We start from the raw sequence: 72,089 nt of genomic DNA on the forward strand, positions 1-72,089 counted from the left end.
GGCATCTAGGAAACTTTGGGTTGTCTGAAATCCAGGGTATAATTGTGGCAATAAGTAGGTCCGGAGACAGGTTGGACAAAACACAGTCGATAATGACTCCAAAAGCCTTTTGGAGTGGGTCTATGGACTTTTCCGTGTGAATATTGAAGTCACCAAAAAGTTGGATATTATCTGCCATGATTACGAGTTCCAATAGGAATTCAGGGAACTCAATAAGGAACGCTGTATACGGCCCAGGAGGCTGTATATGGCCCAGGAGGTCTGTAAACAGTAGCTATAAAAAGTGATTGTGCAGGCTGTATAGATGTTATGACTAGATGCTCAAAAGTCAAAAACGCAGTAATTTTTTCATACATTGAAATTTGCTGTCATAAATGTTAGCAACACCTCCACCTTTGCGGGATGCGAAGGAGATATGGTCACTAGTAAACCAGGAAAAGAGGCTTCATTTAACACAGCAAATTCATCAGGCTATGATCAGTGATTAGTTAATTGACTATGACTTCCTTGGAAGTGAGGGATCTAACATTAAGTGGTCCTCTTTTGAGATGTGAGATATTATCAAAATCTCTTTCAATAATGACAGGAATGGAGGTCTTTTTTTCCAGTGAGATTGCTAAGGCGAACACCGCCTTGTTAAGTTTTGCCCGACCTAGATTGCGAAACAAAAACGGTCTCAATGGAGTTTTGCCCGACCTAGATCGAGGAACAAAAACGGTCTCAATGGGGAAAGCTTAGTTGACTACACTGACTGTGATAGCGGAAGACTCCACTATGTTGGCAGGATGGCTAACAGCCTGCTGCCTGGCCTGCACTCTCTCATTGTGGAGCTTGAGGAGTTAGAGCCCTGTCTATGTTGATAGATAAGATGAGAGCACTCCTCCAGCTTGAATGGAGTCCATCAATCCTCAATTCCACTTGGTGACCTCTGACTGTTTCATCCTAGCATTGTTGGTGCCGACGTGGATAACAAAATCCCTATACCATCTACACACGCCAGTTTTAGCCTCAGCCAGTAACATCTTTAGATTAACCTTTACGTCGGTAGCCCCGCACCATGGTAAACAATGTACACTACTCAAAAAAATAAAGGGAACACTTAAACAACACAATGTAACTCCAAGTCAATCACACTTCTGTGAAATCAAACTGTCCACTTAGGAAGCAACACTGATTGACAATACATTTCACATGCTGTTGTGCAAATGGAATAGACAAAAGGTGGAAATTATAGGCAATTAGCAAGACACCCCCAAAAAAGGAGTGATTCTGCAGGTGGTGACCACAGACCACTTCTCAGTTCCTATGCTTCCTGGCTGATGTTTTGGTCACTTTTGAATGCTGGCGGTGCTCTCACTCTAGTGGTAGCATGAGACGGAGTCTACAACCCACACAAGTGGCTCAGGTAGTGCAGTTCATCCAGGATGGCACATCAATGCGAGCTGTGGCAAAAAGGTTTGCTGTGTCTGTCAGCGTAGTGTCCAGAGCATGGAGGTGCTACCAGGAGACAGGCCAGTACATCAGGAGACGTGGAGGAGGCCGTAGGAGGGCAACAACCCAGCAGCAGGACCGCTACCTCCGCCTTTGTGCAAGGAGGTGCACTGCCAGCGCCCTGCAAAATGACCACCAGCAGGCCACAAATGTGCATTTTTTGTCTTAACCCAAGCTTGCAACTCGGCTATCCTCGCCACACAGCAATAGTTCTCCTGTACATTAAGAGTACAGCGACTGCAATGAGAAGGCATAATGTTACTTAGCTTTTTTTTCGGACAGAGGAGATCCCACAGATCTATGTCCAGATAAAGCGTCAGGGGTGAAAAAGTTGAATGGAAAATGTTGCGTGAGGACAAAACTAAGATCTTGGTGGACTTGTTAAATACAGAGTTTTATCAAATAGTTATTAAGAGTAAAAAGTGATCAAGTTTGGCAGGTAGCTAAGTAGCAATAAACAGTGGAGAGGTACGGAGACAACGCAGAAGTGTGTTGTATCAGCAGCCGCCAGTCAATAGGGAATATGGGTGCCATTTGGCATACATCCACTGACACGTTAGGCTTTCTTCTTTGGATACATGCAGCAGGAAATCAGGAATCCTCTTGATGTCGAGGAGAAGATAATAGGATGAAAGTATGTTTGAGTCATTGCCTTTCTTCTCGGGGATTGTGGATTGTATGCTTTCACACTGTAGTCTGTCAACGATCTCCAAGGCATTTGTAGTCGATCGGCAAAAACGAATGTAAAAAAACAACAATGATAAAGCCTTGCTTTTCTTTTTTCCTTCATTTAGCACTTTTGGCGGTAGGTACACTCCATTCAGCAGCCCTAGCGCCAGGAAAGCAATGTGTTCCCATGTTGAATCATTTCATGTGTCTGAAGGTAGAACTCTGCATACCCAGCAGGCCCAGAGAGCAAATCAAGTGCACCTATAGGCCTACCGCTGGCCAATCAGAAAGCTCGTTCACCGTGTCTGCACAGCTTAGAAAGAAGCCTCGAAACTGTAAGATTTCAAAACTTTTAAAACCATGACTAGAGAGATAATCAATGAATACAGCAAAGAGCAGTTGTTTATACAGTATGAGTAAGTTCATGTTTAAGTTGTTATTCAGCACTGTCAACACATTGTTCAACACTTTTATAAGCCATAAAATGAGCGTTCTCCCTCACGCTACAACCAGCACTACAGCTGCGATGAATGAGTATAGAAAAGTGCTTTGATTATTTGTGGCTTGTGTCTTTTTTAATATCAAGGAACATTTCCCTGTCTCTGTTTATAGGAGGAACAATTGGTGCATGAGGCAGAATTAACGCAGTGCAACTTCAGTTTCACCTTTTCTCAGCGGAGGGAGGGAGAGCAGAGGGACGGTGAATTGGATGAGAGGCAGCCTCACCACTGTCCCTCCCTCCCTCCATTGCTCACTCAGTGTGATCATATACCAACAATTTTGAAAGATCATTTGGCAGGGAAATTTAAGCATAGGCAATATGCTTTAAAAAAATCTGAATGGTCGATCTCGGCTTGCTTTTGGACTCAGGAAGTGATCTTGACTCAGAAAAGGTTGGTGACCACTGGGCTAAAGTGTTGTAACTTCCACTGGGAGGCAGTATCAAGCTATAGTATATGCTACTGTGCTGCAGTTAAGTAACTGCATGGCCCCTCATCCCAAACACCCCTCTCCAACACGTGTTTATATAGTGACACACATAGAGAGAGAGGAGAGAGAGAGCGGAGAGAGAAAGATATCCCTCAGTATAAAAACACACGCCCTCTCTCTATATACCAGAAAGTCTCTCAGGTTTCCACACAACAGTGATGCCAGTGTGCTCTCGGTGACTCTTCTCACGGATCTGCATATCTTTCTGCAGACTGTCAGTGGATTGACATATATGACAGCTCGCCTTCAGAACATTTTTATGTCAAAACGACAGGAGAGTAAATTGGAAATAATCCTGTGGAGCAGATTTGCTACCATGGGCATTTTTGTGATGCACTTTGCAACTTTATAATTTTTTCATAGAGATACAACTGATAAGGATGAAAAGTAATTTATTTGATAAATTTTTATAGTTTGAAGAACAGAGAAAAAAACATGGCTTTACAAACTTCGAATGACACTTCTTTGTCAACATTCCTGGACTGTCTGCAGAGCAAATCATCCGTGAATGCATCTGGCAATATGAGCAAGGAAGTTACCAATACCACCTGTGACAATGCGTCTGTCATCACAAAAACCCCATCCACACGACAAAAAGGTATTACTGGAATGTTCCTAAACATTCTCTATAACTATCTCTATTGTTTTGAGCTTCTTGAATAATTTCCTATCATTAAATGAATTACATGAGATTAATTCCTCCATTAAATTATATGATGGGTTGCGAAGAAAATAATTTAAATAAATAATTTTGTTTGTCACAGCAGCAGGTTGTTCACAACACATTGAACAATAGGCTAACTTGGGGGAAAACGCCCACCTTAAGGGAAATGTATATTTTCTGACAGAAAAAAAGTAATGTTTGGTAAGATTTAGATATGTGCATGCTAACTATCCTTAGGCAAACACATTTTGAAGGGAAATAAGTGGGCAGAATTGTTTTGTTGCAAAATGACCCCTGAAGATTCGTGTGTATAAATTCATTTTAGTTTGTCATTTTTGAGTAATTGCCTCTTAAAAACCAATAAATAAATCACATTTTGGAGCAAAATGACATCGCAAATGTAAAGGACGTCATGCTGATTGCTTAGAGAGTACTACTTCCTCCACAATTCTGCCCATACCTGGCGGAAACTCTGCCTTGCTGGCACAGGAGACACCTTCCTGAAGCATCTTACCAGTCAATGCCACACAAAAGCTAATTATTCGGTGATGCAAGTGGGGACACTTCGGATAAAACAGATGAAGTGTTTACTTGAACAAGACTAGTGGCATCCAGGGAAAGTGTTGAAAATAAAATTGGTGACCACTCATTCAGTGTGCACATAAGGTTCTTTATCAAGGCACTTTATCAACATACAGTACCAGCCAAAAGGTTTGGACCCACTTACACAAGGGTTTTTCTTTATTTTGACTATTTTCTACAATGTAGAATGATAATGAATACATCGAAACTATTAAAAAACAAATATGAAATCATTTAGTAATCAAAAGTGTTATATAAAAATATATTTATATTTTTGAGAATATTCAAAGTAGCCACACTTTGCCTTGATGACAGCTTTGCACACTCTTGGCATTCTCTCAACCAGCTTCCCCTGGAATGCTTTTCCAACAGTCTTGAAGGAGTTCCCACATATTCTGAGCTCTTGGTGGCTGCTTTTCCTTCACTCTGCCGTCCAACTCATCCCAAACTATCCCAGTAGGGTTGTGGTCTGGTGATTGTGGGGGCCAGGTCATCTGATGTAGCACTCCATCACTCTTGGTCAAAGAGCCCTTACACAGCCTGGAGGTGTGTTGGGTCATTGTCCTGTTGAAAATCAAATTATAGTCCCTCTAAGCGCAAACCAGATGGGATGGCGTATCGCTCCAGAATGCTGTGGTAGCCATGCTAGTTAAGTGTGCCTTGAATTCTAAATAAATCACTGACAGTGTCCCCAACAAAGCACCACTACACCATCACACCTCCTCCTCCATGCTTCAAGGTGGGAATCACACATGCAGAGAACATCCGTTCACCTACTCTGCGTCTAACAAAGACACGGCGGTCGAAACCAAAAATCTCAAATTTGGACTCAGATTTTCGCTGGTCTAATGCCTATTGGTCGTGTTTTTTGGCCCAAGCAAGTCTCTTATTCTTATTGGTGTCCTTTAGTAGTGGTTTCTTTGCAGTTACTCGACCATGAAGGCCTGATTCACGGACTCTCCTCTGAATAATTGATATTGAGATGTGTCTATTACTTGAACTCTGTGAAGCATTTATTTGGGCTGCAATTTCTGAGGCTGGTAACTCTAATGAACTTATCCTCTTCAGCGGAGGTAACTGTGGGTCTTTCTTTCCTGTGGTGGTCCTCATGAGAGATAGTTTCATCATAGTGCTTGATGGTTTTTGCAACCGCACTTGAAGTTTTTTTTTTTTCCCGCATTGACTGACCTTCATGTCTTAAAGTAATGATGGACTGTCGTTTTTTTTTGCTTATTTGAGCTATTCTTACCATAATATGGACTTGGTATTTTACCAAATAGGGCTATCTTCTGTATACCTTCCTGCCTGTCACAACTGGCTCAAACGAATTAAGGAAAGAAATTCTACAAATTAACAAGGCACACCAGTTTATTTTAAATGCATTTCAGATGGCTACCTCATGAATTTGGTTGAGAGAATGCCAAGAGTGTGCAAAGCTGTCATCAAGGCAAAGGGTGGCTACTTTGGAGAATCTCACACTGTTTTCAATCACCTGGCTGGAGTGATTTATATTGATACCCCAACCACATCGATCTCAACACATTCAAATTATATTATTCAATTAAATATGGCATCCTTACATTTTATCTTTGGTAATATTTAATTTAAATGAGTTATCTTTAATTCATATTCAAGCTTATTATGATCTACAAGAATAAAACCAAGCAATTGTTATATGCTCGACTCTCTTTGAGTGACAATAAGAACAAATACGTTTTTGCCGCTACACCTCACGGCTGGCTGTGTCTGGTGCATACCTAATAGACTAGGGGTCTATTATCAGACTGAAACAGACTTTGGGGTTTCAGGCTATTCACTGTTCTCTCACAGGTTTTTACTATAGTAGAGGAGGAAATTAAATCAAAGTCCTCTAAACAATTCTATATATTTCACACTACACTGGTGCATCACTTTTATGGCCCAATATGCTGAAATTACATTTTCCACAGAACATCACTATTAAAGTTAATATACAGTATTTTCAACTTAACTATCACCAGACAAAGTTGGGTAACTTATCAAATATAGGAAAAAAATAAAAACCTGTGGAGATACCTTTCCTGAAACTAGGAGAGTTATGGACCAAAATTATGGGAAAAAGGTATAGAACTGCACCCATAGATACGACACAAGCCCCCCTTACATACAAGCGTATGCACGCATGCACACAGACAAACACACACACACACACACACACACACACACACACACACACACACACACACACACACACACACACACACACACACACACACACACACACACACACACACACACACACACACACACACACACACACACACACACATACAGCCCTGACATATCTTTCTTATAATGTAGACTTCATCTGCAGACTCCATGGCCAAAAGGTTTTTAGCTGACTCGGCTGTCTCGGAGACAGAGCAATTTATGGCCTGACAGTAGCTGTCCCTTCCATCCAAGGTTATTACAGTAAACTGAAACTAAAACAAAAACTAATCCTGAAAAAAAAAAAAACTGAAATAAAATATTTAAACCGCGAGGCTAAACTTCTCCGCTGTTTTGGTCCTGTGGCTATCATGCTGTAATGGTGTGAAGCGAACCCATGCACATGTGGAGATACTGTGTATGGCTGTGTGAGAGTGAAGTCTTGCATCGCGCTCATCTCAATATCTGTGGCGCTGCTCATGGCAAAGTCATTTCGCTGAGTCTACACTCTTAGAATAAGGACTGACTCAAGGAACCCCTAGAGTTCCTCAAGGAACAATGGCTGTTCAATGGTTCATATTTGCACCTTCAGCTAGTTGACGGTTTCTTGGAGGAACCTTTAATGGTTCAATGTAGCAACAGGTTCCTGGAAGAACCATGGAATGGAGGATTGGCTTATTAGGGGCGTGGCTTTAATATATATTTTTTAGAGTAGATGTCATTTCTGTTCAACTTTTCTGCTGTATTGTCATCAAGGTTTAACACTGACAGTTTTGTAGCATCAATGAGGCTAACAGAGGTTTATGAGTTCCTCAGAAGCCTATGCAAATCCTATAGTTGGATTAGTTACCGCTTTAATACTGTATGTAATCAGGATCTACCAGGCGCAAATTTTCACTCGTGACCCAATTTTCAAATCCCCTAGTTTGGGAAACCCTGATTATAAGGTAGACTCAGCGCAATGACATTGCCACGAGCAGCACTGCAGATATTGGGAGCGTCTGAGTGGTAAGGATAAAGCAAACGACTGTAGATGAAAGTCTAGGAATGAAGTGACAGCCTCGAAAGTCGGACACAAATGTGGTTTTCTAACAGGGAGGCTCAGATTAACATGGCAGTGTTGCTATTGTTTATGAAAGGTTTTCTTTATAATGTCGAAGTAAACATATCACACACTCACAAACTAAAATCATAATATAACGTGTGTATACTGTACAATCACTTAGAGAGAGAGAGCCTCAAATATCACATGTATTTGTATATCCACTATTGTACATATACATTGTGGCAAATTGGTTCCTGTTTCAATCATGTCTTTGGTCACGTTCGCGTTAGTCTAACAGAAACACCCTAATGATTTGTTGACAATAGAGCCTCCCACAATGCAGACAAACGCTGCAGGATGAAGTTGGTGAAGGGCAACTGCAGAAGCTTGCAGTCCACTGCAGTCAAATCTTAATGAACTTTGATTACAGGATTCTTGTAAAGTTAATGCAGTTGACGTGAAGGTGCAAGGGAACATTGCCTTGCGTGAGGTGCCATCTTTCGGATGTCCTGACTCTCTGAGGTCATACAAAATCTAATGGCACTTATCGTAAGAGTACAGGTGTTAACCCCAGTGTCATGGCTAAATTCCCAATCTTGCCCTATTCCATCATGGCCATCTAATCACCCCCCTCATTCATACATGGCATAAATCACTCCTCACATCTCCACCTGATAGCTGATGTGTGGTGAGCGTTCTGGCACAAAATGGTTGCCGAGTTTCCCCCTTACTATGTAAAGCGCATTGAGTACCTCAGTTGGTAGAAAAGTGTTATATACCGTAAATCCAATCCATTTTTATATAAATCTATTCATAAAACTAGTCAAATGCATCTGAAAACGAACTGAACCTAAACAAAATGTACATTACATTTTTTGAACTAATATAAATAAAATGAAAATACAGTTGAAGTCGGAAGTTTACATACACCTTAGCCAAATACATTTAAACTCAGTTTTTCACAATCCTGACATTTAATCCTAATACAAATTCCCTGTTTTAGGTCAGTTAGGATCACCATTTTATTTGAAGAATGTGAAATGTCAGAATAATAGTAGAGAGAATTATTTATTTCAGCTTTTATTTCTTTTATCACATTCCCAGTGGGTCAGAAGTTTACATACACTCAATTAGTATTTGGTAGCATTGCCTTTAAATTGTTTAATTTGTGTCAAACGTTTTGGGTAGCCTTCCACAAGCTTCCCACAATAAGTTGGGTGAATTTTGGCCCATTCCTCCTGACAGAGCTTGTGTAACTGAGTAAAGTTTGTAGGCCTCCTTGCTCGCAAATGCTTTTTCAGTTCAGCACACAAATTTTCTATAGGATTGAGGTCAGGGCTTTGTGACGGCCACTCCAATACCTTGACTTTGTTGTCCTTAAGCCATTTTGCCACAACCTTGGAAGTATGCTTAGGGTCATTGTCCATTTGGAAGACCCATTTGAGACCAAGCTTTAACTTCCTGACTGACGTCTTGAGATGTTTTTTTAATATATCCACATAATTTTCCTGCCTCGTGATGCCATCTATTTTGTGAAGTGCACCAGTCCCTCCTGCAGCAAAGCACCCCCACAACATGATGCTGTCACCCCCGTGCTTCACGGTTGGGATGGTGTTCTTCGGCTAGAGAGCCGCCCCCTTTTTCCTCCAAACATAAAAATGGTCATTATGTCCAAGCAGTTCTATTTTTGTTTCATCAGACCAGAGGACATTTCTCCGAAAAGTACGATCTTTGTCCGCATGTGCAGTTGCAAACCGCAGTCTGGCATTTTTGTGGCAGTTTTGGAGCAGTGGCTTCTTCCTTGATGAGCAGACTTTCATGTTACGTCGATTATAGGACTCGTTTTACTGTGGATATAGATACTTTTGTACCTGTTTTCTCCAGCATCTTGGTCCTTTGCTGTTGTTCTGGGATTCATTTGCACTTTTTACACCACAGTACGTTCATCTCTTGGAGACAGAACACGTCTCCTTCCTGAGCGGTATGACGGCTGCGTGGTCCCATGGTGTTTATACTTGCGTACTATTGTTTGTACAGACGAACGTGTTACCTTCAGGCGTTTGGAAATTACTCCAAAGGATGAACCAGACTTTTGGAGGTCTACAATTTTTTTCTGAGGTCTTCGCTGATTTCTTTGGATTTTCTCATTATGTCAAGCAAAGAGGCACTGAGTTTGAAGGTCGGCATTGAAATACATCCACAGGTACACCTCCAATTGACTCAAATTATGTCAATTAGCCTATCAGAAGCTTCTAAAGCCATGACATAATTTTCTGAAATTTTCCAAGCTATTTAAAGGCACTGTCAACTTAGTGTATGTAAACTTCTGACCCACTGGAATTGTGATACAGTGAATTATAAGTGAAATAATCTGTCTGTAAACAATTGTTGGAAAAATGACTTGTGTCATGCACAAAGTAGATGTCCTAACCGACTTGCCAAAACTGTAGTTTGTAACAATACATTTGTTGAGTGGTTGAAAAATAAAAAAATATATTTTTTTTTAATTACTCCGACATAAGTGTATGTAAACTTCCGACTTTTACTGATGTTTTAATATGTAATCATTGTCATATTTCTCTCTCTCGCTCTCAGAAATGGACTCGGTGCGCATCCTGCTCTACTCTCTCATCTTCCTGCTCAGCGTCTTTGGCAACCTTCTGATCATTGTGGTCCTGACGGTCAACAAGCGCATGCGCACGGTCACCAACTCCTTCTTGCTGTCGCTGGCGGTCAGTGACCTGACGTTGGCTGTCTTCTGCATGCCCTTCACGCTCATCCCAAACATGCTGGAGGACTTCATCTTCGGAGCTGCCATGTGTAAAATGGTCACCTACTTCATGGGTAAGATTGTGGCCACGTTCCAGACCGTCTGCAAAGCAGTCGAACTGCACAAATTCACCAATTATCTAATTCCATGTTGTCGTGTCTGGACTATCATTAAATGTGAAGACGTGTTTATATCAAATCAGTACTCTAGGTTTATTACGTGATTAAACTAATCATGTAAACATTCATTAACTAGGAAGTCGGAGCACCACGGAAAATGTTGAGAATTACAGAGCTATAAGTTCCCGCGAATATAAATCTTCAGATATTTTAATATCTGATCAATTACAGTCTTCTACTAATGAATTATTATTACCTCATCAGTTCCCATTACTGAATGTCGCAAACACTTGGAAATCTGCACGAACCCTAGCCTAAATGATGAATCAGCGATATACAAATTGGCTTATTTATTTATTTATTTATTAACTAACTCATTTTCACAGAAATACATACGTAACAAACGAAGAGTAGATATTGGTTACTACACAATATATTGATACGTCCCTAGTGGGCTAAACCAGTATGACGGCTTGGTAGACAATGGAAAGGGGTGGGGACAGATAAAAGAGCAGGAAAGACAAAATGGATTCACTACACAGTTGATAATTATATTAATTGAAATGCTAATCCTTTGCACATGAACGGCCGCTCATTCTGAAAGAAATTGCAATGTACATATTTACGCTTGTATGTCTTGTTGTCTCTCTCTGATGAAATCGCTGGTCCGTCTGCTGAAGAGTCAATCGACAGAAAGTCTTGGGTTGTGTTCATAATGGATACGTCAGGTGTACCATGTCCTTAGAATAGATGTTTCGGCAGATGTCGGTATTCTCATCCTAGGTTTATGTAATTTCTAGCTGCAGACCAGTAATTCTACGTTTCGGATTTGCTCTTATTCTGTAGTGATTGATAGTCTCAGAGTTGAACCATTTCTAGCCGTGTAGCCAACACTACATGTAGTCTGGTTGTTCTGGACTTGTAGTTTTAATCCATTTGTCAGCCATGTAGCCACAGCTGCACGCGGACTGGTCTAATGTAAGTTTTGTCAGGAGTGGGTTTTATACACTTCTGAGAAAAGGGCAGTCCATGACGCCTATGTAATGTCTAGGCTCACGAGGGTGTGGCCACTGACTAGTTAAAACTATGTAACTAAACAAGTATCTTGTTTAGAAGGCCAACATGACATTACATCTTCTCACAAGTAGTTGAATATTCAATCATATATTTTAAACATTCAAGGTAGAAAACTAATAGAAATGTTCACTTCCAAAGCAAGCTCAGTTCTGTGCTATACCGTCCTTCCTGATGTCACAAAATAAACAACTTCGACAGGATTGTTCTTTAAATACCCACGGACCATTCCCACAGTCTCAAACATAGAAATATTGTTAAGTCCTCCAATTTTGGGGATTAGGAGTTTAACAAAGAGAAGCTCTTTGTTCCATAGGTTTATTTCCCATCTCTTTCTGCATGACCAGGGGGAGAGAGTCTCTGCCAGAAATGTGTAATCTGTCATAAAGTCATAAAACCTGTGGTGGGAGAGAGAGAGTGAGAGGGGGAGCACAATATGCTGAGGTCAGGGAGGACACAACCCATCATGCCAGAGCCAGTTGGACTGTCATACGTCTGCAGGAGTGTGACTTGCTAATGAGCTGGCTATTCATCAGGCTTGGCCCAATGGACCACAATACCTCCCTGAGTCAGAGAGAGAGAAAGAGAAGAGAGAGGGGGTAAGAGAGAGCGTGGGTGGGAGAGAGAGAGAGGGAGAGAGGGGCAGACAGAGAACGAAAGAGAGAGAGAGAGAGAGAGAGAGAGAATGCGAGAGAGCGAGAGAGAGACTTGACTTTTTGTCTTTCTTTAATGAAATATTCTCATTTCATTAAAAGGTTTTTCACCACCCCCCTTAAAATAAAACACCAAAATATATCATGTACTGCAGTACTGCATACATGTGCCATACTCACCTTGCCCTCTACCCCACGATACAAAACAACACCACACATCACCATAACCAAAACTATTCCCCAGATATATAGACAGCCCCCCAACACACCATATCTCCTGAAACATCTCCACACTTTTTATAATTTAAATGAACTCAAATTACACCCTAAGGTGCGCAGACACCATCCCATTAAATAATAGTGAAGGGTCTGTTATCCCCCTTACGCCCTGTTCCTCCTAAACCCAGCAAAATTAGAAATGTCCCCTTTTCAGGAACCTGTCTTTCAAAGATAATTCGTAAAAATCCAAATAACTTCACAGATCTTCATTGTAAAGGGTTGAAACACTGCTTCCCATGCTTGTTCGATGAACCATAAACAATTAATGAACATGAACCTTTGGAACGGTTGTTAAGACACTAACAATTTACAATTGGAAAGCAAGTAAGGTCACAATTATGAAAAACTTAGGACACTAAAGAGGCCTTTCTACTGACTATGAAAAACACAGAAAGAAAGATGCCCAGGGTCCCTGCTCATCTGCGTGAACGCCCTTAGGCATGCTGCAAGGAGGCATGAGGATTGCAGATGTGGCCAGGGCAATAAACTGCAATGTCCGTACTGTGAGACGCCTACGATAGCGCCACAGGGAAACAGGATGGACAGCTGATCATCCTCACAGTAGCAGACCACGTGTAACAACACCTGCACAGGATCGGTACATCCGAACATCACACCTGCGGGACAGGTACAAGATGGCAACAACAACTGCCTGAGTTACACCAGGAACGCACAATCCCTCCATCAGTGCTCAGACTGTCCGCAATAGGCTGAGAGAGGCTGGACTGAGAGCTTGTAGACCTGTTGTAAGGCAGGTCCTCACCAGACATCAGCGGTAACAACGTCGCCTATGGGCACAAACCTTCCGTTGCTGGACCAGACAGGACTGCCAAAAGTCCTCTTCACTGACGAGTCGCTGTTTTGTCTTACATGGGGTGATGGTTGGATTCATGTTTATCGTCGAAGGAATTAGCGTGACACCGAGGCCTGTACTCTGGAGCGGGATAGGGTCCGTCACGGTCTGGGGTGGTGTGTCACAGCATCATCAGCAATCTCAACGCTGTGCGTTGCAGGGAAGACAATGTCCTCCCTCATGTGGTACCCTTCCTGCAAGCTCATCCTGACATGACCCTCCAGCATGACAATGCCACCAGCCATATTGCTCGTTTTGTGCGTGATTTCCTGCAAGACAGGAATGTCAGTGGTCTGCCATGGCCAGTGAAGAGCCCGGATCTCAACCCCATTGAGCTCGTCTGGGACCTGTTGGATCAGAGGGTGAGGGCTATGGCCATTCCCCCCAGAAATGTCCGGGAACTTGAGGGTGCCTTGGTGGAAGAGTGGGGTAACATCTCACAGCAAGAACTGGAAAATCTGGTGCAGTCCATGAGAATGCAGCTGGTGGCCACACCAGATACGGACTGTTACTTTTGATTTTGACCCACCCTCCTTTTTTTTTTTTTTTTTTTTTTTGTGGGGGTGGATCAGCTTAATATTGCGGAAAGAATGTTGCTTCCAATGTAATTGTCTGCATCATTTCCAATCCCCCATATTTTTTGGGGTAAATATATATATCCATTCACGTATGCATACATATACACATATATACATACACATACCTACATAGACATACATACTTTTTTTAAAGAGTATACCTTTATTATTATTCCCCGCAAACCCTACCACCGATCCCCCAATTGGAGTAAACTGATAAACATTTCTGTTTTTACCTTCAATTTATACATCTTATACACATTTACAGACACAGTCTACTTTATAATAGTTCTCTCTTGTTTGTTCTTAGTCCTTCCTCTATTTCTGTTGTCCATCCAGTTTGATTTCCACTTGTAACTGTGCTATTTCACAATAGCTCCGCACCTATACACATTTCTCAGATCCCGTATGCCCTACATTGTTTATCTTGTTATTAGTCCCACCCTTCAGCTCCACTCAACCTTTCCCATCTATCTTCCAACATCATCCATTTCGGATTTTTATTTGCCATATATTTTTCAACTGTGCTGTGATGCTTCACAAAAGATTTGAATCTTCCTATTCTCATAGCTTCCACGGATTGTAAATTAAAAATAAACATTTTTGCTAAAATAATTATTATATTATTGATTGATTGACTATGGCTTTTCAAATCCCCCAGTATTGCTATCTGTAGCGTTAGTTCTACGCAAATGTTGCAATTCTTCAACCATTCCTGGACCTGTGACCAAAAACGAGCTACATGCGGACAATACCAAAATAAATGGTCTAATGACTCTGCCTCCTCACAGCAGAATCTACAGAGCTGGGAAGATTGTATCCCCCATTTATATAACATTCTATTAGTTGCAAGAATTTTGTACAATAATTTAAATTGAAAAATTCGAAGTTTTGAATCCGGCGTTGTTTTGCGTATCAATTCATAAACCATGTGCCATGGAATGGGTACATCGAAAATCTCTTCCCAACTATTTAGCAATTTATATGGCACAGCTGTAAGTTTTTTGGTCCTTAAATGAAATTGGTATATGTTTTTATTTATCACACTTTTCTTTAACCATTTATGTTCTTTAATATAAGGCCGACATACAAGTTCCTTACTTTTATCCCCTTCCACCTGCCTCTTCCATTTTTGTGGTAATGCTGCAATTAATTGGTTGTAATTTTGGGTAGAGCAGACATTTCCATATGTCTGTGTTAGCTGCATGTGTGACATTACTCCACCAGTCCTATTTATGATATCATTCACAAAAATTATACCTTTTTTAAACATTTCTTCGATAAATACAGTTTTTTTATCAATTACTATATTTGAATTTACCACAAGATTTGTTGTACTATTTGTTCCGTCCTTTCAGGTGGATTAAACTGAAATTGCAACCAACTTTCTAAGGCTTGTTTAAAACCTGTCTAGGATGAGGGTGCCGCTAGCGGCACTCCCCCCCCCCCCCCCCCCCCCACTGAAAAACCAGTGCCGCGAAATTAAAAAAAAAATTTTTTTTTTAAATATTTAACTTTCACACATTAAAGTCCAATACAGCTAATGAAAGACACAGATCTTGTGAATCCAGCCAACATGTCCGATTTTTAAAATGTTTTACAGGGAAGACACAATATGTAAAGATGTACATCTATTACCTAAAAACACATTAGCATAATCCACCATCTTTTATTTGTCCACCAACACCAGTAGCTATCACCAATTCGGCTAAACTAAGATATTTATAGCCCCTAACCAAGAAAAAAACTCATCAGATGACAGTCTGATAACATATTTATGGTATGGGATAGGTTTTGTTAGAAAAAAGTGCATATTTCAGGTAGATGGCATAGGTTACAATTGCACCCACCGTCACAAATGGACTAGAAAAACTACAATGAGCAACGTGTTTACCTACTTACTAATCATCAAACATTTCGTAAAAATACACAGCATACACTAATCGAAAGACACAGATCCTGTGAATACAGACAATATTTCAGATTTTCTAAGTGTCTTACAGCGAAAACACAATAAATCGTTATATTAGCATAGCACATAGCACATAGCAGCCCAGCATTGATTCTAGCAAAAGTGAGCGATAAAGTCAACATCGCCAAAATATATTAATTTTTTCACTAACCTTCTCAGAATTCTTCAGATGACGCTCCTGTAACATCATATTACACAATCCATATAGAGTTTTATCGAAAATGTTTATATTTAGCCACCAAAATCATGGTTAGACAATGTGAAATGTAGCCCAGCTGGTGAGAAAATGTCCGTGCGCCACTTAGACAGTGATCTACTCTTATACATAAATACTCATAAACGTGACTAAAAAATATAGGGTGGACAGGGATTGATAGACAATTTAATTCTTAATACAATCGCGGAATTACATTTTTTAAATTATCCTTACTTTTCAATACAGTTTGCGCCAAGCGAAGCTACGTCAAAAAACATGGCGTCCTAAGCCACTAACATTTTTCGACAGAAACACGATTTATCATAATAAAAATGTCCTACTTTGAGCTGTTCTTCCATCAGTATCTTGGGCAAAGGATCCTTTCTTGGGTCCAATCGTCTTTTGGTGGAAAGCTGTCCTCTTGCCATGTGGAAATGCCAACTGCGTTCGGGATGAACTGGAAGCGTGCCCAGCAATTCACAGCGTTTCAGAAATAAATGTCCCAAAATCGCACTAAACGGATATAAATTGCTATAAAACGCTTTAAATTAACTACCTTATGATGTTTTTAACTCCCATAACAAGTAGAAACATGACCCGAGTAATATTACTCCCTCCACTAATGCTTGGAACAGGTGCGGGTCGGTGTCCTCTAGGCGCATGACGCAGCTCCAAAAGAGTGACTAGCCTCAGGGTTTTTTAATTTGTAGTGCCTGTGAACGCGCAATCGACCCCATTCAAATCGTCATCACGTAAAGGCATCCAGGGGAAGACGTAAGCAGTGTCCGTATAGTCATAGCAATAACAGTGCCCTTTTAACTGACTCCAGATCAGGGGCCAAAATTTCTGAAATCTGACTCCATGTCAGGGAAATTGCTGTAGAATGGGCTCTGTTCCACTTAGAGACAAAATTTCAACTCCTATAGAAACTATAGACTGTTTTCTATCCAATAATAATAATAATATGCATATTGTACGATCAAGGATTTTGTGGGAAGCCGTTTCAAAAATTACACGATTAGCATAAATAGTCACAACAGCGCCCCCATCCTCAACAGGTTAAAAAATAAAGATATTTTGGAGATTATTTCCTTTTCAAGCAACCGAAAGTGAGCAGTTGTAATCTGAATAAAGGGAAAAAGGCCCTTCTTGAACATAGGATGAGACATTCGTACCAATCTACTAGAGAACCAGTTTGGATTTAAGTATAACTTTTGTATGACTGATGCCTTTAGTGAGAGGTCTAATGCTTTAATATTTAATAATTTCTGCCCTCCGAATTCATATTCGTTATATAAATAAGCCCTTTTAATTTTATCTGGCTTGCCGTTCCAAATAAAATTGAATATTTTTTGTTCATATAATTTAAAAAGCAGGTCACTAGGTGTAGGCAAAACCATAAGCAAATAGGTAAACTGTGATATGATTAAAGAGTTAATCAGGGTGATTTTCCCACAAATAGACAGGTATTTTCCTTTCCATGGTAGCAAGATCTTATCTATTTTTGCTAACTTTCTATAAAAATTTATTGGAGTGAGATCATTTCTTTCTTTTGGGATTTGTATACCGAGTATGTCCACATCACCGTCAGACCATTTAATTGGTAAACTACATGGGAATGTAAAATGTGTATTTTTTAGTGATCCAATACGTAATATGGTACATTTATCATAATTTGGTTTTAATCCAGAGAGGATAGCAAATGTATCTAGATCCTCTAAGAGGCCGTGGAGAGATTCTAGTTGTGGTTTTAAAAGAAAACATGAATCATCAGCGTACAATGACACCTTAGTTTTTAGGCCCTGGATTTCTAATCCCTTAATATTAATGTTTGATCTAATTTTAACAGCTAACATTTCGATGGCAATAATAAATAGATATGCCGATAGTGGACAACCTTTTTTACTCCTCTAGATAGTTTTAAACTTTCTGAGATGTAGCCATTATTTACTATTTTACACCTAGGGTTACTATACATAATTTTTTACCCATTTTATAAGAGATTCCCCAAAATTGAAATATTCTAGGCATTTATATATAAACTCCAGTCGTACTTTATCAAAAGCCTTGTCAAAATCAGCTATGAAAACCAGGCCTGGTGTCCCCGATATTTCATAGTGTTCTATTGTTTCCAGTACTTGCCTTATATTATCACCAATGTATCGTCCATGTAAAAAACCTGTCTGATCAGGATGAATAATATCTGACAAAACTTTTTTTATTCTATGCGCCAAGCATTTTGCTAGGATTTTTGCATCACAACACTGAAGTGTAAGAGGTCTCCAATTTTTTAAATGGACTGGATCTTTATATATACCACTTGGGTCCTGTTTCAGTAATAATGATATCACACCTTCTTGTTGCGTGTCTGATAATCTATCATGTATATAGGAGTGGTTAAAACAAGCTAATAATGGTCCTTTGAGTATATCAAAAAAAAATTGTATACTTCCACTGGTATGCCATCCAGTCCTGGAGTTTTCCCATCCTTAAAGGCCCCAATTGCATCAAGTAGTTCCTCCTCTGTAATTAGGCCTTCACATGAGTCTTTCTGTACAGATGTTAATTTTACATTATTATTAGGGAAAAAATCCATACAATTAGTTTCAGTTAGTGGAGATGGAGGAGCCTGAAACGAAAATATATTCTTAAAGTACTTTACTTCCTCTTTCAAAATATCATTTGGTGAATCATGCTTGACTCCATCATTTGTAACAAGTTTTAATACGTTTTTTTTGGTAGCCTTTCTATATTGAAGATTGAAAAAGAATTTGGTGCATTTTTCCCCATATTCCATCCAGTTCGCTTTATTTTTGTAATATATTACACTGGATCTTTCTTGACTAAGTTCCTCCATTTCTTTTTGTTTTTCCTCTAACTTATTCTGTGCCTCTATGGTACCGTTTTTATTGTTATCTAACTGTACTGTTAGTCCTTCAATTTCCTTTGTTAATATGGACTCTTTTGATCGAAATTGCTTTTGTTTTATAGATGAGTACTGAATTGCATGGCCTCTAAAGGCACACTTAAAAGTGTCCCATACAATATGGGGATCTGCTGTACCTATGTTATGTCTAAAAAAGTCAGTTATAAATTCTTCTGTCCTAATTCTAAACAATTTATCATCTAGTAGGCTTTGATTAAATTTCCAATATCCTCGCCCACGTGGAAATTCTGTAAGAGTAATATATATGCCAATTATGTGATGGTCCGACCGCATTCTGTCCCCTATCAAACACTTTTTAACTTTTGGTGCCAGAGAGAATGATATAAGAAAGTAGTCAAGGCGACTAGCTTGATTAAGCCTCCGCCATGTATATCTCACTAGGTCAGGGTATTTAAGTCTCCATATATCCACTAATTCCAATATATCCATGACATTCCTGATTTCCTTAAGTGCCTGAGGGTGATAGTTTGTAGTGTGATTTCCTTTCCGGTCCATAGAGGTATTCAAGACCGTATTAAAATCTCCCACTATAATAATAGAGTCTAGTGTTGCTTGTAGAGTTGATACATTTTACATTTACATTTAAGTCATTTAGCAGACGCTCTTATCCAGAGCGACTTACAAATTGGTGCATTCACCTTATGGCATCCGGTGGAACAGCCACTTTACAATAGTGCATCAGATCTTTTAAGGGGGGGGGGGGGGCAGAAGGATTGCTTTATCCTAGGTATTCCTTGAAGAGGTGGGGTTTCAGGTGTCTCCGGAAGGTGGTGATTGACTCCGCTGTCCTGGCGTCGTGAGGGAGTTTGTTCCACCATTGGGGGGCCAGAGCAGCGAACAGTTTTGACTGGGCTGAGCGGGAACTGTACTTCCTCAGTGGTAGGGAGGCGAGCAGGCCAGAGGTGGATGAACGCAGTGCCCTTGTTTGGGTGTAGGGCCTGATCAGAGCCTGAAGGTACTGAGGTGCCGTTCCCCTCACAGCTCCGTAGGCAAGCACCATGGTCTTGTAGCGGATGCGAGCTTCAACTGGAAGCCAGTGGAGAGAGCGGAGGAGCGGGGTGACGTGAGAGAACTTGGGAAGGTTGAACACCAGACGGGCTGCGGCGTTCTGGATGAGTTGTAGGGGTTTAATGGCACAGGCAGGGAGCCCAGCCAGCAGCGAGTTGCAGTAATCCAGACGGGAGATGACGAGTGCCTGGATTAGGACCTGCGCCGCTTCCTGTGTGAGGCAGGGTCGTACTCTGCGGATGTTGTAGAGCATGAACCTACAGGAACGGGCCACCGCCTTGATGTTGGTGGAGAACGACAGGGTGTTGTCCAGGATCACGCCAAGGTTCTTAGCGCTCTGGGAGGAGGACACAATGGAGTTGTCAACCGTGATGGCGAGATCATGGAACGGACAGTCCTTCCCCGGGAGGAAGAGCAGCTCCGTCTTGCCGAGGTTCAGCTTGAGGTGGTGATCCGTCATCCACACTGATATGTCTGCCAGACATGCAGAGATGCGATTCGCCACCTGGTCATCAGAAGGGGGAAAGGAGAAGATTAATTGTGTGTCGTCTGCATAGCAATGATAGGAGAGACCATGTGAGGTTATGACAGAGCCAAGTGACTTGGTGTATAGCGAGAATAGGAGAGGGCCTAGAACAGAGCCCTGGGGGACACCAGTGGTGAGAGCGCGTGGTGAGGAGACAGATTCTCGCCACGCCACCTGGTAGGAGCGACCTGTCAGGTAGGACGCAATCCAAGCGTGGGCCGCGCCGGAGATGCCCAACTCGGAGAGGGTGGAGAGGAGGATCTGATGGTTCACAGTATCGAAGGCAGCCGATAGGTCTAGAAGGATGAGAGCAGAGGAGAGAGAGTTAGCTTTAGCAGTGCGGAGCGCCTCCGTGATACAGAGAAGAGCAGTCTCAGTTGAGTGACTAGTCTTGAAACCTGACTGATTTGGATCAAGAAGGTCATTCTGAGAGAGATAGCAGGAGAGCTGGCCAAGGACGGCACGTTCAAGAGTTTTGGAGAGAAAAGAAAGAAGGGATACTGGTCTGTAGTTGTTGACATCGGAGGGATCGAGTGTAGGTTTTTTCAGAAGGGGTGCAACTCTCGCTCTCTTGAAGACGGAAGGGACGTAGCCAGCGGTCAAGGATGAGTTGATGAGCGAGGTGAGGTAAGGTAGAAGGTCTCCGGAAATGGTCTGGAGAAGAGAGGAGGGGATAGGGTCAAGCGGGCAGGTTGTTGGGCGGCCGGCCGTCACAAGACGCGAGATTTCATCTGGAGAGAGAGGGGAGAAAGAGGTCAAAGCACAGGGTTGGGCAGTGTGAGCAGAACCAGCGGTGTCGTTTGACTTAGCGAACGAGGATCGGATGTCGTCGACCTTCTTTTCAAAATGGTTGACGAAGTCGTCTGCAGAGAGGGAGGAGGGGGGGGAGGGGGAGGAGGATTCAGGAGGGAGGAGAAGGTGGCAAAGAGCTTCCTAGGGTTAGAGGCAGATGCTTACATTCGTATATATATTGTCAAAGAAGCTTGGATCATCAATATTCGGACCGTATAGGTTAATAAGCCATATATGTTTATTGTCCAATAACATATTTAAAATAATCCATCTACCTTGAGGATCTGTTTGGACAAGTTGCACATTTGGATCAAAGTTATTATTAATTAAAACCATCACCCCTTTTGAATTTCTTTGCCCATGGGAGAAATATATCCCCCCCCCCCAGTTATTTTTCCACAAAACTTCATCTAAAACTGTCGAATGGGTTTCCTGTAAACAGTAGATATTATAATCCTTCTCTTTCAGCCAGGTAAATACTGATCGTCTTTTCTTATTATCTGCTAAGCCATTACAATTGTAACTGGCTATACTTATTTCACCACTTACCATAATGAGACACACCTTTCAATTATTTTTATCAAAATATATGTTTGTAAACGTCCTATTAAAAAGGAACATAATGATTGAGTGTCTATATAGTTGTACCATGACATTTGCATCTCCACTAAGCAAACCTCCAATTGGTTCCCACTATTCCACCCGCCAAAAGCCCCCATCTCGAGTTGGGTTGTCATCCCAATGCCCGGCAGACCACCCCCGACTTCCCGCATCGCACAGCCCCGGACCGACTGGGATCCATCCTTCGAAAAGTGCACACAGCACCATCCACCGAACCGAAGCAGATCCATTGCCAAATGCATTTCCATCGCCCTCACCTCGATTTTTATTACATATTGCTGTGAATCATCCTCTATAGTCCCTAACATCTTTTACTTCTTCCTTCGCAACAGTTGTGGGATACACACATACACCCACACACATTCAGCCCTTACCCCCACACAACCATAAGCTCACCCTCTCAACAATTGCACCATCCCAGAGCCCAACTCAAGATGGGTCATGATTTACAAATGTACTTGCAGTTGCAGCTGCATGAGAAGGCCTGCAAGACCGCGCAAAAAATGAGCATAAATGTAGAGATTTATTTACCATTGTCACATCCTAGATGATGGAGGTCAAATGTACACCTTCTTCCTGAAACACCCACAATACGGTCATCCATTTTGACCATGTTCCCAAGCATCTCCATGCAGTCCGATTGGTTTCGTGCCACCAGGGCCACAATAATATACCCCTGAATGTCCGAGTTTGACCCCCTCCCCATGGGTTACTGCAGCTAGTGTTGCCAGCACTGCCAGCACTGCCACTGCCTGGGTGGGGGCACCCCACCGGAATCCCCACCGGCTAGGTACAAGGTCGTCAAGGTTCTCATTAGCAGCTTTGAGAATTTCCTTGTTTATTATGCTCTCCCTTTAGGGGGCTTTGGCTTTGCAGGACCAACCCTGCCAAGCAGGCTCAGAATCTTGAGGGGGCAGTGCTGCTCATGGTCCCTGTCCTCATTTTGGCTGCAGACAGACCGTTTACAGCATGCACATAAAACAGTTAGGGACTTCTCCTTAGTATCTGGGCCATTCATGTGGGTGTCTAGGGTATAGGGCCATGGACCGTACCATTAAAATAGGATAATAAATAATTAGATATAATTTATTTTAAAAATGTAGTTCCCCATGATAGGACAATAAATAAATAAGACGTATAATTCATTATAAAAGTATATCCATCATTTGAACAACATTGAAAGCCCTCTCATACCCGGCCCACAGCAATACACTGGCTCTGGGATATGCAACTATTTCATTACTCACTCACTCAACTTTCCAAACATAACAAATAAAAATAAACACACACCACACCATCCACACATACTGTGCCTTCTGTTTACTTAGTTTTTATCTTCACTATGTAGAAATAGTGCTTGTGTTCAATTAGTTATATGTGAAGATTTATAGAAAAGCTATATTTTGTATTGTATTATTACAATCAGTAACCGGGCTTGAATTGTGTTTATTTTCTTCATCTATGAGAACTTTGTAATTTTTAAAATAACCATGGAGTAATCTTCGTGTCTCTGAACAACTGGTTATCAATATATAGTTTATCAACAACGAGAGCTACTCGTTTCGCTTTTAATCTATTTTCTTTGAAAATTGGATACAGAGCTTTGCGCCGTTTTGCAATTTCTTTCGGAAACTGATCATTCATGCCAATTTTGGTCCCAGCAAGTCTTTTACCCAGGCTTTTAAGCATTATTTTATCTTTAAATGAAGCAAATTTGGCAACGATTGGGCGTTCGTACCTCTGCCCTCTCTGTCCGAGGCGGTGTACACGTTCAAGTTGGATCTTATCGATAACTTCGCGTGGAATCTGAAGCGCTGCAAAAACCCACCCTCCTTTGTTCAGGGACACATTATTCCATTTCTGTTAGTCACATGTCTGTGGAACTTCTTCAGTTTATGTCTCAGTTGTTGAGTCTTGTTATGTTCATACAAATATTTACACATGTTAAGTTTGCTGAAAATAAACTCGGTTGACAGTGAGAGGACGTTTCTTTTCTTTGCTGAGTTTAGTTATCCAAAAAGCCAACTTTGGCATGACAAACATAAAATTCAACAAAACACATTTAGCCACATTTGGGGGGGTGGGGTTGAGGACCACCCATTTATGCAACAGGAAAGATGCCACCAGGTTGTTGATTATCAGCACCCTCCCTCTATGTGACACTTGTGACAGGAGCCACCTCCACACCTTGCCGGCTGCTACAGAATTCAATGTCACGGTATTTAATTGTCAGCAATTTTTACCAATAATGTAAGTTAGTGCTAGTTTGACCACCCGAGGGCATCTTTGAGAAGCATTTGACAGTCTTCAATATTGGCATTCCTGGAGAATTTAAAACCTATTTTGTAAGAACAGTATATGGGATTGATTTTAAGAAATGTAGCCTAATTCATTTGATTATTATTATGGTGTTTCTATAAAAATAAAATGAAACCCTCACAGTTTCCGTTAGGATGGAAAGGAAAATATGGCACTGTACAACGTGACAGTCGGGAGTAGGCTATAGTACTAAGAGCATAAGAGGATTGGAGGATTCAAAATAAATATCTAAGTGGCATAACATTTCCACACCCTAATTGCAGTGTCACCAATACCCAAACGGAGATTCAGTGAAAATAAAAATCTCATTGATTTATCAAGACCAGTCCCAATGCTTGTTTCATAGCAGTGCAAAACTGCTGAAATAGTTAATGCTTTAAATCCTATTGCTTCTAATTTCAATTTGCTTTTTAAATAAATAAGGAAGGAACGGAAAATATGGAGCAGTACAATGTGACGGTTGGGAGTAGGCTACAGTAAAGGGCTCTTCTGCTGAAGAATCCCCGTTTTGTGAGGGCACGCGGGAGACCGGGGTTCAATTCCCCGATGGGGAGGAAGGAGTAGGCTGTCCTTGTAAATAAGAATTTGTTCTTAAATTGCATAACATTTCTGCCGTATAATTGTAGTCTAACCAATACCCAAACAGAGATTCAGTGAAAATTTAAATCTCATTGATTTATCAATACCAGTCCCCATGCTTGTCTCAGAGCAGCGTGAAACAGTGCTAAAATAGTTGTAGGCTATTGCTTCAAATCATATTGCTTCTAACTTCAATATGCTCTTTAACATCTCTGGGATATGTGGGACGGTAGCGTCCCACTTGGCCAAAATCCAGAAAAAATGTAGCGTGCCAAATTCAAATATATTACTATAAAAATCAATCTTTCATGAAATCACACATGAAAGACACCAAATTAAAGCTACACATGTTGTGAATCCAGACAACATGTCTGATTTCAAAAAGTATTTACGGCGAAAGCACACCAAACGATTATGTTAGCTCAGTACATAGCCACAGAAAAACACAGCCATTTTCCCAGCAAAAGATAGTAGTCACAAAAAGCAGAATTAGACATCAAATTAATCACTAACCTTTGATGATCTTCATCAGATGACACTCATAGGACATCATGTTACACAATAGATTTATGTTTTGTTCGATAATGTTCATATTTATATCCACAAATCTCGGTTTACATTGGCGCCATGTTCAGAAATGCCTCCAAAATATCCGGAGAAATTGCAGAGAGCCACGTCAAATAACAGAAATACTCATCATAAACTTTGATGAAAGATACATGTTTTACATAAAGATACACTTGTTCTTAATGCAACCGCTGTGTCAGATTTCAAAAAAACTTTACGGATAAAGCACACCATGCAATAATCTGAGACGGCGCTCAAAAATAACAACATTTCTCCGCCATGTTGGAGTCAACAGAAATACGAAATTACATCATAAATATTCCTTACCTTACCTTTGATGATCTTCAGCAGAATGCACTCCCAGGAATCCTAGTTCCACAATAAATCGTTCTTTTGTACGACAATGTCCACTACTTATGTCTAAGTAGCTACTTTTGCTAGCATGTTTAGTGCACATGTCCAAACGCTCGCACAGATGCAGGCAAACTCGGATGAAAACTTCAAAAAGTTATATAACAGGTCGAATAAACTCGTCAAACTAAGTAGAGAATCAATCTTCAGGATGTTGTTATCATATATATCCAATAACGTTCCAACCGGAGCATTCCCTCGTGTCTGTAGAAGTTATGGAACGCAAGGCCATATCATGAGGAAAGGGCATGATCAGGAACTGGCATTCTGCCAGACCAATGACTGAAACACCTCCCATCCGGCCCCACATCACACTAGAGGCTTCATTCCACGTTCTACAGACTGTTGGCATCTAGTGGAAGGCGTAGGAAGTGCAAACAGATCCATACTGCCCCCAGCCATAAGAAGTTAAATAGAGTGCTTTGTAAATTCGCTCTGGCTATTTGTTTGGATTTCAGAACACTCTTGTCTGAATGTACCAGAGCGCAGAATAACTGATGACTTTACAAGCGGTCAACTCCCGCTGAATATGGCCGGTGACAGTAAACGTTAGGAAAAATAACGTAATTCAATTATTGCCAGCAGCTCAGCGCAGTTAGTCACCAACGCTTTGAATAACATGGAAAAAGTCTAACCAGCTCTGCTAGGGTGAGTAGAATGGTCAGAGCGAGGATGTGTTTTCTTGTTTATGTCTGGAAGTAGCTAGCAAGCTAGCCTGTTTGGGATAGGGGGCGGTATTTTCAAGTCCGGATGAAAAGCGTGCCCAAAGTAAATTGTAGATTTGGATAGAAAACACTCTAAAGTTTCTAAAACTGTTAAAATAATGTCTGTCAGTATAACAGAACATATTTGGCAGGCGAAACCCCGAGGACAAACCATCCAGGAATTACTTTTTTTGAGGTGACCTCGTTTTCAATTAGTTTCTATGGGAATCTAGATTTCTGAGGCATCTGGTTGCAGTTCCTCGGGCTTCCACTAGATGTCAAAAGTCTTTAGAAATTGGTTGATGTTTTTGTTTTGAGTAATGAAGAAGTATGGCTAATCAAAACGAGGGTCGAGTCTAGTGTACTGTTGTGTTTGGGGCGTGCGACCTAGCGCTTGCTCCACTTTCATTTTATCCGCTATTGAACACGGTTTATTCCGTCTTAAATTTTATTGATTTTTTACGGTATAAAATACCTAAAGTTTTATTATGAAAGTTGTTTGAAATGTTTCGACCAAGATTACAGGTAACTTATTAGATAATGTGTAGTCATGTTGGGCGAGTTGTAACCGGTGTTTTTCTGAATCAAACGCGCCAAATAAATGGACATTTTGGGGATATAACGACAGAATTAATCAAACAAAGGACCATTTGTGATGTTTATGGGACATATTGGAGTGCCAACAGAAGAAGATCTTCAAAGGTAAGGCATGAATTATATCGTTATTTCTGAGTTTTGTGTCGCGCCGGGAGGGTTGAAATATGATGGTCTGTGATTGTTAGCTGGGGTGCTGTCCTCAGATAATAGCATTGTTTGCTTTCGCCGTAAAGCATTTTTGAAACCTGACAGGTTGGCTGGATTCACAACAAGTGTAGCTTTACTTTGATATATTGAATGTGTGATTTCATGAAAGTTAAATATTTGTAGTAATTTATTTGAATTTGGCGCTCTGCATTTTCACTGGATGTTGGCTAGGTTGGACGCTACCGTCCCACATATCCCAGAGAGATTAAATGTGGTATAGGTCTAATTTATTTAACTTCTTTGATATAGGGGGCAGCATTTTAACTTTTGGATGAATTGCGTGCCCATAGTGAACTGCCTCCTACTCTGTCCCAGATGCTAATATATGCATATTATTATTACTTTTGGATATAAAACACTCTGGAGTTTCTAAAACTGTTTGAATGATATCTGTGAGTATAACATAACTCATATGGCAGGCAAAAACCTGAGAAAAAATCCAACGAGGAAGTGGGAAATCTGAGGTTTGTAGATTTTCAAGTCTTTGCCTATCCAATGTACAGTGTAAAATTTTATCCGATTGCACTTCCTAAGGCTTCCACTAGATGTCAACAGTCTTTAGAACATTGTTTCAGGCTTTGAAGGGGGAGAGAATAAGAGCTGTTTGAGTCAGGTGTCTTGCAGAATGCCATGAGCTCAGTCAGGCGCGTGGCCGTGAGAGTTAGCTGCATTCCTTTTCATATCTAAATACAAAGAAATTGTCCGGTTGAAACATTATTGAAGATTTATGTTAAAAACATCCTAAAGATTGATTCTATACATCGTTTGACATGTTTCTACGAACTGTAATATAACTTTTTTGACTTTTCGTCTGGACTAAGTGCCTGCACCTCTTGAATTTGGATTTGTGAACTAAACGCGCAAACAAAAAGGAGGTATTTGGACATAAATTAGGGATTTTATCGAACAAAACGAACATTTATTGTCGAACTGGGATTCCTGGGAGTGCATTCCGATGACTTCTGTTGACTTCACAACATGGCGGGCATCTGTATGGCTTGTTTTGGTGCCTTAGCGCTGTACTCAGATTGTTGCATGGTGTGCTTTTTACGTAAAGTTTTTTTTAAATCTGACACATCGGTTGCATTAAGGAGAAGAATATCTTTAATTCCATGTATAATACTTGTATTTCATCGACATTGTTGATGAGTATTTCTGTAAATTGATGTGGCTCTCTGCAAAATCACCGGATGTTTTGGAAGCAAAACATTACTGAACATATGTAAACTGAGATTTTTGGATATAAATATGAATTTCATCAAACAAAACATACATGTATTGTGTAACATGAAGTCCTATGAGTGTCATCTGATGAAGATCCTCAAAGGTTAGTGATTGATTGTATCTCTATTTCTGATTTTGTGACTCCTCTCTATGGCTGGAAAAATGGCTGTGTTTTTCTGTGACTAGGTGCTGACCTAACATAATCACATGGTATGCTTTCGTCGTAATGCCTTTTTGAAATCGGACACTGTGGTGGGATTAACAACAAGTTTATTTTTAAAATGGTGTACAATACTTGTATGTTTGAGGAATTTTAATTATGAGATTTCTGTTGTTTGAAATTGGCGTCCTGCACTTTCGCTGTCCTGTTGAGGCTGGGGGCGCTGTTGTCACTATTTATGCTAATCGTGTAATTTTTGAAACGGCTTCCTACAAATTTCTTGATCGTACAATATGCATATTATTATTATTATTGGATAGAAAACAGTCTATAGTTTCTATAGGAGTTGAAATTTTGTCTCTAAGTGGAACAGAACCCATTCTACAGCAATTTCCCTGACATGGAGTCAGATTTCAGAAATGTTGGCCCCTGATCTGGAGTCAGTTAAAAGGCCACTGTTATTGCTATGAGTATACGGACACTGCTTACGTCTTCCTCTGGATGCCTTTACGTGATGACGATTTGAATGGGGTCGATTGCGTGTTCACAGGCACTACAAATTAAAAAACCCTGTAGCTAGTCACTCTTTTGGAGCTGCGTCATGCGCCTGGAGGACACCGACCCGCACCTGTTCCAAGCATTAGTGTTGGGAGTAATCTTTCTCCGGTCATGTTAAGACTCGTTATAGGAGTTAAAAACATCATAAGGTAGTCAATTTAAAGCGTTTTATAGCAATTTATATCCGTTTAGTGCGATTTTGGGACATTTATTTCTGAAACGCTGTGAATCGCTGGGCACGCTTCCAGTTCATGCTGAACGCAGTTGGCATTTCCACATGGCAAGAGGACAGCTTTCCACCAAAAGACGATTAGACCCAAGAAAGGATCCTTTGCCCAAGATACTGATGGAAGAACAGCTCAAAGTAGGAAATTTTTATTATGATAAATCGTGTTTCTGTCGAAAAATGTTAGTGGCTTAGGACGCCATGTTTTTTGACGTAGCTTCGCTTGGCGCAAACTGTATTGAAAAGTAAGGATAATTTAAAAAATGTAATTCCGCGATTGTATTAAGAATTAAATTGTCTATCAATCGCTGTCCACCCTATATTTTTTTGTCACGTTTATGAGTATTTATGTATACGAGTAGCTCACTGTCTAATATGGCGCACGGACATTTTCTCACCAGCTGGGCTACTTTTTCCATTGTCTAACCATGATTTTGGTGGCTAAATATGCACATTTTCGAACAAACTGTATATGCATGTTGTAATGTGATGTTACAGGGGTGTCATCTGAAGAATTCTGAGAAGGTTAGTGAAAAAAATAATATATTTTGGCGATGTTGACGTTATCGCTCACTTTGGCTAGAATTAATGCTGGGGTAATGTTTGCACATGTGCTATGCTAATATAACGATTTATTGTGTTTTCGCTGTAAGACACTTAGAAAATCTGAAATATTGTCTGTATTCACAGGATCTGTGTCTTTCGATTAGTGTATGCTGTGTATTTTTACGAAATGTTTGATGATTAGTAGTTAGGTAAACACGTTGCTCATTGTAATTATTCTGGTCCATTTGTGACGGTGGGTGCAATTGTAACCTATGCCAGCTACCTGAAATATGCACATTTTTCTAACAAAACCTATCACATACCATAAATATGTTATCAGACTGTCATCTGATGAGTTTTTTTCTTGGTTAGGGGCTATAAATATCTTAGTTTAGCCGAATTGGTGATAGCTACTGGTGTTGGTGGACAAATAAAAGATGGTGGATTATGCTAATGTGTTTTTAGGTAATAGATTTACATCTTTACATATTGTGTCTTCCCTGTAAAACATTTTAAAAATCGGACATGTTGGCTGGATTCACAAGATCTGTGTCTTTCATTAGCTGTATTGGACTTTAATGTGTGAAAGTTAAATATTTAAAAAAAATATTTTTTTTGAATTTCGCGGCTCTGCCTTTTCAGTGGAATGTGGGGGGGGGGGGGGTGCCGCTAGCGGCACGCTCCTCCTAGACAGGTTAACGGGATTTCATCCATAAGAATTAAACAAATCAAAATATATTTAACATTTTAGATACTTCAAAGTAACTAACCTTTGCCATGATGACAACTTTGAACTCTTGGCATTCTCTCAACCAGATTCACCTGGAATGCTTTTCCAACAGTCTTGAAGGAGTTCCCACATATGCTGAGAATTTGTTGACTGATTTTCTTTCACTCTGCGGTCCAACGCATCCCAAACCATCTCAATTGGGTTGAAGTCGGGTAATTGTGGAAGCCAGGTCATCTGATCCATCACTCCATCGCTCACCTTCTTGGTCAAATAGCCCTTACACAGCCTGGAGGTGTTTTGGGTCATTGCCCTGTTGAAAAATAAATGATGGTCCCACTAAGCACAAACCAGCTGGGATGGCATATTACTGAGGTAGCCATGTTGGTTAACCTCTACTTCCTCACAAAGCCGGGTCCAGGAGCACCCCCATCAGTAAAAAAAGCTGAATAGCATAGGCTAGCATAGCGTCACAAGTAAATAGTAGCATCTAAATATCATTAAATCACAAGTCCAAGACACCAGATGAAAGATACACATCTTGTGAATCCAGCCATCATGTCTGATTTTTAAAATGTTTTACAGGGAAGACACAATATGTAAATATATTAGCTAACCACGTTAGCAAAAGACACCACTTTTTTTACTCCACCCTTTTCTCACTGCATCAGTAGCTATCACAAATTCGACCAAATAAAGATATAAATAGCCACTAACCAAGAAACACTTTCATCAGATGACAGTCTGATAACATATGCTATACAATAAATATGTTTTGTTAGAAAAATGTGCATATTTCAGGTATAAATCATAGTTTACCATTGCAGCCACCATCACAACTCTCACCAAAGCAACTAGAATAAGTACAGAGACCATCGTGTATTAGCTAATTACTCATCATAAAACATTTCTTAAAAATACACAGCGTACAGCAAATGAAAGACACAGATCTTGTGAATCTAGCCAATATTTCAGATTTTCTAAGTGTTTTACAGCGAAAACACAATATAGCGTTATATTAGCTTACTACAATAGCAAACATCACAACAGCATTGATTCAAGGCAAAAATAGCGTATAACGTATAAACCACCAAAATATATATATTTTTTCGCTAACCTTCTCAGAATTCTTCAGATGACAGTCCTATAACATCATATTACACAATGCATATAGAGTTTGTTCGAAAATGTGCATATTTAGCACCAAAAATCGTGGTTATACAATGAGAAAAGTAGCAAAGCTGCCCAGAAAATGTCAGGAGAAATCTTTGGAGAGGCACCTATTCTAATCAGTAACTATTCCAAAACTTGACTAAAAAATACAGGTTGGACAGCAATTGAAAGACAAATTAGTTCTTAATGCAATCGCTGGGTTACATTTTTAAAATTAACATTACTTCAAAATACAGCGTGCGATAAAGTGAGGCTGCACTGAAATTAATGGCGGCTTATGCATGACATTTTTCAACAGAACAACGAATTATCAGCATAAATAGTTCTTACTTTTTGATGAACTCTCATCAGAATCTTGGGAAAGGTGTCCTTTGTCCAAAATAATCGTTGCTAGGTTTTATAACGTCCTCTTCAACGTTGCAATTAGCAGTAAACATTAGCATGAGAGAGAGATACCCAACCCCCTAGAACTCCAGGAAATTAAATACCCGAAAATCGCAATATACTGACATAAACTGATATAATCCGGTTTAAAATAACAAGATTATGATGTCTTTAAAGCCTATATCTAATAAAAGCACAGACGGAAATTTCTAAGATCTATAACCGATGGTTCTAGTACAATATGCCAAGGTCCTCAGTGCGTGAGAGCGAAGAGGGAAAAGAGCAGACACGTCTTTGCCAAGTGATTTATAACCTTTGAGATCTACGTAGAGACTCCATTTCAAGTCTTCCTATTCGCTAAGGCGTATGCAGTGCATCTCAACCAATAGAAGACAGGCAGATTTATACACAGGTCTCAGAACAGCCAGAAAAATTCTGCATTCTCACATACACATAGGAAAATTGCTCTAAGTCCAGTTCTGTTTCACTCACAGATATAATTCAAACGGTTTTAGAAACTAGAGAGTGTTTTCTATCCAATGGTAATAATAATATGCATATTGTACGAGCAAGAATTGAGTACGAGGCAGTTTAATTTGGGAACATCATTATTACAAAGTGCTAACAGCTCCCCCTATTGACAAGAAGTTTTAAATGTGCCTTGAATTCTAAATAAATCACTGACAGTGTCACCAGCAAAGCACCATCACAACTCCTCCTCCATGCTTCATGGTGGGAGCCACAGATGTGGAGATCATCCGTTCAACTACTATGCGTCTCACAAAGACAATGCGGTTGGAACCAAAAATCGCAAATTTTGACTCATCAGACGAAAGGACAGATTTCCACCAGTCTAATGTCCATTGATCGTGTTTCTTGGCCAAAGCAGGTCTCTTCTTATTATTGGTGTCCTTCAGTATGGATTTCTTTGCAGCAATTTGATCATGAAGGCCGGATTCATGCAGTCTCCACTGAACAGTTGATTTTGAGATGTGTCTACTACTTGAACTCGGTGAAGCATTTATTTGGGCTGCAATGTGAGATACAGCTAACTCTAATGAACTTGTCCTCTGCAGCAGAGGTAACTCTGGGTCTTCCTTGGCGGTCCTCATGAGAGCCAGTTTCATTTTAGCGCTTGATGGTTTTTGGGACTGCACTTGAAGAAACGTTCAAATTGACTGACCTTCATGTCTTAAAGTAATCATGGACTGTCATTTCTCTTTGATTATTTGAGCTGTTCTTGCCATATTATGGACTTGGTCTTCTTGCCATATTATGGACTTGGTCTTTTACCAAACAGGGCTATCTTCTGTATACCAACCCTACCTTGTCACAACACAACTGATAGCCCTGAAGCATTAAGAAGGAAAGAAATTCTACTAATTAACTTTTAACAAGGCACATCTGTTAATAGAATGGCATTCCAGGTGACTAACTCATGAAGCTGGTTGAGAGAATGCCAAGAGTGTGCAAAGCTGTCATCAAGGTATGAGGTGGCTATTTTGAAATAAAACATATTTGGATTTTTTTAACACTTATTTGGTTACTACATGATTCCATACGTGTTATTTCATAGTTTTGATGTCTTCTCTATTATTCTACAACGTAGAAAATAGTCCAAATAAATAAATAATGTAATGAGTAGGTGTGTCCAAACAAAGGGATGGAATAAATTTGTACATATAAATGTATGGATGGGACATGACCGACCGGCATAGACAAGATGCAATAGATGGTATAAAATACAGTATATACATCTGGGATGAGAAGTGCAAGATACTATGTAAACATCATTAATAAAGTGGCATTAATAAAATTACTAGACTGTCAAATGATTTCAAGTCTGTATGAAGGCATCAGCCTCTCTGTTTTAGTGATAGCTGTTTAATTAACAGTTTGATGGCCTGAGATTGAAAAATAGCTTCTGTCTCTCGTTCCCAGCTTTGATACAACTGCCCTGACCTCGCCCTCTGGAGGGCAGCGGGATGAACAGGCAGTGGCTCGGGTGGTTGTTGTCCTTGATGGTCTTTTTGGCCTTCAGGTGCTGTAGGTGTCCTGGAGGGCAGGCAGTTTGCCCCCGGTGATGCCTTGTTTAGACCGCACCACCCTCTGGAGAGCCCTGCCGTTGTGGGTGGTGCAGTTGTCGTACCAGGCGGTGATACAGCCCGACAGGATGCTCTCAATTGTGCATCTGTAGAAGTTTGTGAGGGCTATAGGTGACAAGCCAAATTTCGTCAGCCTCCTGAGGTTGAAGAGGCGCTGTTGCAAATTCTTCATCATACTGTTTGTGTGGGTGGACCATTTCAGTTTGTTCGTGATGTGTACGCCGAGGAACTTTAAACTTTCCACCTTCTCCACTGCGGTCCCGTCGATGTGGATAGCGGGGTGCTCCCTCTGCTGTTTCCTGAAGTCCACGATCATCTCAATTGTTTTGTTGACGTTCAGTGAGAGGTTGTTACTACTGCAGTGTCAGTACATAATTTACATAATTACATAATTTACATAATAACATAACTTACATAATTTTCTTGGGCTTGCCTAGAGTGCCAGATTCGCGGGTTTGCACTTTTGGGTGGAAATAGAACAAAAGAAGACCTTACCTCCAAAGTTAAAGTCAAACTTCTACCTGTATCTAATTGAATTTAGTTGACTTATTGAGGGCGATTCTGTTTGTCTCTTTGAACGTGATCAGTTTGCTGCAGCTAGCAACAGGAACTGCAAACTGGACTGGAGCTGCAAAAAAAACTCAAACTGGATAGTTTTATCTCGATCTCTACATTCAAAGACTAAATCATGGACACACTTACTGACATTGTGGCTGCTTAGCATGATGTATTGTTGTCTCTACCTTTTTGCCCTTTGTGCTGTTGTCTGTGCCCAACAATGTTTGTATCATGTTTGTGCTGCTGCTGTCATTTTGTGTTGCTATCATGCTATCTTGTCATGTGTTGCTGCGTTGTTGTCTTAGGTCTCTCTTTAGGTAGTGTTGTGATGTCTCTCTTGTCGTGATGTGTGTTTTGTCCTACATTTACATTTTAATCCTGTCCCCGCAGGAGGCCTTTTGCCTTTTGGTAGGCCATCATTGTAAATAAAAATGTGTTCTTAAATAAAGGTTAAATAAAAAATTCTGACATGTAAATGAATTCCCTGTAAGAGATTAAAGCGATACTATTGTACTGTATGCTGACTTAAAATGTAATTTGAGCACAGAGCACATAGCTTTACAATATTCACTTCAGAGGGATAGAGTAGAATTCTATTATCTTAGGATGGAGCACACGTTGCATATAGTGCTTAGGGAAATATACTGCCGAGTGCTCACTATAAAGCTGGGGTTTCCAAACATCAAGAGGGTCAAATTGTCTTTCTGTGTGTGTTATTGTGTGTGTGTGTGTTTGTGCGTGTGTGTGTGTGTCTGTCTGTCTGTCTGTGCATGCCCAAAAAAACAATAAACAGGTAGCCTATGAAATGAATGCCTCTGTGGATGCAGCCTTCTGCTGATCAGCGAAATGTAGTGCGAAAACAAAGCATTTCTGTCATTGTGAAATAGAGTCTGAGTTGTCATGACTCTCACTCCTGGGTGAGAATCAAAGATAGCCCCCCCCCTCTCCCACCAGAGAGGAAGAGGGGGAGTGGGGCCGGTTGTATGATTTTAACGACCGGTTGTAAACTTTCTCTCTCTGGCCCTGCAGTATGGAGAAGTCAAAAATGATTTGTGAAAGACTCTTGTTAAAAACTTTAGCATCAAAAGATTGGACAATTGAACATTAGTTTTGAAATCCAAACTTTTGGGAAGGTCGGTGGAGATCCAAACAATAATCATGTCAGATTATTTATTATTTTGTGATATCATTAACTTCTACTTGGTACTCATCCCGGATCCGGGAGCACCCTCATCAGTAAAAAAGCTGACTAGCATAGCCTAGCATAGCGCCACAAGTAAATACTAGCATCTAAATATCATGAAATCACAAGTCCACGACACCAGATGAAAGATACACATCTTGTGAATCCAGCCATCATTTCCTATTTTTAAAATGTTTTACAGGGAAAACATAATATGTATTTCTATTAGCTAACCACGATAGCAAAAGACCCAACTTTTTTTTTTCACAATTTTTTTCCTGCATAGGTAGCTATCACAAATTCGACCAAATAAAGATATAAATAGTCACTAACCAAGAAACAACTTCATCAGATGACAGTCCTATAACAGATTTATTGTATAGCATATGTTTTGTTAGAGAAATGTGCATATTTCAGTTATAAATCATAGTTTTACATTGCAGCCACCATCACAAATCTCACCAAAGCAGCTAGAATAACTACAGAAACCAACATTAAATACCTAAATACTCATCATAAAACATTTATGAAAAATACACGGTGTACAGCATATTAAAGACAAACATCTTGTGAATCCAGCCAATATTTCAGATTTTTTACGTGTTTTACAGAGAAAACACAATATGCAATGCACATTTGTGCCCTGCTGGAGGTCATTTTGCAGGGCGCTGGCAGTGCACCTCCTTGCACAAAGGCGGAGGTACCGGTCCTGCTGCTGAGTTGTTGCCCTCCTACGGCCTCCTCCACGTCTCCTGATGTACTGGCCTGTCTCCTGGTAGCACCTCCATGCTCTGGACACTATGCTGACAGACACAGCAAACCTTTTTGCCACAGCTCGCATTGATGTGCCATCCTGGATGAGCTGCACTACCTGAGCCACTTGTGTGGGTTGTAGACTCTGTCTCATGCTACCACTAGAGTGAGAGCACCGCCAGCATTCAAAAGTGACCAAAACATCAGCCAGGAAGCATCGGAACTGAGAAGTGGTCTGTGGTCACCACCTGCAGAATCACTCCTTTTTTGGGGGTGTCTTGCTAATTGCCTATAATTTCCACCTTTTGTCTATTCCATTTGCACAACAGCATGTGAAATTTATTGTCAATCAGTGTTGCTTCCTAAGTGGACAGTTTGATTTCACAGAAGTGTGATTGACTTGGAGTTACATTGTGTTGTTTAAGTGTTCCCTTTATTTTTTTGAGCAGTGTATCTAACGCCTATAACAACAGCTTTTCAGAACGCAATCCTGAGGTCTGTCTCGCGTCATGACGAACGGTGAAAAGACTACACCCACGGTTCCAAGAACTCTTGTTCGGCCTCAGATCTAGCTAGACACCCCATTCCAATTCTCACTGCCTATTGACATCTAGGGGAAGGCGTATGCAGTGCATATCGACCCATAGATTACATGCAAATTAATAAACTGACCCTGGAACAGAGCCTTCGATTTCAGATTTCTCACTTCCTGACAGGAAGTTTGCTGCAAAATGAGTTCTGTTTTACTCACATGTATAATTCAAACGGTTTTAGAAACTAGAGAGTGTTTTCTATCCAATAGTAATAATAAAATGCATATTGTACGAGCAAGAATTGATTACGAGGCAGTTTAATTTGGGAATGATTTTTTACAAAGTCGAAATGGCGCCCCCCTATTGAAAAAAGGTTTTAAAGACGTTATAACGGAAACATTGTAACTTTAAGAGCTTTCACAATGTATATGTCAGAGTTACATCTAAATGTTGTAAAACATATATGATTCAATATAAAACTATTTGTGAGAAGATTCCATTTGATTTTAGCCTTCTAAATTAGATCATTGTTTTTCATGTAAAGTTTTTCCCAGTCAGTAATCACGCTGACGTGAGCACAGACATTATGCCAAAAGGATGGCACGCCCCTTTTGCCAGAGTGCTTACTAAGGACTCCTAACTAAATTTACATCAGACCAGTACATGCCAGGTTGCCTGTGGTGTGTAAAATGGTCGGGAGCTGAACTCTGAATAATCAACCATTGAGACCAAGCAGGCGGACGGTGTTGAGCCAAACGTCACGAATGGTTAGACTCTACCAGACCAGTATGCATGCAGTGCGAGCTGAATACATGGAAATGGTTAAAAACTACAAGACTAGAAAATGGTTAGAAACTCTTAAACTTTCAACAGAGAAGAAGAAGACATGCACCGCTTTCAGCTCTAATGTAAAGTAGTCTAGAACTGACCAAAAACATGAGGAAGATCTCGGCAAACGACCATTGGAATGTCTGATGTATCCATTCTAACGAACACTCAGAGACAAAGAAGCCTACAACCAAGGACATTGTGACCTCTGGTGGACAACCAGAGACTTACACAACCAGAGACTTCAGTCGAACTACTCCCTATATCAGGGGTGTCAAACTCATTCCACGGAGGGCCTAGTGTCTGCAGGTTTTTGGTTTTTCCTTTCAATAAAGCCCTAGACAACCAGGTGTGGGGAGTTCCTAACTAATTAGTGATGTTAATTCATCAATCAAGTACAAGGGAGGAGCGAAAACCCGCAGACACTCGGCCCTCGGTGGAATGAGTTTGACACCTGTGCCCTATATAGACAGACCGGGTGATTTCAACAGAGAGACGACCAAGACATACAATCGTAAATATATACATTGCAATTGTTTTCGAATGAGCGGTCGTTCATGTGCAAAGTATTCATTCTCATAAGCATAGCTTCCACATGTATGCACCTCCCCACTCACTTAGTCTGTCCTGCTCTCTTTATCTTTCCCCTCCCTTTCATTATGTAACAAGCCGTCATACCGGGTTAGTCCACGAGGGACTTTTCATTGCATTATGTTACTAATCAACCTATAATCTATCCTGTGTGTGTGTTTATGTAATTCTGTATGATTATTTAGTTAGTTAGTAAATAAATAATTAAGCCAATTTGTGTATCGCTGAATGATCATTTAGACAAGAGTTCGTGCAGATTTGAAGTCAACAACGTTTAGAATGAGACTGATATGAGGTCATAATTAATGGATGACTGGTATGATAATAGTATATTCTGATATATTCTTGAGTTAATTCGGGAAACGATAACTCATTAAACAAACTTTTTCCGTAGTGCCCCAAGTTACAATTGAGTTAATTGTTACATGATTCATTTAATCACGTAATAATTAAACATAGTTAATTGATTTGATAAAATAGATGTCATCACAATAATGATAGTCACGTCACGACAGAGTGCTAATGGTGGGTCTGGTATAGAAGTTGTGGATCTTTCTGAGGGAGGATTAGTGGGTGGACTATATTAGAGCGAGTCTCGGGTGGTGGGTAATGGCTGCTGGTTTAGTGCAGGTACAGTATGCCTTTATTAATGCTATTTATCTTCACTGCTGACTCCTTGTCTGACTGCAGACCAATTGAGCGCACTCCCTCAGTGCAGCTTCATACATATTCATGTAGGCAAACACAGTTTGGGTTGAAGATTTTCACTAAATTGTTTTCACTCAAGTTTGAAACCAATTACACGGGTGTCCTTGGGTATTATAATGCACTTTAGAGATCTAACATTGAGCAGGACAGAACGACAATGGTGTGATTCCATCAGTGTGAGGCTATTTGTCTGGAACGTAATGTACTTCGTGTCTTTACTTAATGATAAGCTAAAGAGGCTTCACTATTTGTCTTCCATTTTTTGGTGGCCTACTGGCATCTCTGATGTGTCAAGCCTGCTCAAATATATAGAAGGTGTGTATCACTATCAGACCTGGAAATATAGTATTTGTTTTCATTCAAATATGTGTTCTGCTTCTTATGGCTGCAATCCTGTTAATGGGATCGATATGACAACAGCCAGTGAAAGTGCAGGGCACCAAATTCAAACAACAGAAATCTCATAATTAGAATTCCTCAAACATACAAGTATCTTATACCATTTTAAAGGTAATCTTGTTGTTAATCCCACCACAGTGTCCGACTTCAAAAAGGCTTTACAGCGAAGCACCACAAATGATTATGTTAGGTCACCGCCAAATCACAGAAGAAACACAGCCATTTTTCCAGCCAAAGACAGGAGTCACAAAAAGCAGAAATAGAGATAAAATTAATCATTAACCTTTGATGATCTTCATCAGATGACACTCATAGGACTTCATGTTACACAATACATGTATGTTCTGTTCAGTAAAGTTCATATTTATATAAAAAAATCTCAGTATACATTGGCGCGTTATGTTCAGTAGTTCCAAAAACATCCGGTGATTTTGCAGAGCCACATCAATTTCCAGAAATAGTCATAATAAAAGTTGACCAAAGATCAAGTGTTATACATGGAATTTTAGATCCACTTCTCCTTAATGCAACCGCTGTGTCAGATTTCAAAAAAAGCTTTACGGTAAAAGCAAACCATGCAATATTCTGAGGTCGGCGCTCAGAGCCCAATCAAGACAAAAATGTATCTGCCATATTGTGCAGTCAATAGAAGTCAGAAAGAACATAATAAATATTAACTTACCTTTGATGATCTTCATCAGAATGCACTCCCAGGAATCCCAGTTCCACAATAAATGTTTGATATGTTTGGTAATGTCCATCATTTATGTCCAAATAACTACTTTTGTTAAGCGTGTTTGGTAAACAAATCCAAAGTCACGAAGCGCGTTCACTAAAAGCAAACGAAATGTCAAAATGTTCCGTTACAGTCAGTAGAAACATGTCAAACGATGTATTGAATCAATCTTTAGGATGTTTTTAACAAATCTTCAATAACGTTCCAACCGGAGAATTCCTTTGTCTTCAGAAATGCGATAGAACAGAGCTCGCTCTCACATGAACGCGCATGGTCAGAGCATGTTCATGTCATGGTAGACCTTACTCAATCCCCTCTTTATCGGCCCCACTTCACAGTAGAAGCATCAGACAAGGTTCTAAAGACTGTTGACATCTATTGGAAGCCTTAGGAAGTGCAAAATGACCCATATCGTGATTAGAATACATTCTTCCTTTTAATAATGAAGAACACTTAACAAACAATACAAAATAACAAAACGAACGTGACCGCTATAACACTGAATGCAAACATGCAACATCACATAGACAATCACCCACAAACCACTTCACAGTAGAAGCATCAGACAAGTTTCTAAAGACTGTTGACATCTAGTGGAAGCCTTAGGAAGTGCAAAATGACCCATATCCCACTATGTATTCGATAGGCAATGAGTTGAAAACCTACAAAACCTCAGATTTCCCACTTCCTGGTTGGATTTTTTCTCAGGTTTTTGCCTGCCATATGAGTTCTGTTATACTCACAAACATCATTCAAACAGTTTTAGAAACTTCAGAGTGTTTTCTATCCAAATATACTAATAATATGCATATATTAGCAACTGGGACTGAGGAGCAGGCAGTTTACTCTTGGCACCTTTTCATCCAAGCTACTCAATACTGACCCGCAGCCATAAGAAGTTAATTGAACTTGCCTTGCTCAATGGAGACAATAGATTTGTCCCAAAAGTTTAAACCCCGTACATCTGGCACTCCAGACAGAATGAAAATAAAACAAGTACTATTTGAACCCAGGTCTGATCACTGTTGATACTGTCATTTTAATCTCTCTCTTATTGACCCCTCCGCCTTCCCTGCGTTCCCATAGCGCTCTCCGTCAGCATCTCCACCTTCAGCCTGGTCGCCATTGCGACCGAGAGGTACAGCGCCATCTGCAACCCGCTGAAGTCGCGGGCGTGGCAGACTCGTTCCCACGCCTACCGGGTCATCGCTGCCATCTGGGTGTTGTCATTGGTCATGATGGTGCCCTACCCAGTGTTCAGCCACCTCAAGTCCTTCCCCAAACCCGACCGAACTACGGGGCACATGTGCCGCCTGGAATGGCCAAGCGGTGGGGTGGAACAGACATGGTGAGTGAGTTTCTGACTGGAGACCTCTAGTGCAGTGGTTAGACCGGGGTTCTGCCCCGTCCCTTAGATAATATCCTGACACTAATTGTCAGTTCTCGTGTTGTAATTTCAAAGTAAGCTGACATCAAAGGAACATAGATTGCCAGTCCCTTGTTCAAAAAAGTATCTTGGGTTTGTTCGGTTTGTTTTTATGTTTGATTGCTTATATTGAATAGATCTGTTTCAAAATAAATATTTTCTGATCAGGGAAGCAATGAAGCATTTTATGCTATTTTCAATATATTTCCACTGACATTGCGTTTGCCCAAAATTAAAGTCTTCCCGTTTCCCTCTGCAAGACTGAACAGAATTGTCATAGCCAGACATTTAGGAGCACCACAGCAACATCTAAGGCAAGGCAATTATATTTTAGGACAGATTAGTTCACATTCACTCAGGGCTAGGGAAGCAGTTTTAGAAGGTACTCCACTCTAAAGATCAGCAGTTTAGTAAACAATGGTCTAAGATTAGTAATACAGCTAGAATAAAGTTCCACTGCCCGAGTCTCTGCATCTGCAGTTCAAGCCCAGGCTTTTTCTGTAGAAACTGTTGCTGTTAAGTTTGTGCACAATTTGCCCGTAAACAAACAGAGAGGCAGAGCAATTAAGACATTCTCCAGGGGTTCTCCTCAGCCTAATAGAGCACTCTCGTCTCTCTCCTCCAGACCATACTTATTATATTTTACCCAAAATAAGCTCTCTCTCTGCAGACCTTATTACTTTGATTGTAAACTCAGCAAAAAAAGAAGTTATTTTAGTTAGTTATTAGTTAGTTAGTTATTATTTTATATACGTCCCTTTTCAGGACCCTGTCTTTCAAAGATAATTCGTAAAAATCCAAATAACTTCACAGATCTTCGTTGTAAAGGGTTTAAACACTGTTTCCCATGTTTGTTCAATGAACCGTAAACAATTAATGAACATGCACCTGTGGAACGGTCGATAAGACACTAACAACTTACAGACGATAGGCAATTAAGGTCACAGTTATGAAAACTTAGGACACTAAAGAAGACTTTCTTTTGACTCTGAAAAACACCAAAAGAAAGATGCTCAGGGTCCCTGCTCATCTGTGTGAATGTGCCTTAGGCATGCTACAAGGAGGCATGAGGACTGCAGATATGGCAAGGGAAATAAATTGCAATATCCGTACTATGAGACGCCGAAGACAGCGCTACAGGGAGACAAGACGGACAGCTGATTGTCCTCGCAGTGGCAGACCACGTGTAACAACAGCTGCACAGGATCGGTACACCCAAACATCACATCTGCGGGACAGCTACAGGATGACAACAACAACTGCCTGAGTTACACCAGGAATGCACAATCCCTCCATCAGTGCTCAGACTGTCCGCAATAGGCTGAGAGGCTGGACTGAGGGCTTGTAGACCTGCTGTAAGGAAGGTCCTCACCAGACATCACCGGCAACAACGTTGCCTGTGGGCACAAACCCACTGTCGCTGGACCAGACAGGACTGGCAAAAAGTGCTCTTCACCGACGAGTCGCGGTTTTGTCTCACCATTGGTGATGGTCGGATTCGCGTTTATCGTCGAAGGAATGAGCGTTACACCGAGGCCTGTACTCTGGAGAGGGATCGATTTGGAGGTGGAGGTTTTGTCAGGGTCTGGGGCTGTGTGTCATAGCATCATCGGACTGAGCTTCTTGTCATTGCAGACAATCTCAACGCTGTGCGTTACAGGGAAGACATCCTCCTCCCTCATGTGATACCCTTCCTGCAAGCTCATCCTGACATGACCCTCCAGCATGACAATGCCACCAGCCATACATCTCATTTTGTGCGTGATTTCCTGCAAGACAGGAATGTCAGTGCTCTGCCATGGCCAGCGAAGAGCCCGGATCTCAATCCCATTGAGGACGTCTGGGACATGTTGGATCGGAGGGTGAGGGCTATGGCTATTTCCCCCAGAAATGTCTGGGAGCTTGCAGGTGCTTTGGTGGAAGAGTGCGATAACTTTTCACAGCAAGAACTGGCAAATCTGGTCCAGTCCATGAGGAGGAGATGCACTGCAATACTTAATGCAGCTGGTGGCCACACGGGATACTGACTATTACTATTGATTTTAACTTTCCCTTTGTTCAGGGACACATTATTCCCTTTCTGTTAGTCACATGTCTGTGGAACTTGTCCAGTTTATGTCTCAGTTGTTGAATCTCGTTATGTTCATGCAAATCTTTACACATGTTAAGTTTGCTGAGAATTAACGCATTTGACAGTGAGAGGACGTTTCTTTTTTTGCTGAGTTTAGTTGTTCACTGATTGTGGCCTGTCAGAACCTCCCACCCCATCCCCAGACTATACTTATTTTTCTTTTACACTACAACCACAAGAGTTCTTTGGGGATATACAGTGGATTCGGAAAGTATTCAGACCTTATTCTAAAATGTATTAAATAGTTTTTCTTCCCCTCATCAATCTACACAAAACCCCATAATAACAAAGCACTGTATGAATGCAAAACCCACATTTTTTCAAATGTATAAATAAATAAAAAACATAAATATTATATTTACATAAGTTTTCAGACCCATTTCTCAGTACTTTGTTGAAGCACCTTTGGAAGCGATTTCAGACTCGTCTTTTTGGTAATGATGCTACAAACCTGGCACACCTGTATGAGGAGTTTCTCCCATTCTTCTCTCGAGATCCTCTTAAGCTCTGATGTTGGATGGGGAGAGTCGCTGCGCAGCTATTTTCAGGTCTCTCCAGAGATGTTCGATCGGGTTCAAGTCCGAGCTCTGGTTGGGCCACTCAAGGACATTCCAAGACTTGTCCCGAAGCCACTTCTGCATTGTCTTGGCTGTGTGCTTAGGGTCCTTGTCCTGTTGGAAGGTGAACCGTCGCCACAGTCTGAGGTCCTAAGCACTCTGTAGCAGGTTTTCATCAACGATCTCTCTGTACTTTGCTCCGTTCATCTTTCCCTCGATCCTGACTAGTCTCCCAATCCCTGCCGCTGAAAAACATCCCCACAGCATGATGCTGCCACCACCATGCTTCACTGTAGGGATGGTGCCAGGTTTCCTTCAGACGTGGCATTCAGGCCAAAGACTTCAATCTTGGTTAAATCAGCCCAGAGAATCTTGTTTCTCATGATCTGAGAGTCCTTTAGGTGCCTTTTGGCAAACTCCAAGCGGGCTGTCATGTGCCTTTTACTGAGGAGTGGCTTCCATCTAGCCACTCTACCATAAAGCCTCATTGGTGGAGTGCTGCAGAGATAGTTGTCCTTCTGGAAGGTTCTCCCATCTCCACAGAGGAACTCTGGAGATCTGTCAGAGTGACCATCGGTTTCTTGGTCACCTCCCTGACCAAGGCCCTACTCCCCGATTATTCAGTTTGGCCACGTGGCCCAACTTCTTACATTTCTTGGTGGTTCCGAACTTCTTCCATTTCAGAATGATGGAGGCCACTGTGTTATTGGGGATCTTCAATGCTGCAGAAATGTTTTGGCATCCTTCCCCAGATCTGTGCCTCAACACAATCCTGTCTCGGGGCTCTACGGACAATTCCTTTGATGGCTTGGTTTTTGCTCTAACAGAAACTGTCAACTGTGGGACCTTATATAGACAGGTGTGTGCCTATCCAAATCAAGTCTTGTCAATTTAATTTACCACAAGTGGACTCCACTCAAGTTGTAGAAACATCTTAAGGATGATAAATGGAAACAGGATGCATCTGAGCTCAATTTTGAGTCTTTGAATATATTTTATATACATTTGCAAAAACTTCAAAACCTGTTTTCGCTTTGTCATTATGGAGTATTGTGTGTAGATTGATGAGGATTTTTTGATAATTAATCCATTTTGAAATAAGGCCGTAACCTAACAACATGTGGAAAAAGGGAAGGGGTCTGAATACTTTCCCACTGCAATGTATCTCTTTACAGTGGCAGGTATAATATTTTTTATCGGATTTATATTATAATGTGTATTGATATTCAAAAAATTAATCATAGCAGCGGTGACAGTAGATGTCATCAACAAGCACACAAAATATAATACCTATCATTTTCAGTTACTACAATATACTTCAGAAAAGATGCTATTGAAACACAACTTGTACTTAGTACTTTTGGTGACCTTTTTGAGGCTGAGCATCTTGGTGTAATGGCTAAGGTATTGGACTGACAGTCACAGGGACTGTTTGAGTCCATTACGGGCTACTCCCCAAATTAGCTATTAAATCAGAGTGTGTAATTATGATTATGCTTACAAATGATGCCAGCCATGAAGAATCCTCAAATAATGTGAAACAGAAATATTAGTGTAGCACCTGTTTCTCCCTTCCATGTTCCTCTCTGACGACAGAGAATCAGGATCAAAGACTAAACAAAAGATGAACCGAAATCTCTAACCTCTATTTACTTCCTCTCTGTATGTCCCTGCTTCCTGTCACCTTTTGTCCCCCCACCCCTGATATGTGACCCACTATCAAACAGAGTACTGATGAAAAGCTTTGAGTATCAGAGGCTACATTGATGAATGAATGAGAGTCTAACCTGCTGCAAAGGCTGACGGGAGATGAAAAAGGAACCATCCATGGAGGATGTTCAGAGGAAAACACCCACGCACCCATTATAATTTCGCACAACACAAAATAAGGGCTTCCTCTCTACTTATTCTGAAAGTGTGTGGAAGGAACAATGGTGGATTTGTACTTTTTTTGTATACGGCCAAGTTGATAGCATCCGGATGATGTAAAGATAATTGGTAAAATGTTAATGACCACCATAGAAATATTATAAAATGTTATGACCACAATGATCAAAGTCACTATTTAATCTTCCTGTCTGGCTTCCTGTCCCTCTTTCCCTCTGTCTTTCTCTCCCTCTTTTTTTTCCCTCCCTCTTTCTCTCTCTTTCTTTCCTTCTTTCTCTCATTTTCCCTCTTTTCCCTCTCTCTCCTTTTTTCTCAGGTACATGCTGTTGCTTTTAATCTTGTTCTTCATCCCTGGGGTGGTGATGATCGTTGCCTATGGACTCATCTCCAGAGAGCTGTGCCGGGGGATGAAGTTTGAGCTGGACCAAAACAGAGAGAGCAGTGGTGAGACTCCTACACCACATGTATCTCCTGTTGTGGATTTGATTGAACATCTAATTTGTTTCTTAAATTGAAAATTCCATAAGTGAAGTTAAGGTTTTGGGTTAGGGATTGGGTTTGGGGTTTTGAAATAGGGTTGTGCTGGGTAGAAGCAATGAGAGCAAGGACTAGGATTAGGGTTTTTAAAACAGGAAATAATAAGGCTGGGGCCAGGGAAAGGGTTTTGCAATCATACAGTAACTATTTTTTCATAAGTCCTATTTGTTTGTGAATGCATGTTCCCCACAACGCAGGCTTACGTCATCAACTCTTTGCTTATGCTATTATTAGTCATGTACTCTTTCTTCAACCTACACACATACACTCACCTACACACTTACACCCAATGTAGACCCACTTACACACGTCCATGTACATTCCACAGCACTGAAGAACGGAGTAAAAACCACCGTGACAACCAGCAACAACGACACAGACGATGATGGCTGCTACATCCAGATGCCAAAGAAGCCACCGTCCATGGAGCTGTCTACCCTCACCACCCCTACTCCGGCATCTCCCAAACCCAGAGTGTCCGCTGAGCACCCTCGAAGCAATACCTCGAAGGCTAAACTCTTGGCCAAGAAGCGCGTGATCCGCATGCTCATCGTCACCGCCGTCCTCTTCTTCCTCTGCTGGATGCCCCTGTACACGGCCAACACGTGGAAGGCTTTCCACATCAGCTCAGCCCACCGGCTCCTCTCGGGGGCACCCATCTCGTTCATCCACCTGTTGAGCTACACATCGGCGTGCGTTAACCCCGTTATCTATTGTTTTATGAATACACGCTTCCGCAAGGCGTTGCTCACCACCTTCGCCCACTGCCGTCCGCCCTGCTGTCGGCGCCGCCGGGGGATGCGGAACGGCCGGGATGATGAGATGACAGTGACAGGGACTATTGGTCCTTCGTCCATGTCCAAGATCAGCTATACCACAGTGAGCACCACGGGGGCCTACTGATTAGTTGTGAAGGGGGCTAGGGGTACAGTGTCCACATTAGGACAGCCTCAGTCTCAGCAGGACTTCTTCCTAATATGGACCCTGTATAGGGGGAACACAGGGGGCTGTAGCAGAATTCTTGTGCATTTCTTTGCTTGTTTGCTCCTATCTGATTAGCTGCAGGTGTTTATGCTCTTTGTGGAATACTTTATTGACTGTCAAGTGTCTGTGGTCTATAGTGGGCATGATAAATATTCAACCCCCTTGGATTTCTTCACATTTTATTGTGATACATACTGGGATTAAAATTGATTTAATTGACATTTTTGCCAACGATCTACACAAAACACTCTGTAATGTCAAAGTGGAAGAACATTTTTTAAATATGAATGAACATTTTAAAAAGCATTCACCCCCCTGAGTCAACACATGTTATAAACACCTTTGGCAGCGATTACAACTATGAGTAGTCTTGGGTAAATCTCGAAGTGCTTTGTACACAGGGATTGTACAAGATTTGCCAATTATTCTTTTCAGAATTCTTCAAGCTCTGTCAAGGTTTTGGGGATCATGACTAGACAGCAATTTAAAGTTTTGCCATACATTTTCAAGCAGATTTAAGTCAAAACTGTAACTTGGCCACTCAGGGACCTTCACTGTCTTCATGGTAAGCAACTCCAGTGTAGATTTGGCCTTGTGTTGTAGGTTATTGTCCCGCTGAAAGGTGAATTCCTCTCCCAGTGTCTGGTGTAAAGCAGATTTAAGAAGGTTTTCCTCTTGGATTTTGCCTGTGCTCAGCTCCATCCCATTTATTTTTGTCTTTGCCAATATCAAGTGTACGTATACCACAATGCAGCCAACACCATCATTGAAAATAAGGTGGCAGTTAGGCCAAAAAGTGTATTCCTTTGCCGTGTTTTTTTGCAGTATTACTGTAGTGCCTTGTTGCATACATATGCATGTTTTATTCTGTATATTTATTCTGTATATTTGTATTCTTCATGGTCCCCATGGTGACCATGGTCCCCATGGTGACATCCTTGAGCAGTTTTCTTCCTGTTATGCAGCTCAGTTCAGAACGACGACTGTATCTTTGATATTTCTGGGTGGTTTAATACATCATCAACAGCATAATTATTCACTTTTTTATTTTATTTTATTTATTTTACCTTTCTTTAACCAGGCAAGTCAGTTAATAACAAATTCTTATTTACAATGACGGCCTACCAAAAGGCAAAAGGCCTCCTGCGGGGACAGGGAATTAAAAAAATATATATTATAAAATAAAGGACAAAATGCATGTCACGACAAGAGAGACAACAAAACACTATATACAGAGAGACCTAAGACAACAATATAGTATGGCAGTAACACATACAACACAGCATTGTAGCAAAACAACATGGTAGCAACACAACATGGCAGCAGCACAACATGGTAGCAGCACAAAACATGATACAAACATTATTGGGCACAGACAACAAAGGGCAAGAAGGTAGAGACAATAAAACATCACCCAAAAGATCCATAACTCTCAGTAAGTGTCCATGAATGAGTCTTTGAATGAAGAGATTGAGATAAACCTGTTTGTTGCAGCTCATTCCAGTCGCTAGCTGCAGCGAACTGAAAAGACGAGCGAACCAGGGATGTGTGTGCTTTGGGGACCTTTAACAGAATGTGACCGGCAGAACGGGTGTTGTATGTGGTGGATGAGAGCTGCAGTAGATATCTTAGATAGGGGGGAGTGAGGCCTAAGAGTGTTATATAAATAAGCATCAACCAGTGGGTCTTGCGACGGGTATACAGCGACGACCAGTTTACAGAGGAGTATGGAGTGCAGTGATGTGTCCTATAAGGAGCATTGGTGGGAAATCTGATGGCCGAGTGGTAAAGAACATCTAGCCACTCGAGTGCACGCTTACCTGCCGATCAATAATAAGCATGGGTAGGATGGTCATCTGAAACAGGGTTAGTTTGGCAGCTGGGGTGAAAGAGGAGAGATTGCGATAGAGGAAACCATGTCTTGATTTAAATTTAGCCTGCAGCTATGATATGCGCTGAGAGAAGGACAATGTACCGTATAGCCGTACTCCCAAGTACTTGTATGAGGTGACTACCTCAAGCTCTAAACCCTTAGAGGTAGTAAACACACCTGTGGGGAGAGGGGCATTCTTCTTACCAAACCACATGACCTTTGTTTTGGAGGTGTTCAGAACAAGGTTAAGGGCAGAGAAAGCTTGTTGAACACTAAGAAAGCTTTGTTGTAGAGCGTTTAACACAAAATCCGAGGAGGGGCCAGCTGAGAATAAGACTGTATCATCTGCATATAAATGGCTGAGAGAGCTTCCTCCTGCCTGAGCTATGTTGTTGATGTAAATTGAAAAGAGCGTGGGACCTAGGATCGGGCTTTGGGGTACTCCCTCGGTGACAGGCAGTGGCTGAGACAACAGATGTTCTGACTTTATACATTACACTCTTTGAGAGAACTTGATTATAAGCTTAACGCTAAAATGTCAGATTTGTTTTTGTTACCAATCTATTAATCACTTTCTTTATGAGGCTTTCAAAAAGCTCCCTGGTCTTTGTAGTTGAATCTGTGCTAAATTCAATACTTGACCTTACATGTGTTGTATGTATGGGAGCCAGAGGAAGGGGTAGTCATAAAAAAAATTGTCAACCCCTATTATTTCATACAGAGTTAGTCCATATATTTTACTGTTGAACTTATTTAGGTTTGCCTAAACAAAGGGGGTGAAAACATATGCAAAACTATATCTTAGTTATTTCGTTGTATTAATTTGTACACATCTGTAGTTGTATCTTTTCACTTTGACATTATGGAGTATTTTGTGTAGATGAAAGACAAACAAATAACAATTAATGCCATAAAATGTGAAAAAACCCAAGGGGGGTGAATACTTATGATACCCACTGTATTACCTGAACATATAAAGTATTTCAAATACAAAAAGGAATGTATATATCTTATGTAGTGCTGTATATGTATGTATGTAATGTAAATGTTTTCGTGTTACTGTATCACACAATGAGGAAACGATAGCATAAGGCCGCATACACTGAGTATACAAAACATTGTGTATGTGTGCCATTCAGAATGTGAATGGGCGAGACAAAAGATGAACGCGCCTTTCAATTGAGTGCGTCAAGAACTGCAACGCTGCTGGGTTTTTCACGCTCAACAGTTTCACACGTGTAGCGAGAATGGTCCACCACCCAAAGGACATCTAGCCAACTTGACACAACTGTGGGAAACATTGGAGTCAACATGGGAACAGCATCCCTGTGGAATGCTTTGAACACTTTGTAGAGTCCATGCCCCGAAGAGTTGAGAGTGTTCTGAGGGCAAAAGCAGTTGCAACTCAATAGTAGGAAGTTATCCTCAATATTATATACTTTCAGTGTTGAAGTTGCCTGATGAATTTAATTTAGCTGCTCGATCGCTGAACCTACTACCCAAGAAGTCGTTTGTGCTGACGTGAAGATATGCGTAGGCCCAACCCATCGGTTTTTGGGGCCAACCAGAACGGATTGAATGTGTTTGCATTTAAGAAGGCAAAAGCCAGACTCTCCGTTGAGAAGAAACTTGGTGGGTGTGGCATTTGGCCGGAGATGTGGATGGGTAGCCAGGCAAAGCCTACCGGAAATGTACAGCCTACTGGAAATGTACAGTACATGTTAAAAACTAATTGGAAATACAATAATCACACAATAGCACATTTTGTTTTAACACGAATTGAAAAAAAACATTGTTTTGTATTTTACCCCTTTTTTCTCCCAATTATGATCTTGTCTCATCGCTGCAACTCCCCAACGGGCTCGGGAGAGGCGAAGGTCGAGTCATACATGCTCCAAAACATGACCCGCCAAAGCACGCTCCTTAACACCCACCTGCTTAACCTGGAAGGTAGCTGCATCAATGTGTCAGAGGAAACACTGTTCAACTGACGACTGAGGTCAGCCTGAAGCGACCCAGCCCACCACAAGGAGTCATGAGAGCGTGATGAGCCAAGTAAAGGCCCCTCCCCTAACCTGGACAACCCCAGGGGGGCCCCGAATTGAAAAAAGCTTGTTTGGAGTGCAGTTTTTTTCACCCTAAATAATGTTAAAATGTATTGGAAAGAGGTTATCAGGTCCTTTCAAATATATGGAACATGTTACAATTGCAAATGTGTAAAACTTCCTGTATGGCTGTTTCCCACAAACAGTTATTACCTCCTCTGAAATGCTGTTGAAGCTTTTTATTGAGGGAAGGTACCACAGCCACAGTATATCTACCATCCTCACGTTGAACATATGAAAAAACATGTTGTACCTGCTGTAGCAATTTTTTGACTTGTTATTTTTTGGTCAGGAGGTAAACTACTGCTAAAAATATGTAGCAATGTACCTGTTTGCGCATTACAATATTTCAGATCCATCCATGCATGATGTGATTGGCCTGTAGCAAGTAGAAGGTGAACTTGCTCTTTGCTCAACGATGTTCTGGCTACAAATGGTACTGTAAGGGCACACGACGAGACCCAAATGCAGACACAGGAAGCAGACGGTTAGAGTCCAAGATGTTTATTAACAATCCAAAAGGGGTAGGCAAGAGAATGATCGTGGACAGGCAAAAGGTCAAAACCAGTTCAGAGTTCCAGAGGTACAGAATGGCAGGCAGGCTCGAGGTCAGGGCAGGCGGAATGGTCAGGCAGGCGGGAACGGAGTCCAGAAAAACAGGCAAAGGTCAAAACCGGGAGGACTAGAAAAGAGAATAGAAAAGGAGAAGGACGGGGAAAAACACGCTGGTTGACTTGAACAATCCAGGGATAAATACAGATATAGAAACAGATCAGGGCGCGACAGGTACAGAATAGTTGTTTTAGTCCATGTCACCCTTCATGCTTGAGTTTGTCTGCTGTGTACTCTGCATGCCTTTTGCGCCATGTACGCACCCACCAGCCGGAGCAGAGCCAAATTGATCACGCTCAGCTTTAAACACGCACTAAACTTCAATTTTATGGTTATAGATGAACAGCTGTATTTTTAGAGAGCTCCTACAATGCGTATTTCATTGCTTCCTCATCTTAATTTTTTTTTACAAATAGCTGTATACTGATCCATCTCTGTATTATTGACTGTGTAAAGACTAAATCCTCCTTTTAATGTGTGGTAATACACTGTACTTTCCAACAATCCACAGTGTAGCAAAGAACTGACACCATTTGAATTATGCTGTTTTACGGTGTCCATATTGGGACAGCCTCAGTCTCAGCAGAACTGCTTAGAACAATCGTAACACAGTCAAATGAAGTTATGAACTGATCAAACCCAAAATGTGAAGAAACACCCATGAAATCAGAAATGCACAGAAACTGTCTACAGAAGGCCACACACATTGCATGATTATTTATTTCCACACACACACAGACACGCACGCATGCGCACACACACACAAAGGAACAGCGCCAAATCCTATGCAGGATTATACAATTATACCATTTCAATGCCCTCACTGTTTCACCTATACTTTTTCTTCCTTTAGGAAATTAAAATAAGCCTCTTTCCACGTCCTAACCTTACCCCCCACCACCGGACATTTTCTCTCTCAGCAGAGAGGCGTTGAATATATGAATGACAATAGAGACACTGCTGTGAAATGCTTACGGTCCATGTTCATTAACGGGATGTCACAGAGACCTTGGGGGATTATTTGACACCGATGGGCACATGCATACACTCGCACATACCTTCTAAAAGATGTTACTCAGTCTTATTCTTGGTATGACAAACAAAGGGAATTCAGTAACGCTCCACCTAAAGCCTGTAGGTGTAATGCTTTATGAGTATTATGAGCCCTACAATGCATTATAATGCATTATAACTGCAGGCTTTAAGTAAAGTGTTACTGTGAATTCATCACTTGGCTGTCTCTCGCTCTCGTTTTCTGCTCTCCCTGGCCTCAATTTTACCTTGTTTATCCACTATCTGTTCATTTCGTCATGATCCTCTGTTCCAGTTACACAAAGCCAATATCCATTTTAATAGTCATGTTTAATTTGTGTTAATCTAAAACTTCGTCCCTACGCACAATATGAATAGCAAATATAGCATTCTGCGGTGTGCCTCTCACTTGTCGTGTCAGCTTCACGAATGCTGTACATATGAGGACCATAAATAAGAGGAACAACCATTCACAACAACGTTATGACTACAAATCTGTCTTTCTTTTGAAAACATTTATATTTCTATATTTTGTTAATTTTTTTCCCCGATTTACAAACCTTCCTCTGCCTTTGTAAGAACTATTTTTAATTAGTAGATATGGTTGGAGCTAAGATGGCAAAGCCAACAATAACTACAAACAGCATTTTGATTATAATGTGTTCTTGTAATCCAAGATATAAAAACGTGAACACAATTCTTCAATGTAATTGAGGGAAATGGCTCCTGGTGATCGAAAATGGGACCAAGAATAAGACCCTGGTGTTAAAATGTCTGCGGCTGATTCTAGAAATTCGAAAATCAACATGGCACCCTTAATGGAAATGTGAAATTTAAATGGACCTAGCCAAGGTGAACATGTCACGTGTTCCTGTGAGAACATTTATTCAGGATAAACTCCATGTCTCTCTTCTTATATAGGTGTTAATTAAAATAAGAAAAATGCAGGCGCCATGGACAAACAGCCTTGGTTTCGCTTAGTTTTTCCACATAATTGTCTTGTACATTTCGAGGCACCACATGTGGCACCAACTAAATTACCTAGGGGACTCCATTAATTTACAATACATGATTAACTTGCCTTGTTGTCTTTGTCTATCATTTGTTCATAGTCAGGTGATGTATGCTTCTTATTTAGTTAAGGATCTATCGCTGTTTTGCTTTGCTCTGTTCCTTCTTGTTATTCACATTGACAGAGTAATATATGTAATGTAGTCTAAATGAGAACTTGATTTAACGTGATATTGAATGATAGTGGCTTTCCTGATAGTTCATTCAGAGGTGACTTAGTTTTGCACGGAAATGCCAGTGTGTCTCGGACGGAGGGAGAAGATATGGAAACTGTCTGTCATGTGGTGTAACCCGTTCAATTCTGATTGAAAACCTGACTGAAAAGTAATCCTGCGCACAAAAGCAGACTGACAATTTATACATCAAGTGAAAACTCCATTCTTCATCCAGGACATGCTGCTGTGCACACCAAAGGGACAAGACAGACCAACACAAATGTCGAACATGCGCAGTTGATCACCTCCTGGGTGATATGTGTAGAGATCGTCTGGAAATGAACGGAAAACGATGGCTGATGTTCTGTGGTCAGAGGCGATAGGATGGCCACTCATCGTGCACGACGGCCCCCCACGTAAACACACTTCTGAAAGTGTTATCTGAAATCGAATTAACTGCAATTGATTGAATACTTGATAAATGGGAATCTAAATGTGGTTTGATGTATAATTTCTGCCAAATAATAGTAAGCCAATAGCATATTTTCGAAGGATGCTGCCATATCATGTGCATTATATGGTTTATTCTATGGTTCTGTTTACTGTAGAAAAATCTCTGTGCTTAATCTTGGAAGTCATTTTTACATTATATCAAATGTGTGTAATAGAGAGTCATTTTCAAAGACAATATTCACATAATCTTCAGATATTTTTTAGGATTTTGAGTTATTGAGATAGGAGTAAGGGCAGATGACTGTTTGTATTTGGGGTCTTTTGAATCATCCATCATCTTGCTCTCTGGTGAGTAGAGAAAAGCATGATAAATGTTTCAGCCCAAGCTCTAGTCGATTACACACGGTCAACCCGTTTTTGGAATGGTGAAGGTAAAGCAAGGCAAATTATACTAGGAAAAAACAAACTCAGCATGTAAAGTGTTGGTCCCATGTTTCATTAGCTGAAATAAAACATCCCATCATTTTTCCATACGCACTAAAAGCTTATTTCTCAAAAACATTGTGCACAATTATGTTGACATCCCTGTTAGTGAACATTTCTCCTTTGCCAAGATAATCCATCCAACTGACAGATGTGGCATATTAAAAAGCTGATGAAACAGCATAATCATTACACAGGTGCAACTTGTGCTTGGGACAATAAAAGGCCACTCTAAAATGTTTTGAGGGAGCATGCAATTGGCATGCTGACTACAGGAAAAAAACCAGAGCATTTGCAAAATAATTTAATGTTAATTTATCTACCATAAGCCACTTCCAAGGTCGTTTTAATGAATTTGGTAGTACGTCCAACCTGCCTCACAACTGCAGACCACGTGTAACCATGCCAGCCCAGGACCTCCACATCTGGCTTCTTCACCTGTCGGATGGTCTGAGACCAGCTGCCTGGACTGCTGATGAAACTGAGGAGTATTTCTGTCTGTAAAATAGCCATTTTTGGGGCCAAATCTCATTCTGATTGGCTGGGCCTGGCTCCCCGGCGGGTGGGCCTATACCCTGCTAGGCCCACCCATGGCTGTGCCCCTACCCAGTCATGTGAAATCCATAGATTAGGGCCTAATGCATTTATTTCAATTGACTGATTTCCTTATATGAACTGTAACTCAGTAAAATTGTTGAAATTGTCGGATATTGCATTTATATTTTTGTTCAGTATATTTTCATGCCAATTTCCAACCATCGACTAGGGGCAACGCGAGTTCCTGTTCATTTGGTCGGATCACAACGATGTAGATGAGGATAAGCTAAAACATTGCGCTATGGCTCCATGCATCACGGGTTCAATCCTAGTGTTAGGCAATTCTTTTGTGTTTTAACCCTTTCCCAAACCTTAACCTTAATCACTCAGAATGAATGCCTAAGCTTAACCCTAATGCCTAAACTTAACCCAAACCTTAACACTTACTCGGTTACTGACAAAACATAGGTGTATCATTTGCGCAGTTTGACTGACAGCTAACAGACGTGGATAAATAAGGTACTTTGGTACATGGTTCAGTTCTTACTTGGTTGACTTTTGAAGTCCTTTTCAGACAGAATTACTGTCTGTGTCTGTGTAGTAAACTGCAGCCGTCAAATTTGGACAACTGACTCTTTCATTAATCTTTGACAGCGTTATACTGTATTTGTTTTCTGTGTTTTCTATCTTATTTGGCCATGCCAGGCCAGCTTTTGGTGTAAATTATTACCTGTAAAATGTTAGTGTTCCCACTTTGTGATGTTTTCAGGTTTCTGTGTTTATTTGTGTTTCATGTCAAATTATATTTAAAAGAAAAAGCAATAAATTCTTGGGCAACTCAGATAGGCGGTCTGTCATTAAATGTACACTGTGTGTGTTTGTCTGTGTGTGGCTCTGTCTGTGTCTGTGTGTACGGGTGTGTACGTGTTCATGGGAATTTGAATCCCATCAGCACTGAACAGTATTTCCTCATTTGATGTAACTTCTCTGGATGCTGCTGATACCATAAAACAGGTTCTCTCTTGGGTCCGTTTATAGGACTGTGTGAAGTCAGGCCAGGCCTGTGAAAGCTTTTGCGTGTGGTCAACACTAAATAAAGCTCTATAGAGGCCAGTCTTTCATGATAACATCAGGGTCAGGTCTCAAAGCTCCCTTTGATGTGGTACCCCCTCAGGTGAAAGGCATTTAAAGTGAACCAGTGGCCCCGTGCACACTCAGTTTGTACAACTGATGTACAACTCATTTGACACAACAGACAACACACAATGATTGTGTAAAAATTGTGAAGACAAACTCTGTTGCATCACCAACATATCAGTTGTATCACATCCATTGTATCAACTGTGTTTTACGGGGCCAGTGTGGCTGGATACATTTTTGTCAGTTTGTGTGGGTGTGCGGGAGAGCGCTTTTGGAAATGTTTGTGTGTGTGTGTGTTTGTGCATGAATGCATGAGATTCCACTTGCTCATCCACACATTACTCTGACAATGGAGGTCTTCAAAAACCTGTTTCTCAATCCTCAATGGACCCCATTTTGGTCAATGTCGGAAATATGTGTTGATTTTCTCTTTCTACTACTTTCTCTCCCTCTTTCTCAACCCTGACTGGGGGAAAGCTCATTGTTGAATGGAACAGGACTTTCAGATACGTAGGTACAGTATAGGAGACGAAGGTATAACAAAACAAAAAAATGAGGAAAAAACCTAACCTTTTTAGAATGTATTGCCATAGTAACATACTTTTTTACTCAGATTTCTTTACTCATAAAACTAGAGCAATACATTTCTAACAGCTTTCTATCAAAGACACTGGTCCTGTCACAGTGAACGCAATTTCCAAGAGAGTGCCAGAGATGATATTGGGATGCAACTAGCCAAAAGGTGTCTTTCAACAGGTGTTTGAAATGATGTTTTGTTATTTGAGCAGAGTATGTTAACCTGTTTGGGCTGCAGGGGCAGTATGGAGTAGCCAGATAAAAGGTGCCCATTTCAAACGGCCTCGTACTCAATTCTTGCTCGTACAATATGCATATTATTATTACTATTGGATAGAAAACACTCTCTAGTTTCTAAAACCGTTTGAATTATATCTGTGAATAAAACAGAACTCATTTGGCACAAACTTCCTGACAAGGAAGTGGAAAGTCTGAAATCGAGGCTCTGTTCTAGATCCTGCCTATAAATGGGCATGATACGTATTAGTATACATGCACGTCATACACCTTCCCCTGGATGTCAAGAGGCGGTGAGAGAAGAAATGGAGTGTTTATCTTGGTCTGAAGTGGAATAAATCCTCTTGGAATGACGTGTCACCCATTTCCTGTTTTCAGGAAGGCGCGAGAAGGAACCGGGGATTGCCTTATGAAAAGCTTTCGTTATAGGCGACTACTATCTCCGGCTTTGATTTTATTTGATACATGTGACCATATCATTGTAAAGTATGTTTTTTCAATATAGTTTAACCTGATGAGGATAGAGGGCGCTATTTACACTTTGGGGGAAAAACGTGCACAATTTAAACGGCCTCGTACTCTATTCTTGCTTGTACAATATGCATATTATTATTACTATTGGATAGAAAACACTCTCTAGTTTCTAAAACCGTTTGAATTTTGTCTGTGAGTAAAACAGAACTCATTTGGCAGCACACTTTCTGACCAGGAAGTGGAAAGTCTGAAAATTATGCTCTGTTCAAGGGCCTGCCTATAAATGGGCATGACACGTATGAGTATACATGCACGTCATACACCTTCCCCTAGATGTCAAGAGGACGTGAGAGAAGAAAGGAAGTGTTTATCTTGGTCTGAGGTGGAATAAATCATCTTGGCACGACGAGTCATCCATTTATTTTTTTCTGGAGAGCGCGCAGATGGACCTGGAATTGCCTTTTGAAAAGCCGTCGTTATAGGCGAATACTATCTCCGGCTTTGATTTTATTTGATACATGTGACCATATCATTGTAAAGTATGTTTTTTCAATATAGTTTAACCTGATGAGGACAGAGGGCGCTATTTACACTTTGGGGGAAAAACGTGCACAATTTAAACGGCCTCGTACTCTATTCTTGCTTGTACAATATGCATATTATTATTACTATTGGATAGAAAACACTCTCTAGTTTCTAAAACCGTTTGAATTTTGTCTGTGAGTAAAACAGAACTCATTTGGCAGCACACTTTCTGACCAGGAAGTGGAAAGTCTGAAAATTATGCTCTGTTCAAGGGCCTGCCTATAAATGGGCATGACACGTATGAGTATACATGCACGTCATACACCTTCCCCTAGATGTCAAGAGGACGTGAGAGAAGAAAGGAAGTGTTTATCTTGGTCTGAGGTGGAATAAATCATCTTGGCACGACGAGTCATCCATTTATTTTTTTCTGGAGAGCGCGCAGATGGACCTGGAATTGCCTTTTGAAAAGCCGTCGTTATAGGCGAATACTATCTCCGGCTTTGATTTTATTTGATACATGTGACCATATCATTGTAAAGTATGTTTTTTCAATATAGTTTAACCTGATGAGGATAGAGGGCGCTATTTACACTTTGGGGGAAAAACGTGCACAATTTAAACGGCCTCGTACTCTATTCTTGCTTGTACAATATGCATATTATTATTACTATTGGATAGAAAACACTCTCTAGTTTCTAAAACCGTTTGAATTTTGTCTGTGAGTAAAACAGAACTCATTTGGCAGCACACTTTCTGACCAGGAAGTGGAAAGTCTGAAAATTATGCTCTGTTCAAGGGCCTGCCTATAAATGGGCATGACACGTATGAGTATACATGCACGTCATACACCTTCCCCTAGATGTCAAGAGGACGTGAGAGAAGAAAGGAAGTGTTTATCTTGGTCTGAGGTGGAATAAATCATCTTGGCACGACGAGTCATCCATTTATTTTTTTCTGGAGAGCGCGCAGATGGACCTGGAATTGCCTTTTGAAAAGCCGTCGTTATAGGCGAATACTATCTCCGGCTTTGATTTTATTTGATACATGTCACAATATCATCGTAAAGTATGTTTTTTCAATATAGTTTTCATAGATTATTGAATTTTTTTCGGGACGTTAGGCGTGTTGCGTTGTCTGTGTTTGTTGACGATGGGGAGCTTCGCGCCACTTGGCCAGTGTGCTTGCTAAATCAAGAGGGAAAAACGATGTTCTAAATCCAAACAACGACTGTTCTGGACAAAGGACCCCTTGTCCAACATTCTGATGGAAGATCACCAAAAGTAAGAAACATTTTATGATGCTATTTCATATATCTGTCGAACTGTGTACTAGTAGTTTTGCGCCCAGGTTTTGGGCACTTGGTCGACATAAGGTAAGCCTTATGTAGTAATGAAGTTATTTTTTAGAATTCTAACACGGTGATTGCATTAAGAACTAGTGGATCTATCATTTCCTATACAACATATATTTTTTTGTAATGTTTATGAATAGCTATTTGGTCAGAATAGGTGAGAGTCTAATAGAAATATCCGCACATTCTGGGAAAAAGATGCTACGTTAGCATAATGGATAACCACTGATTTCAGCTCTAAATATGCACATTTTCGAACAAAACATAAGTGTATGTATAACCTGATGTTATAGGACTGTCATCTGAGGAAGGTTTATGAAGGTTAGTGAAAATGAATATCTTTTGCTGGTTTATTCGCTAACGCTAACGTGCCTATTGCTAACGTGCCTTGATGAATGAATGCGGTTGTGTGTTTGGCTCTTGTAGTAAGCTAATATAATGCTATATTGTGTTTTCGCTGTAAAACACTTAAAAAATCTGAAATATTGGCTGGATTCACAAGATGCTTGTCTTTCATTTGCTGTACATGATTCATTTTTCAGAAATGTTTTATGATGAGTTTTAGGTATTCCACGTTGGTCTTTATAAATACTCTGGCTGCTTCTGTGCTATTTTTGACGGTAGCTGTGATGGTAGCTGCAATGTAAAACTGATTTATACCTCAAATATGCACATTTTTCGAACAAAACATAGATTTATTGTGTAACATGTTATAAGACTGTCATCTGATGAAGTTGTTTCTTGATTAGTTTGGTTGGTTCTTGGTTAGTTAGGTTGGCTTTGTGCATGCTACCTGTGCTGTGAAAAATGTCTGTCCTTCTTTGTATTTGGTGGTGAGCTAACATAAATATACGTGCTGTTTTCGCTGTAAAACATTTAAAAAATCGGACATGTTGACTGGATTCACAAGGTGTGTATCTTTCATTGTTAAAACCAAGAAGTTTTCACACTTCTTCAGGATTGGTGGGTCCCCTGCGGGATGGTTGAGCTAACGTAGGCTAATGTGATTAGCATGAGGTTGTAAGTAACAAGAACATTTTCCAGGACATAGATATATCTGATATGGTCAGAAAGCTTAAATTCGTGTTAATATAACTGCACTGTCCAATTTACAGTAGCTTTTACAGTGAAATAATACTATGCGATTGTTTGAGGAGAGTGCACAGTTTTGAACATGAAAAGTTATTAATAAACAAATTAGGCACATTTGGGCACTCTTGATACAACATTTTGAATCGAAATGCAATGGTTCATTGGATCAAATTAAAACGTTGCACATACACTGCTGCCATCTAGTGGCCAATATCTAAATTGCACCTGGCCTGGAATAATACATTATGGCCTTTCTCTTGCATTTCAAAGATGATTGTACAAAAAAATAAACTGTTGTTTTTTTCTTTGTATTATCTTTTACCATATATAATGTCATATATTCTCCTACATTCCTTTCACATTTCCACAAACTTCAATGTGTTTCCTTTCAAATGGTACAAAGACAATGCATATCCTTGTTTCAAGGCCTGAGCTGTAGGCAGTTATATTTTGGGGGACGATCCTTAATAGGTTTAATTAAGGTGTTGATTTGTTTCTCCAACATAAAGTTTAAGGAATAAATACGTTCTGTCAGAGCACATGGCATCTTATCATTAGGCTTCTATTTGCCATACTCTTAAACCTGTCAAATCTTCCAGAGTAGATGCAGGTGTAATCCACATAAGGATTTCAATATCTACAGTATATTACATGATGTCAAAAATTAAACATAGTCTTAAGAATGAACCTTTTTTCCCCATTATCTTTACAAACAATAAAAAGTATGTATTTTTCTATAATATTACACAAACAAAACACGTTTGGAATAGATGCATAGTGTCCATTAGTCCCCTGCCTCCATCCTCATGTGTTATGTCTGTGGGCTGCTCCAGGGTGCATTGCTGACGTCAGATCCAGCACTCCAAGCAAATGGACTCTCACTCTCCCAATCAGCCTAACGTGACAGACATTCATCTCTCTCCTGGCCCTGATGCACTCTCAGGTGTACCCCACTCTCCTTTTCCATATAAATTGTTCTCTTCTCCCTTCTCCTCTCATTTCTGTATATATTCCTACCTTTCTCTCTCGCTATCTCGCTATCTCTTCTGTTTAGATTTCCTCCTCTCTCTCTCCTTCTCCCTCTCGTTTGCTGAAAATGTTTGTTCTTCTCTCCTCCTTCCCTCTCCATCATTCTAAGGGTCTTGATTCAATATGTACTGCTCAAGTTCAGCGTAATATAATTTTAAAGGGAATGTTCCCGAGTTCGCTGAGGCTGATTGACGATAAACACTGCATATGTCGGCTCAGACGGAATTTATCTTTAAATATAGTGCTGAACTTCAGCAAAACGAATTGACTTGAGCCCTTAATGTCCCCCACCTGCACCTCTCTCTACACTTGAATTTTTAAAAGATGGATTTTATGGCAGTAATGTTGTGTAATAGTCGAAAAAGGCTGACGAGGACACACACACTTTAACAATGTTCCAATTTGGAGAGACTGAAACACTTGGCTATTTTCATGCTTTAGGGAAATAAAAGTATGTTACACTAGGCTAATGGCTAATGGCTTGAACAGACCTCTACAGTTATGTACAGTATATCTCACTATACACACCTGTCAGCTCGGTGAAGTGACGTGGTTTGGAGAACAGAAAGCAGGAGAACAAGAGGCACTGTGCATTAGTTGCTAAGAAGGTTTGTTATAGTGTTTGTGGAGTTGATTTCAAACAGATTTGATATATACTCAGATTTAGGATGAGTATATGTAAAGCATTTTGTGACAACTGCTGATTTCAGTGGTACATCAGTGATGTGCGCTTCCCCCGTGAAAATATATGAAAAAATAACTGTACACAAATAAATACACATTTGATCAATCATCATTTTGATGATCTTCATGTTTTTTCTGCCTGAAAAAAATCGATTTCTGAACTAGTACTTCCAAGGTCAGGGGAAAGACAGCCCCACCATTCAATCTCAAAACTCAGTGCAGGTATAAAAATAATGGGATAGGCAGGAGGACAGGCAGAGCTCGCTACTGCATATGGACAGCACAGGTCAACTGCCGCCTTTTGGCGGTTACGTTTGTTTTACGGCTATCTAAAGTAAGCTGATCAGGATGGCTAACATATTGCATCTGAAACAGTTTTCAAAGTTGGATTTTCTAGCGAACTAGGGCCAGGGGTGATAAGGAATGGAAGAACAACAGCTGAGCTTAGCTACACTAGCTACATCAAAGGAAGGGACAGAAAATACACAATTATTTCAAACTGAGTGGTATCAACAGAAAGACTGGCTCTGTGGCTGCGGTGCTAGCAGCCGACTCTACTGCTTCCCCTGTCTGTTGTTCCCCACCAGCGACAGTGTGTGGACAATAACCTGTTTTCTGCAATTTGAACAACTTGCCTATAGCACTCAAGAAGCACGAGAAATCTGTGTCTCACGTCCAAAGGCAGATAAGACATTTGGCAGCTCACAGATAGATCTGGCATTGAATGAACATCTTGCTCAATGCACAAGGGGAAAGAGAACGGTGACATTTTAAAACACCTAGTTAATTCACGCTACATGCTATCGAGGTAAACATGAGTTGGCATTTCGTGGCGACGATGAGAGTGCCAGCTCATCAAACAGGCCCAGGTGCAACTACAGTGAGTGTACAAAACATTATGAACACCTGTTCTTTCCCATGACAAAAACTGACCAGGTGAATCCAGGTGAAAGTTATGATCCCTTGTTGATCAATGTAGATGACGGGTTAAAGAAGCATTTTTAAGCTTTAAGACAATTGAGACGTTGATTGTGTATGTCCGCCATTCCGCGGGTGAATGGGCAAGACAAAATATTTAAGTACCATTGAACAGGGTATGGCAGTAGGTGCCAGACGCAGCGGTTTGTGGCAAGAACTGCAACGCTGCTGGTTTTTCAACATTAGAAAGTTGTTCTTAATGTTTTGTACACTCAGTGTATGTGGAAGAATTACATGCCTTTGCTGATAAAAATGAACAATTAGCAACCCATTCAGATAACGCCACCGTGTTTGTTTTTTGCTCATGGCCTATGATGGAATTTTCAATGGAACTGATGCACTTTTTTGTGTTCTGCAGAACTACCTGATGTATTTGGGTTTTTGTCGTACTAGTATTAGCGACACAAAGAAAGCACTGGAACGGCAGCAACAATACTTTTATAGTTTCTATGAGCAATTTGAGCAGAAACACAATGAACCGGGCCTTGCAGAAATCAAAACTTGTAGTAAACAGATGATCAGAGTAGAGAGGGGGAGAATCTATTAAAGCATAATGGACAATATCAATGTTCAGATGAGAGCCAGGTTTGACTACATTGGTTAACTTAATGTCACAAAAGCTTGACTCCTGAAAATGAGAACCTGTCAAAATGTACAGAGTACATCGATTTTGTTTAGGTTTCAGGCTGATCTTGTACAGTTCACAAATGGTAAGAGAATATCACCTAGACAGCTCCTCAGCTTTTTGTTCCAGCATGACCTGACACACACTGTCCCCGAGGCGACAAAGTTACTGCAGTTGGTCCTCACTATACCAGCTGTAACAGCATCCGTTGAGAGGTCATTTTCTCCGTTGAAACGAAAATAAACTTATAGTCAAAACCGGACCGATCAAGGACGACTCTCATCCCTTGCCATTCTCTCCATTGAGACCGAGAGACTTCTAAAACTGACGACCAACAAGGAGAAATGTTACAGTTCAGTCATTGATGTCTTTACCCCGAGGGATAAACGGATGGACTTTGTTTACAAGTAAACGTAAGTGCAAGCAAGTGTTTATCTGCAGTAGAGCCGTCTACTATTATTACACAACAAATGTATTTTGTAAGTATACAGTACCAGTCAAAAGTTTGGACACACCCACTCATTACAGGGTTTTCTTTATTTGTATTATTTTATACTTAGTAGAATAATAGTGAAGACATCAAAACTATGAAATAACACCTATGGAGTCATCTAGTAACCGAAAAAGGGTTAAACAAATCAAAATATATTATTTATTTGAGATTCTTCAAAGTAGCCACCCTTTGCCTTGATGATAGCTTCGCACACTCTTGGCATACTCTCAACCAGCTTTACCTGAAATGCTTTCCCAAAAGTCTTGAAGGAGTTCCCACATTCTGAGCAATTGTTGGCTGCTTTTTCTTCACTCTGCCATTGAACTCATCCCAAACCATCTCAATTGAGTTGAGGTCGGGTGATTGTGGAGGCCAGGTCATCTGATGCAGCACTCCATCGCTCTCCTTCTTGGTCAAATAGCCCTTACACAGCCTGAAAGTGTGTTGGGTCATTGTCCTGTTGAAAGACTAATGATAGTCCCACTAAGCACAAACCAGATGGGATGGCGTATCGCTGCAGAATGCTGTGGTAGCCGTGCTGGTTAAGTGTGCCTTGAAATCTAAATAAATCACTGACAGCGTCACCAGCAAAGCATTCCAGGTGAATCTGGTTGAGAGAATGCCAAGAGTGTGCAAAGCTGTCATCAAGGCAAACGGTGTGTACTTTGAAGAATTTGTTTAACTATTTTTTGGTTACTATATGATTCCATATGTGTTATTTTATAGCTCTGATGTCTTCGCTATTATTCTACAATGTATAAAACAGTAAAGAGAAAGAAAAACACTTGAATGAGTAGGTGTGTCCAAACTTTTGACTGGTACTGTATATCAATCAGTAGCGCTGACTACTAGGCATTGTGTGTGTGTAGTGTTGTCTACAAGTAGGCCTAATCGCTGGCACTTGGGATGCTGTCTGTGGTGCTGAAGTCGTCTGTTCATGCAGGGCAATTACGTGGGGCACAAGCTATTATGGCCTGTGTGAATGTGTGTTTAAGTGCCAACCAACCTGCAAGTGTTTGATGTTTGGCTGTGGTTGTGTCATACCGACGAACACCATAGCAAAAATCTGCGGCAAAAAAACGCACATTAGTGGGCTTTATGAAGTACATTTGATCGATTGATTCAATAGATGTGTGATTTCCCTGAAGGGCAATTATTGGGCACTGTAAAAAAGACATACACAGTACATACATAAAACATACGCTCAGCAATATATAGAGACATGGGGATTTGTTTAAACCATGAACAAGAGAATGCCATATACTTGACCCGAAGGCCAATCAAATGATTGATTTGCTAAATGTTAGAATACTATATACAATGTTTTGGGGCTGTATACAATGGGCTGTTGGTCGAGCCGAGGAGAGAGCTAGAGACCATTGGGGAGTCGATGGAGCTGTTGGAGGAGGGAGATCGGAGAGATGTTGGTTAGGTGTATTCTGCACGGCACTCACCCTGAAGAGCGTGTCATCAGTCCGGTGCCACCTGTGCCGGCTCCATGCACCAGGTCTCCAGTCTGCCTCCCCAGCCCGATACGTCCTGTGCTGGCTCCCCGCACTCGCCCTGAAGAGCATGTCATCAGTCTGGTGCCATCTGTGCCGGTTCCACGCACCAGGCCTCCAGTGCGCCTCCCCAGCCCGGTACATCCTGTGCTGGCTCTCCGCACTCGCCCTGAAGAGCGTGTGTACAGTCCGGAGTCTCCAGTGACGGTCTACAGCCCAGAACCTCCAGCGACGGTTCACAGTCCAGAGCTTTCAGCGATGATCAACGGTCCGGAGCTTCAAGTGACGGTCAACGGTCCGGAGCTTTAAGTGACTGTCAACAGTCCGGAGCTTCAAGTGACTGTCAACGGTCCGGAGCTTCCAGTGAAGGTCAGCCGGAGCCTTCCTCTCCGCCGGTGCTCAGTCCAGGCACGGCGTCCAATCCCGCTCCATGGCCGGAGCGTTCTTCTGCGCCGGTACCCAGTCCAGGCACGGCGTCCAGTCCTGCTCCATGGCTGGAGCCTTCCTCTGCTCCGGTGCTCAATCCGGGTATGGCGTTCAGCCCGGCTTCAGGGCCAGATCCGCGATCTGAGCGGGGGCTACGTCCCACACCGGAGCCACAACCGACGCTAGTTGCCCACCCTAACCCTCCCCATCCAGGTTCAGGTTTTGCGGTCAGATCTCCGCCCCAATGGGGTTCTCTATGGTGCAATAAGTCAGAGCGTGACTAGGGGGTGTTCTAGTGTAGAATTTCCATGTTGGTGTGAGTATGGTTCCCAATTGGAGGCAGCAGATGATTGTTGCCCCTAATTGGGGATCACACTTATTGTGTTCCTTTTCCCAACTGCGTTTGTGGGATATTGTTTTGTTTTGGTTTAGTACTATGTGCGCTACAAACTTCTTGTTCGTTTATTATTATTTATTTTTTTAAAGTTTACTTTAATAAATATGTGGAACTCTACTCCCGCTGCGCCTTGGTCCGCTCATTACGTATACGACGAATGGGACAATGGGACACAATTGAGCTTGTTAGAAGGTGTCTTCGAGTTTTGTATCTGCTTGTTAATCATTAATATGTCAGAGCCAAATGTACTGTAACTCTACATTTACATTTTTGTCAATTAGCAGCTTTCTTTTATGCAGAACAATTTACAGTCAGTGCAGGTAAGACATCCACATATCTCTCCCTCCTGACTTGTCACTTATCCATATACGTTACTGATGCATGCAGTATTACTTTCATGCTTTAGCAGTGTTTCTTTGTTCTTGTTGAAAGTGCCCTCAGGTTAGAACAATGCAGTTCCTTATGCTTTGGCTGTGTTCTCTTTTATGTTACCTCATGGTACAGCTCTGTATTCAAATATTGACACAGTACACTAGCACAGAAAAAAAATATTAGCATATGAATTATTATTACTGAGTCTTTGAACACACATCATAAAGATATCATTGTCCTTCACATAACTATAGGTTACATGAGCATAATTTGTGTACATACTTCTGTTATAATATTTGAAAACGGAAAGGACTCTTTTACATGTTATTTGCACTCCTGACGGCATAACATTTTCAGACATGCTCGGCACGGTTGCTAAGCTCTGAGACCATGTCAATATAAATGATTGTCACGTTCCTGACCGGTTTTCTGTTATTTTGTATGTGTTTGACGGTCAGGGCGTGAGTTTGGGTGGGTAGTCTATGTTGTGTGTTTCTATGTTTGTTAAGGGTGACCTGATATGGCTCTCAATTAGAGGCAGGTGGTTTTCATTTCCTCTGATTGAGAGCCATATTAAGGTAGGTGTTTTCATGCTGTTTGTTTGTGGGTGGTTGTCTCCTGTGTCAGTGTCTGTGTATGTTAAGCCACACGGGACTGTTTCGGTTTCGGTTTGTTTGTTTGTTCGGTTTTTGTGTAGTCTGTTTTTCCTGTTCGTGCGTTCTTCGTTACATGTAAGTTCCTACGTTCAGGTCAGCCTACGTCGTTTGTTGTTTTTGTATCGATTCAAGTGTTCTTTGTGTTTTCGGTTTTGTTTAATAAATATCATGTCATATAACCACGCTGCGTTTTGGTCGAATCCCTGCTCCCCCTCTTCGAATGAAGAGGAGGAGGAAATCCGTTACAATGATGTGTTACCATTGGTGTAATTTGATTTCAATGCCAACTCAGTCAGGAGTATAAAACTTTGACCACGTTTAAAGCTTAGGGTTCAAAACCTTTTTATCATTTTGTTTCATTCATTTTTAATGCTTTACCATAACCTCGGTTAACGCTACGGATCCCTTTTACGGGATCATTTTCCAAAAAAACGCTGAATTGCAGGGCGCAAAATATTGCTAAAAATATTTATAAATCATGCAATCACAAGTGAAATATACCAAAACACAGCTTAGCTTGTTGTTAATCCACCTATCGTGCAGAGTTTACAGAGAAAGAAATCCAAGCTTTTGTGAGTGTCTCAATCAATGCTAGAACAGCTAGCCCCAAATTAGCATGGTGACGAAAGTCAGAGAAGCAATAAAATTAATCGCTTACCTTTGATAATCTTCGGATGTTTGCACTCACGAGACTCCTAGTTACACAATAAATGTTAATTTTGTTTGATACATATTACTTTTATCACAAAAAAACGCCATTTGGGTTGCTCATTATGTTCAGAAAACTACAGCCTCGTTCCTGTCCTGAAAGCCAGAAGAAAATTCCCAAACGTATCAGATTAAAAAATATTACAAAAAATATTTATAATCATGCAAACATAAGTGAAATATACCAAAACACAGCTTAGCTTGTTGTTAACTTCTACTTCATCACAATCCCGGATCCGGGAGCACCCCCATCAGTAAAAAAGCTGACTAGCATAGCCTAGCATAGCGTCACAAGTAAATACTAGCATCTAAATATCATTAAATCACAAGTCCAAGACACCAGATGAAAGATACACATCTTGTGAATCCAGCCATCATTTCTGATTTTCAAAATGTTTTACAGGGAAGACACAATATGTAAATCTAAATCTTTTTTTTTTTCACCATTTTTTTCCTGCATAGGTAGCTATCACAATTTCGACCAAATAAAGATATAAATAGCCACTAACCAAGAAACAACTTCATCAGATGACAGTCTGATAACATATTTATTGTATAGCATATGTTTTGTTGGGAAAATGTGCATAGTTCAGGTATAAATCATAGTTTACCATTGCAGACACCATCACAACTCTCACCAAAGCAACTAGAATAACTACAGAGACCAACGTGAAATACCTAAATACTCATCATAAAACATTTCTGAAAAATACACAGCGTACAGCAAATGAAAGACAAAGATCTTGTGAATCCAGCCAATATTTCAGATTCTTTAAGTGTTTTACAGCGAAAACACAATATAGCATTATATTAGCTTACTACAATAGCCAACCACACAACAGCATTGATTCAGGCCAACAATAGCGATAACGAATAAACCAGCAAAAGATATACATTTTTTCACTAACCTTCTCAAACTTCTTCAGATGACAGTCCTATAACATCATATTACACAATACATATAGAGTTTGTTCGAAAATGTGCATATTTAGCGGCACAAATCATGGTTATACCATGAGAATAGTAGCCAAGCTGCCAACAAAATGTCGGGAGAAATCTTGGGAGAGGCACCTAATAACTAATCCTAAACTTGACAAAAAAATACAGGTTGGACAGCAAATGAAAGATACATTAGTTCTTAATGCAATCGCTGTGTTAGATTTTTAAAATTAACGTTACTACGACATACAGCGTGCGTTAAAGCGAGACCGCACCGAAATTAATGGCGGAATATGAGTTTTACATTTTTCAACAGAACAACGAATTAACATCATAAATAGTTCTTACTTTTTGATGAGCTCCCATCAGAATCTTGGGCAAGTTGTCCTTTTTCCAAAAGAATCGTTGCTTGGTTGTAGATTGTCACCTTCAACGTTGGAATTAGCAGTAAACATTAGCCATGTGGGCCAGACGTGCCCAAGTCCCTAGAACGCAGCACAAATAAATACACGAAAATCGCAATATACTGATATAAACTGATATAACTCGGTTTAAAATAACAACATTATGATGTCTTTAACACCTATATCGAATAAAGACAGAGCCGGATATATCTAAGGGCTATAACGGGAGCTTTCTAGAACGACATCCTGAGGTCTTTTTTGCGTCATGGCGAAGAGAAGAAAGGGGGAACCCCACGTTGCCAGCCCATTTATAAGCCGTCAGTTCTGCCTAGCAACTCCTTTCCAATTCTCATTCTCACTATTCGCTGACATCCAGGGGAAGGCGTACGCAGTGCAAAGCCTCGTTCCGTTCGAAAATACCAAAAAGTATCCGTAATGGTCGTAGAAACATGTCAAATGTTTTTTATAATCAATCCTCAGGTTGTTTTTAACAAACATAATCGATAATATTTCGACCATAACCTATTCAATAGGAGAAAAAGAAAATGGAGAGCTACCCTCTCGCGCGCAGGAACGAATCAGAGGAAACCTGACTAGATTTAAAAAATCTCGCTCATTTTTCAAAATAAAAGCCTGAAACTATGTCTAAAGCCTGGTCACAGCCTGAGGAAGCCATTGGAAAAGGAATCTGGTTGATACCCCTTTAAATGGAAGAAAGACGGGCCAGGAAACACAGTTTTTTTTTATTTTAAATAACTTCCGGGTTAGATTTTCTCAGGTTTTCGCCTGCAGAATCAGGTTTGTTATACTCACACTCATATTTTGACAGTTTTGGAAACTTTG

At 40.7% G+C, this 72,089-nt stretch overlaps 1 protein-coding gene across 1 annotated transcript; it reads left to right on the plus strand.

The window, feature by feature from the left end:
• Positions 1-3,267: 3,267 nt before the first annotated feature.
• LOC129840374 (cholecystokinin receptor-like) lies at positions 3,268-57,476 on the plus strand. The gene is made up of 5 exons (XM_055908194.1): positions 3,268-3,748; positions 10,224-10,472; positions 41,879-42,140; positions 47,110-47,237; positions 47,659-57,476. Exons 1-5 carry the CDS (start codon positions 3,586-3,588, stop codon positions 48,231-48,233), a joined length of 1,377 nt encoding a protein of 458 aa, XP_055764169.1. The 5' UTR covers positions 3,268-3,585; the 3' UTR covers positions 48,234-57,476.
• Positions 57,477-72,089: the final 14,613 nt, after the last annotated feature.

The sequence above is a fragment of the Salvelinus fontinalis genome, chromosome 41, assembly GCF_029448725.1.
Source record: "Salvelinus fontinalis isolate EN_2023a chromosome 41, ASM2944872v1, whole genome shotgun sequence".
Taxonomy (NCBI): Eukaryota; Metazoa; Chordata; class Actinopteri; order Salmoniformes; family Salmonidae; genus Salvelinus; species Salvelinus fontinalis.

What these genes read in the sequence shown, in the direction of transcription:
- LOC129840374 (XM_055908194.1), top strand. Translation starts at nt 3,586, where the DNA reads ATGGCTTTACAAACTTCGAATGACACTTCTTTGTCAACATTCCTGGAC. An exon ending in GGTGGGGTGGAACAGACATG is followed by an intron (nt 42,141 to 47,109) that starts GTGAGTGAGTTT and finishes CTTTTTTCTCAG; the next exon opens with GTACATGCTGTTGCTTTTAA. An exon ending in CCAAAACAGAGAGAGCAGTG is followed by an intron (nt 47,238 to 47,658) that starts GTGAGACTCCTA and finishes TACATTCCACAG; the next exon opens with CACTGAAGAACGGAGTAAAA.